Raw genomic sequence first — 72,089 nt, forward strand, 5'->3', positions numbered from 1 at the left:
ATGCCTTATCCCGTCTCTTTAGTTCTTCTGTGGCTTCTACCGACCCCGAGGGGATTCTCCCTGAAGGCGTGTTGTCGGGTTGACTGTCTGGGGATTGAGAGACAGAGTAAAGCAAGCACTCACTCACACTGCGTCGCCGCGCGCTCTGTCCTAGTAACCTTCTGTTCGTTCCTGTCTCTACTCGTCTGGCTGTTCTTCAGTGGGCTCACTCTGCCAAGTTAGCTGGCCACCCCGGCGTTCGGGTACGCTTGCTTCTATTCGCCAGCGTTTTGGTGCGCTACTCAAGGAGCGGGACACGGCCGTTTCGTGGCTGGTTGTTCGGACTGCGCGCAACTAAGTCAGGTAACTCCCTCCTGCCGGTCGTCTCAGACCGCTTCCCATTCCTTCTCGACCCTGGTCTCACATCGCCTTAGACTTTATTACGGTCTGCCTTCGTCTGCGGGGAAGACTGTGATTCTTACGGTTATCGATAGGTTCTCTAAGGCGGCACATTTCATTCCCCTCGCTAAGCTTCCTTCCGCTAAGGAGACGGCACAAATCATATGAGAATGTGTTCAGAATTCATGGCCTCCCGTTAACGCCGTTTCAGACAGAGGTCCGCAATTCACGTCACAGTTTTGGAGGGAGTTCTGTCGTTTGATTGGTCTTCCGTCAGTCTCTCTTCCGGGTTTCATCCCCAGTCTAACGGTCAAGCAGAAAGGGCCAATCAGTCGATTGGTCGCATATTACGCAGCCTTTCGTTTCGAAACCCTGCGTCTTGGGCAGAAAAGCTCCCCTGGGCTGAGTACGCTCACAACTCGCTTCCTTCGTCTGCTACCGCGGCTATCTCCGTTTCAGAGTAGTCTTGTGGGTACCAGCCTCCTCTGTTCTCGTCCCAGCTCGCCGAGTCCGCGTTCCCTCCGCTCAGGCTTTTGTCCAACGTTGTGAGCGCACCTGGAGGAGGGTCAGGTCTGCACTTTGCCGTTACAGGGCGCAGACTGTGAGAGCCGCCAATAAACGTAGGATTAAGAGTCCTAGGTATTGTCGCGGTCAGAGAGTGTGGCTTTCCACTCGTAACCTTCCCCTTACGACAGCTTCTCGCAAGTTGACTCCGCGGTTCATTGGTCCGTTCCGTGTCTCTCAGGTCGTCATACCTGTCGCTGTGCGACTGCTTCTTCCGCGACATCTTCGTCGCGTCCACCCTGTCTTCCATGTCTCTGTGTCAAGCCTTTTTCTGCCCCCGTTCGTCTTCCCTCCCCCCCCCCCCGTCCTTGTCGAGGGCGCACCTATTTACAAGGTACGGAAGATCATGGACATGCGTTCTCGGGACGTGGTCACCCTCAGTTTAGTGGATTGGGAGGGTTACGGTCCTGAGGAGAGGAGTTGGGTCCATCTCGGGACGTGCTGGACCGTTCGTTGATTGATGATTTCCTTCGTTGCCGCCAGGGTTCCTCCTCGAGTGGCGCCAGGAGGCGCTCGGTGAGTGGGGGGGTACTGTCATGTTTTGTCTTTGATCATCATGTCTTGTCCCTGTGCTTCCCTCTGCTGGTCTTATTAGGTTCTTTCCCTCTTTCTATCCCTCTCTCTCCCCCTCCTCCTTTCCCTCTTCTCGCTCTCTCTCTCTATCGTTCCGTTCCTGCTCCCAGCTGTTCTCTCATTCTCTCTAACGACCTCATTTACTCTTTCACACCTTCCCCTATTTTGCCCTCTGATTAGAGTCCCTATTTCTCCCTCTGTTTTCCGCTTCTGTCCTTGTCGGATTCTTGTTGCTCGCTTGCTTGTTCTGTGTCCTTGTTCCGCCCTGTCGTGTTTTTTGCCTTCTTCAGATGCTGCGTGTGAGCAGGTGTCTATGTCAGCTACGGCCTGTGCCTTCCTAAAGCGACCTGCAGTCTGTGGTCGCGTCTCCAGTCGTTCCTCTCTATTGACGAGAGGATTTCAGTTTCCTGTTTTGGATTTACCATTGATAATATCCAGGAGAATCATTATTTGTTTAATACTGGAATAAAGACTCTGTTTCTATTACGTCGCTTTTGGGTCCTCATTCACCAGCATAACACCGCATCTTAATGAGTTCAGAGAGCCGATCTGTTATCCAATTATTATTACTGAATGACAGAGCATGGGGACTGGTCTTTATAAATCAATCAGATTTTTATTTGGAAATGTTAGTAACATTTTGCTCTTCACTTGCAGTCACTTAGTAGTTTAGACCTACAGTAGTCTGAACCGGTCCCGTTGTACAGCGCCATATTTTCCTAACTGAAACCCTTAATTAAATCGCTTTAGCTGTGATTGTAAAATTAATCAGCTGATGCATTGATCCAGAGCCAGGTGGTATTGGCGGAGAGTCACGTCATTGGCGGAGAGTCAGACGGTATTGTCGGAGAGTCACGCATTGAAGAGGGAGAGGAACAAGAGAGTCACAATCCATGCACACCTGTGAGCTCTGGAACTCCACCTCCTGTTTGTGGACTCTGCAAACAACGTCCTTGATGAAAATACCTGTCTATTTGTGGAAAAATCACCCTGCTTAACTCTTTAGACATATCACAGTTTATCTATTTGCTTATGGTTTTGCCTACACCCAGCAACCTGTTTAAATTACATTAGCAAAAAATATTCAATTATATTTGGAATGGCAAGCCAGACAAAATTAAAAGGGCCTGTTGTCTCACCCCATGTTCAAGAATGGTATTTTCCCTTTATTCAGATGACAACCGCTCACTTTTGGTTATGTGAAAACAAAATCTCCAAAATATCGCTGATCTATCGATAGTCTAACCTGTGGCACAAATTGAGTATCTGTTCATAAATTAATGGAGCTGTTTCAGTCTGATAGTCTTTAATAAATAAATGTTTTGACCAAGTTAATCTGCTCATGTTGTGTGTGTTCAATTATTTGTGACCTGGGGCCTGTTGCACAAAAGTAGAATTAAGACATCCGGGATAAATGACTCAGCTGAGCTCAATGAAGCCAAAACATGTGCGTCCAGGCTTAATTGGTTGCACAAAGACCAAGCCAGGATGAGCAGACACGGATTCATTAAGCCAGGTGAAACCAATCCTGGATAGGTGCGCGCTCACGGCTCACTCAAATAGACCCCGCCACAGATCACAGATTAACTGATTTACCATGGCAACTAGAGCCGCGTACTTTTCCCCGTCGGAAGCACAAATCCTCATGGAGGCATACGAGGAGGTAAAAGATATAATTAAGAAGAAAGGCAACACCGCCACAGTGAAAAAGCAAAGAGAAAAAGCGTGGCAAAGTATTGCAGACCGCCTGAATGCGTAAGTAGTGCACAATTACACACTCACCGCTCCGCTGAAACATCACAATTACAATTCAAATATTTAATTCACATGTCCAAAAATGCAGTTGTACTGTAATTATGAAACGGTTAAATTTTTAATTGAAATGCACTGCAGATATGAGTGAAATTGTGTAAAGTAACTCCATCACACTGTATAAAGCTATGATACATTTTTTGATATTTTTACTGAAAACAAGACAAAAATACCAAGTAATTTTTTGCAGTGTGACTCCATTAAATGTGTGTGTGTGTGTGTGTGTGTGTGTGTGTAGATTAAACATGAACGGGCCAAAACGGACATGGCAGCAGGTCAAAATCAAATACAAGAACATTCTGCAGAATGGTATGGTCCCTGACTAATATTTAACAAAGCACAAGCATATATTGTACCCAGAAGGTGCCTGCTCACACATTGTCTGTACTGTTTTAGCAGTGAAAAAGAATACCCACAGACAAATCAAATCAAATCAAATCAAATCAAATTTTATTAGTCACATACACATGGTTAGCAGATGTTAATGCGAGTGTAGCGAAATGCTTGTGCTTCTAGTTCCGACAATGCAGTAATAACCAACAGTAATCTAACCTAACAATTCCACGCTACTACCTTACACACACACACAAGTGTGAAGGGATAAAGAATATGTACATAAAGATATATGGATGAGTGGTGGTACAGAACGGCATGGCAGATGCAGTAATATGTCATAGGTACGGTATATACATATGAGATGATACTTAGTATGTAAACATAAAGTGGCATAGTTTAAAGTGGCTAGTGGTACATGTATTGCATAAAGATGGCAAGATGCAGTAGATGATATAGAGTACAGTATATACATATGAGATGGGTAATGTAGGGTATGTAAACATTGTATTAAGTGGCATTGCTTAAAGTGGCTAGTGGTACATTTTTACATAATTTCCATCAATCCATTTTAAAGTGCTGGAGTTGAGTCAGTATGTTGGCAGCGGCCGCTAAATGTTAGTGGTGGCTGTTTAACAGTCTGATGGCCTTGAGATAGAAGCTGTTTTTCAGTCTCTCGTCCCTGCTTTGATGCACCTGTACTGACCTCGCCTTCTGATGATAGCGTGAAACAGGCAGTGGCTTGGGTGGTTGTTGTCCTTGATGATCTTTATGGCCTTCCTGTAACATCGGGTGTGTAGGTGTCCTGGAGGGCAGTAGTTTCCCCTGGTGATGCGTTCTGCAGACTCTCACTACCCTCTGGAGACCTTACGGTTGTGGGCGAGCAGTTGCCGTACCAGGCGGGTGATACAGCCCGACAGGATGCTCTCGATTGTGATCTTGTAGAAGTTTGTGGGGCTTTTGGTGACAAGCCGAATTTCTTCAGCCTCCTGAGTTGAAGACGCTGCTGCGCCTTCACAACGCTGTCTGTTGGTGACCAATTCAGTTGTCCGTGATGTGTACACCGAGGAACTTAAAACTTTCCACCTTCTCCACTACTGACCCGTCGAGTGGATAGGGGGGTGCTCCCTCTGCTGTTTCCTGAAGTCCACAATCATCTCCTTTGTTTTGTTGACGTTGAGTATAGGTTATTTCCTGACACCACACTCCGAGGGCTCACCCCTCCCTGTAGCCTCTCGTCGTTGTTGGTGATCAAGCCTCCACGTAGTTCATCCGCAAACTTGATGATCGAGTTGGAGGCGTGCATGCCACGCATCGTGGGTGAACAGGAGTACAGGAGGGCTCAAGAACGCACCCTTGTGGGCCCCAGTGTTGAGGATCAGCGGGGTGAGAGTTTGTTACCTACCTCACCAACCTGGGCGCTCAGGAAGTCCAGACCCAGTTGCACAGGCGCGGTCGAGACCCAGGGTCTCAGCTTTTGATACGAGTTTGGGGGGTACTATGTGTTAAATGCTGAGCTTTAATCGATGACAGCATTCTCACATGGTATCCTCTTGTCCAGATTGGTTAGGCAGTGTGCAGTGGGTTGCGATTGCGTCGTCTGTGGACCTATTGGTCGGTAAGCAAATTGGAGTGGGTCTAGGGTGTCGCTAGTGAGGTGATATGGTCCTTGACTAGTCTCTCAAAGCACTCATGATGACGAAAGTGAGTGCTACGGCGTATCGTTAGCTCAGTTACCTTAGCTTTCTTGGAACAGGAACAATGGTCGCCCTCTTGAAGCATGTGGAACAGCAGACTGGGATAAGGATTGATTGAATATGTCCGTTAAACACACCACCAGCTGGTCTGCGATCTGCTGAGGACGCGGCTGGAATGCCGTTCGGGCCTGCAGCCTTGCGAGGGTTAACACGTTTAATGTTTTACTCACCTCGGCTGCAGTGAAGAGAAGCCCGCAGTTTTGGTAACGGCCGTGTCAGTGGCACTTATTGTCCTCAAAGCGGGCAAAAAAGTTGTTTAGCCTGTCTGGGAGCAAGACATCCTGTCCTCGACGGGCTGGTTTCTTTTTGTTAATCCCGTGATTGACTGTAGACCCTGCCACATACCTCTTGTGTCTGAGCTGTTGAATTTCGACTCGATTTTGCTCTTACTGAACTAGCCTGTTTGATTGCCTTGCGGAAGAATAGCTACACTGTTTGATTCGGTCATGCTTCCGGTCACCTTGCCCTGTTAAAAGCATGGTCGCGCTTTCCGTTTCACGCCGAAATCTGCCGTCAATCCACGGTTTCTGGTTTGGAATGTTTTTATCGTTGCGTGGGTACGACATCGTCAATGCACTTCCTAATGAACTCGCTCACCGAATCAGCATATTCGTCAATATTGTGTTGGACGCGATGCGGAACATATATCCAACCGCGTGATCGAAGCAGTCTTGAAGCGTGGATTCAGATTGGTCGGACCAGCGTTGAACAGACCTGAGCGCGGAGCTTGTTGTTTGAGTTTCTGTTTGTAGGCAGGAATCAACAAAATGGAGTCGTGGTCAGCTTTTCCGAAAGGGGCGGGGGAGGGCCTTGTAAGCTGTCGGGAAATTTAGTGTAGCATGTCCAGTGTTTTCCAGCCCTGGTAGCACAATCGATATGCTGATAGATTTAGGGAGTTTTTTTTTAATTACCTTGTTAAAATCCCCAGCTACGATGAATGCAGCCTCAGGGTGTATGTTTCCAGGTTACACAAGAGTCAGATAAAGTTCGTTCAGGGCCATCGATGTGTCTGCTTGGGGGGAATGTATACGGCTGTGATTATGATTGACGAGAATTCCCTTGGTAGATAATGCGGTCGACATTTGATTGTGAGGAGCTCTAGATAGGTGACAGAACGACTTGAGTTCTTGTGTTATTTGATGGTCACACCACTTCTCGTTAATCATAAGGCATACCCCCGCCCCCTCTCTTACCGGAAAGATGTTTGTTTCTGTCGGCGCGATGCATGGAGAAACCAGCTGGCTGCACTGACTCCGTAGCTCCCTTGAATAGCCATGTTTCCGTGAAGCAGAAGCACGTTGCAATCCCTGATGTCTCTCTGGAATGCTACCCGTGCTCGGATTTCATCAACCTTATGTCAAGAGACTGACATTGCGAGTAGTATGCTAGGGAGTGGAGCGCGATGCCCGTCTCCGAAGCCTGACCACGAGACCGCCACGTTTTCCCTTTTTCGGCGTCGCCCAGGGTCGCCGGCTGGATCGGATCCGTTGTATTGTGTGAAGGCAAAACACTGGATCCGTTTCGGGAAAGTCATATTCCTGGTAGGAACAAGGCACGGGTGTGGGTCACCAAAGGCTGACCTACCCCAGCAGAGCATGGCCTTGGAGCTAAATAAAGCAGCCCGTCTTAGAGGGGATCCCTGGGGGGAAAGAGACGAGCATAGTTCCTCCCAAGATGCCACCCCCTTCATTCAAGGTATGTCCTTCCATCTCTACATGGGATACACAACCACATTCATATTGAATCAATTTGGACTGTCTGACTTTGGTTTACCTATGCCTTGCAGTGTCTGGCAGCACTGTGTCCTTTAGAGCCACCAGCACAAGCACCAGACGATGCTATCCAGTGAGTACTCCATCAAGGGCATACTGTAGGCCTGGCATGTCTTGTCTACTAGCTTCAATATGAATCCGATTAAATTGATAGGGTGAAGGCCCCCAGTGCAGCAGCAAAGCACATGATGGAGACGATGATGAGGAGGAGACCATCTCTCTGGATTCCAGAAGGCATGAGGTATCATGTTAAGACTGTGAAAGTACTATTTACTCTACAATGGTGAGGAGTCCTCATCAAATCAAAAAATCGAATTTTCTTTACAGGACCCAGATGCTATACAGTGGGAAAACCAGCCTGGCAACATAGTGCGTATTAATAAAAGGACACCACATCCTGCCAAATTCCAGCTGCGCTAATTGTATTGTGTTCACAAGAGCTCACAAGCTATCAGAAAAGTTGTATGGCAACCACCCCGCGCGCAAATAGAACTGGCAGACATAGACATTCAGACAAGAAGAAAAAGATGGAAAATCTTGCACTGGAGTCCGAAATAAAAAGAGACAATTAGGAAACTGGACCTTGAAATAAAAAAACTTGAGAGGGAGGTGAGATATGCCTTCAATGTACACTGTATGCTAACCTAACACAAATGTATTAATCATTATTTTTCTTTCCTCCCCCAGCTCAAGAAGATGACACAGCTCAAAATAAAAATTAGGTATATTCTCGAGTCAAGTGAGCCATGACATATGAGCTCTTATTTGAGCACACAGGACGGTGCATCTTTCTAAGTTTTTTTTATTTTCCCAGCATCAGTACCAACCAGTCATCGTTATAAGGCATCGCCCTTTTTGCCCACCCCCCAGCACCAGTGTGGCCACTAGCCTATATGAAGGCCCAAAATTGTGTGTTCCTTTCTGCTCTGACAATGGCATGCCCATTCGTGCGAGATGTGGTGGATGAAGAAGCACTGTGCTGAGAGAGCCTTCAGGCGAGAAAGGGTCTTCAGGACGGTTGGACCCACTGGCCTTGCCCTGATGACCATCTATATGAAAGCATATCAGGTTTTTTCGCAGATGGCATCAGGTATCCATGCAGACTACTGGGTCCCAGGATTAACACCAGCACTGCACGGAGCCATGCACTGAGTGTGGAGCAATGGTTTGTGTGGCCTTGCGCTTTTTTGCTAGTGGAGCCTTCCTACTCAGTGGGGATGCAGAACAGCTGAAACAAGGCCACAATTTTGCCGCACAATAGGAGTGTTGTGTCTGGCTATCAAAGCATTAGCACGATGTCTTCATCTCCTTCCCTGGCCACAGAAGACTCTGTGACATCAAAAGAGAGTTCTATAGGATTGCAGGTAAGAGAGGACTAGCAAATTACAGGACAACTGTTAACACATAGTAGGATACTCATTACTTTGTGTGACAGTCTTTCCCCAATGTCATTGGTGCAGTGGACTGCACACACATAAGAATAAAAGCCCCTCAGGTGCCCATGAGGCGATTTGTGAATAGGAAAATCCTTTCACAGCATTAATGTTCAGGTGAACATAACTTTTTATATGTCCATTGACAACACTCTGCATTGCCAGTGATGTGCATTGATTGGTGTAATATTCCTCATCTTATGATTTCAGATGGTCTGCAATGCTGACTGTTGATCAGCCAATGTTGTGGCAAAATGGCCTGGCTCAGTCCATGACTCCAGAATCTTCGGGCCTCTGAAACTATCAGTGCCTATCAGCAAGTAAGCCACACAACCCTATTTATAACCATCATGGCTGTGTCAGACATATCACTGTGTTTATGAGGTATAATGATGAGATTTGTTGTTGACAGGTGAATTTTCTCTGTGTGTTGCTGGGAGACAGGGTATGGCTGCCAGCCTTTTCTCCTACACCTTTCACAGACCCCCAGGAACACAGCAGGCCTACAACCATGCCCATGCCAGGACCAGCCAGAGTTGAAATGACCTTTGCCCTGAAGGCACGCTTTCACTGCCTTCACAAATAAGGGTCAGTCCCTGTTGGCCATGTGATATTCTGTGGCTTGGTGCTCCTCACAATGTGGCCGCCTGCAGGAAGGAGAGGGCCCCAGAGTGCCACCAGCCATGGACTGGGAACAATCCGCCATCTCCCCTGATGGACGACAGTGGTCGGCTGCTGAGGACCAATATGTGTTGAAATTATTTTAGTTAGTATGTTGCTTTCAATTTTGGTTAAATATGTCCTGCGGTGGCAGAGGAATTTGGTTTTTTTTGGGTTCGTTTTTTGACGAATTTTGGCCTCTATGATGTTTGTGCGCGTATACTTGTGTGTAATACAAGGCTGCAGGGAGCTACTGCATCCATTCATTTGTCTGTTCAGTTGATGTGTATGGATTGCCTGCATTTATTTTAGTGTGCAGACATGCAGGGTGTTATATACAGACCTTTGAATGTGTATGTTAATTTGTATAATATGCTTGGATTCTGTGCTTTCCATCTTGTAGATCACTGTGACTTCAGTTTCGAAAGGACTGATGGTTACCTGCTTTGTTTTGTCCTTATTCAATAAGGAACATAATGTTACACATGTGTTTTTTTATATTCATATGGAATTGTATATTGTTTAATGACAGAGTACTAGGGCGCACACTGAAGAAAAAGGATAAATCATAAATTATGGCGGTTCTTTCTGCAAAGCTACATATTGTTTTTACAGTTTTCATACTTATTGACAATGTGATACTTAATATTCTGGCACATCAGCATGTCTTTGTTTAATGAAACCATACTGAATACCATTTCACCAAAATGCCCCACATCTGTCTTTTTAACAACTGTCCTCCTTTAAAACAACTGGTTACAATATTATGACTTGTGTTTTTTTTTCCCCTCTGTGGCCCTATATTCTATCACATGATATATAGCCTTATAGTCTATGGGAAACTGTAAATTATCTAATGATAGCAATATCATAAAATCATTTTTATCCAAAATCATTGAAATTAATGATCACAAACGTTTAAATAATAACAGTGGGTCTAGTTATATGTGATAACAATGTATAGTGAGCAGTGAAATAACTATTGGTTTCCATTTGTGGTGACTGCTGACTGACATTAGGGATGAGATTAAATAGATCCTGGAATTTAGCCTGGTCTGGAGCAGGCTAGCTCCACAGAATAAATCTCCATGGTAATTTATACCATAACATATCCTCCTGCCCCCTATCCATCTTTAGTGCAACCGGATTACGGATCAATTGAGCCAGGATCACCAAGATATCCTGGCTTAATCCCTTATCCTAGTTTTGTGCAACAGGCCCCTGGTTACAATGAAGAATGTAAACAAAATAAATCCTATTCATTTTGAACGCGTGTTGCAAGTTTATTTTTCCTTATTTATTTTTTTACTCATTTATTTTGTCTCCTGTGCCCAAACTGCACCATTTGGTTTCTCGCCATCGCCCACACGCACTTTAAACATTTGGATAATAAAGCATTTAAAGGCTGACATTGGTTGATTTTAATACTTCGGACAGCCAAAACTGTCAAAAGACTTAAAACATTCCCAGAAGGCATGGATTATTATAACCTAATGCAGGCCTAAAACCTATGGGTGTTAAGGCTGTCAATGTCGTTCTCCTCCTCAGACGAGGAGGAGCATGGATCAGACCAAGATGCGGAGAGGTAAGTGTTCATGATTTAATGAAACAACAAGAAAACGTCTCCCGGGTGGCGCAGTGGTCTAGGGCACTGCATCGCAGTGCTAGCTGCGCCACCAGAGTCTCTGGGTTCGCGCCCAGGCTGGGCTGGGTTCGCGCCCAGGCTCTGTCGCAGCCGGCCGCAACCGGGAGATCCGTGGGGCGACGCACAATTGGCATAGCGTCGTCCGGGTTAGGGAGGGTTTGGCCGGTAGGGAGGGTTTGGCCGGTAGGGATATCCTTGTCTCAGTATGTAAAAATGTAATAAAATGTATGCACTCTACTGTAAGTCGCTCTGGATAAGAGCGTCTGCTAAATGACTAAAAATGTAAAATGTAAAACACTTAAACCTACAAAATAACAAACGTGACTAACCTTAAACAGTCCTGTGTGGTCCAAACACTGACACAGGAAACAAACACCCACAAAACACCAGTGAAACCCTGGCTGCCTTAGTATGACTCTCAATCAGAGACAAARGATACACACCTGTCTCTAATTGAGAATCATACCAGGCCGAACACAAACTCCCAACATAGAAATACAAACATAGACAAACCCACCCAACTCACGCCCTGACCAACTAAAATGAATACAAAACAAAGGAAAACAGGTCAGGAACGTGACAATGGGTGCAACCAACGTTTCCATGATGGGTTATTAGCAGGACAATAGGATCTTCAATCTTTACAAAAGGATAGCTCGGGTAGGTGTGAAAAAAATCCCCCCAACTTGCAATGTATTAAGTACTCTAAAGTTTTACATTTCTAACTCCAAACTTCATGCAATAGCAAAATGTTGGATAAAGCATACAGTAAACTGTAGAGTATTTCTTCATCAACATCTTTATGCTTTCGTTAATAAAATAATGATACAAATACTCTTTCAAAATGCAGATGTTTATTTCAACTATCAGCAGGACAATAGCCTCTTGCCGAGTTTAGGGACTTTAAATATATTAAATGATCCATAACGAATTACTATGGGAAAAAATATCACTGAATGACATAGCATGGGGACTGGTCTTGATAAATCAATCAGATTTTTATTTGTAAATGTTAAGATTAGTTTTGCTCTTCACTATCACAATATTAAAAACGTTCAAATGATTCATGAATTAAATCGCTTTTGCCTACATGTTGTGGTTCACTTGATGAAGGTGCACATGGGCCCACATTTCTTCAACTGTCTTCTGACTGTCAACTGTGATTAGAGCGATGTTGATTGCCTCTGCTGATCGCTCATCATCTTCACCCATCAGTGAGTCGATGCCTTGAATCGTCTCGCTGGAAATGGAATACAATGTAAAAATGTGCAGCATACAGTAAAGACCAGCAGTCGATTTATTTAAGCATTATTTTTAGCATTATTAGGCCCGGAGTTCTTTTAGGAATACAAAAGAAGCCATGCACCCTTGATGGGCTATCAGCAGGACAATAGACTCTTACCAAGTCCACCAAATGCATTGTTTTCTAACCATATCTGGATGGATCCATAACGAATTACTATGGGAATAAATATCACTGAATGACAGAAATATTGGAATAATGTAGGCTAATGAAGGCAACGAATTGTTGCTTACTGCAACACCCAAAGTCATCCAATTGTTATAATAGGATTTGAAGCAATAGCCTACCCGCATGTGGTCAACTATTTCAGCACCGTTTCGCGCAACTCCATTTGGATATTGTTTAGCCTACAATTAGGGTGTGGAAATGTTACGATTATTTTGCTCTTCACTCGAAGTCACTTAGTAGCCTACTACCTACCAGTCACGTTGTACAGGGCAATATTTTCCTAACGGAAACCATGAGTTTTTTTTTTCTTGGAATAAAAACACCATAATATTAATCAAATGAATCAATCCCATATACTATGTTCTTACAAAAAAGGTTTTAAATTCTCTAGTACAGCCAATATTAAAAAATGTCAAACGCTTCTCAAAGATGCCCTCTGATGGTCAAACTAGCACTAATTAGCATTAATGGCAACAACGGCTGACACTTAAATTTTTCACCTATATTTAACCAGGTAGGCTAGTTGAGAACAAGTTCTCATTTGCAACTGCGACCTGGCCAAGATAAAGCAAAGCAGTGTGACACAGACAACAACAGAGTTACACATGGAGTAAAACAATAAACAAGCCAATAACACAATAAACAAGTCAATGATACAGTAGAAAAAAGAAAGTATATACAGTGTGTGCAAAAGGCATGAGGAGGTAGGCAATAAATAGGCCATAGGAGCGAATAATTACAATTTAGCAGATTAACACTGGAGTGATAAATGAGCAGATGATGATGTGCAAGTAGAGATACTGGTGTGCAAAYGAGCAGAAAAGTAAATAAAATAAAAACAGTATGGGGATGAGGTAGGTAGATTGGGTGGTCTATTTACAGATGGACTATGTACAGCTGCAGCGATCGGTTAGCTGCTCAGATAGTTGATGTTTAAAGTTGGTGAGGGAAATAAAAGTCTCCAACTTCAGCGATTTTTGCAATTTGTTCCAGTCACTGGCAGCAGAGAACTGGAAGGAAAGGCGGCCAAATGAGGTGTTGGCTTTGGGGATGATCAGTGAGATATACCTGTTGGAACGTGTGCTATGGGTGGGTGTTGTTATCGTGACCAGTGAACTGAGATAAGGTGGAGCTTTACCTAGCATAGACTTATAGATGACCTGGAGCCAGTGGGTCTGGCGACGAATATGTAGCGAGGGCCAGCCGACTAGAGCATACAGGTCGCAGTGGTGGGTGGTATAAGGTGATTTGGTAACAAAAGAACATGCCATAGAATTCTGCAGCAGCCCGCAAGCTGTGCTACAGTACAACGCAACTTTTAAAGGAAGAACCACTGTACATAAGACCATTCAAGATCCTGAGACGCATCAACCCGGTCATCTATCGTTTCCAGCTTCCCAGGTGTATGAGGGTCTGTCCATCCTTCAATGTCTCCCGTCTCAAGCTGGTAAGGACCAGTCCCTTCTCTCCCCCATACCTGCCCCTCCGCCTCCTCGACTTGTTGATGGTCGCCCAGCCTACACTGTCCAGCATCTGTTGGAAGCTCGTCGGGTCCAAGGAACCCTGCACTACCTGATGGACTGGGAGGGCTACGGTCCCAAGGAGTGGGCGTGGGTGTCTGCCCGAGACATCCTGGATCCGGAACTTGTTCGGGACTTCAACCAACTACGTGGTGGTCACCCTGGCTCCGCGGCTGGAGCCGCTCCTAGAAGGGGGGGTACTGTCAAGAGAGAGAGAGAGGCAGAAAGAGTAAACAGGAGGAGAGAAGAAGTGGGAGTAAACAGGAGGAGAGAAGAAGAAACAGCGATAGTGTGAAAGATACAGATTGTAGACTGTGAAGATAATGGGAGAGAGAGAAAGAAGACATCAAGAGAAGATGAACACAGATACTGATATAGATCGAAAGACAGAGTGTGTGTGTGTGTAGAGACCTGTCTGCAGTCATTGCCCACTTTAAAGATGGCTACCTGCCAGCAGATACTCTAGACCTCCTCCTCACCGTCAGCCTCACTGTCCAGGGAGTCTGACCTACGCTGCAGACCTGGGTGAGGGAGAGAAAAGGGGAGGAGTGAGAGGGGGAACAGGGTAGAGGAAATTAGATTAGTATTTTTTAAATCTTTGTTGAGGATATTTCTACAAAACTATAAAATGCCTTCCCTTCTTTCATTAACACTTATGAGTGAAAGGACTGGATAGGTTTACACAGTATAGCTTCCATCTGTCATGTTCTTTTCAGATCAGTGGTAGAAAAAGGTAAGGGGTAAGGAAAAAATAGGACATTAGTTGAGACTATTCAATTTAGTGAGAAAGTACCTTCTTTCTCCAGCTCACTGACTCCATACCTATTGACTTTGGCCAGGTCCGGAGCTTTGGCAACACTAAAGAGACAAACAGGGATCAACACAATATTGGGGTGGAATATGAATTATTTAAAATGACTTAGTATGAATTGATTATAGAAGTTTCATTATTAATTGTTAATTCATAGTAAAAGTCTAGGCCTGCAGCTCTCTCGTAGCCTGGTCAGATCTGTTTCTGCTTTTACACATGTTTGGCATGACAATTCCATAAGGAGTTCGCATGAGAGCAAAAACATACTGGCATCCAGGCTAGCTCTCTCATTCCAGGGTTGAAGAATGGCGGCTTAGGCCTACCTCTGCATTGGAGTCCCAGACGTGTAGTCTATGTCCAGTACTATGGCCTCTGCGTTACTGGGTAGGTAACAGCCTGGCTGGACCTGGATGTCCGACAGAGCCCTCAGACAGGCTCTCTTCCTCTCGTCTCCCTTAGGGATGGGCCTGACAAACAACAACATCGTAAACAAGCACAGACTGAACTCTGTACCTGTAGCTCTGCTGGTTGTTCTACGTCTATGTCTGTGTCCCAACTGGCACCCTATTCCTCACATATTGCACTACTTTTGACCAGAGCCCTATGGGACCTATATACACTGCTCAAAAATATAAAGGGAACACTTAAACAACACAATGTAACTCCAAGTCAATCACACTTCTGTGAAATCAAACTGTCCACTTAGGAAGCAACACTGATTGACAATAAATTTCACATGCTGTTGTGCAAATGGAATAGACAAAAGGTGGGAAATTATAGGCAATTACCAAAGACACCCCCAAAAAGGAGTGATTCTGCAGGTGGTGACCACAGACCACTTCTCAAGTTCTATGCTTCCTGGCTGATGTTTTGGTACTTTTGAATGCTGGCGGTGCTCTCACTCTAGTGGTAGCATGAGACGGAGTCTACAACCCACACAAGTGGCTCGGTAGTGCAGTTCATCCAGGATGGCAACATCAATGCGAGCTGTGGCAAAAAGGTTTGCTGTGTCTGTCAGCGTAGTGTCCAGAGCATGGAGGCCGCTACCAGGAGACAGGCCAGTACATCAGGAGACGTGGAGGAGGCCGTAGGAGGGCAACAACTCAGCAGCAGGACCGCTACCTCCGCCTTTTGTGCAAGGAGGTGCACTGCCAGAGCCTGCCAAAATGACCTCCAGCAGGCCAAAATGTGCATGTGTCAGCATATGGTCTCACAAGGCGGTCTGAGGATGCTCATTCTCGGTACCTAATGGCAGCAGGCTACCTCTGCCGAGCACATGGGGGCTGTGCTGGCCCACAAAGAAATGCCACCCCACACCATGAAACTGACCCATCACCAAACCGGTCATGCTGGAGGAATGTTGCAAGGCAAGCAAGAACGTTCTCCACGCGCTCCAAAGACTCTGTCACGTCTGTCAACATGTGCTCATGTGGCTCAGTGTGAACCCTGCTTTCCATCTGTGAAGAGCATCAGGGCGCCAATTGCGAATTTGCACAATTCTTGGTGTTCTCTGGCAAATGTCCAACGTCCTGCAACGTTGTTGGCCTGTAAGCCAACCCCCACCTGTGGACGTCGGCCTCCATACCACCCTCATGGAGTCTGTTTTGGACCGTTTGAGCAGAACACATGCACATTTGTGGCCTGCTGGAGGTCATTTGTGCAGGGCGCTGCAGTGCTCCTCCTTGCCACAAAGGCGGAGGAGCGGTCCTTGCCTGCTGGGTTGTGTCCCTCCCTACGGCCTCCTCCAACGTCCTGATGGGTAGCTTGGCACTGTCTTCCTTGTAGCGCTCCAATGCTCTGGACACTACGCTGACAGACAAGCAAACCTTTTTGCCACAGCTCGCATTGATGTGCCATCCTGGAGATGAACTGCACTACTGAGCGCACTTGTGTGGGTTGTAGACCTCCGTCTCATGCTAACCACTAGAGTGAGAGCACCGCCAGCATTCAAAAGTGATCACAAACATCAGCCAGGAAGCATGAAACTGAAGAAGAGATTCGTTCGGGTCTGTGGTCAACACTGGCAGGAATCACTCCTTTTTTGGGGGTGTCTTGGTAATTGCCTATAATTTCCACCTTTTGTCTATTCCATTTGCACAACAGCATGTGAAATTTATTGTCAATCAGTGTTGCTTCCTAAGTGGACAGTTTGATTTCACAGAAGTGTGATTGACTTGGAGTTACATTGTGTTGTTTAAGTGTTCCCTTTATTTTTTTGAGCAGTGTATAATAGGGTGCCATTTGGGATGCAACCCCTGTATGTGATGGTCCCTCAATGTGCCAGGGTAGTCCCTCAGGTGAAGGGAGCAAAGGAAGGAGGGGAGAACAGGAAGGGAAATAGTGAAAGGAGGGAGATATGTTTTCCCCCAGCTTGTTATAATTAGCTCTCATTATCAGCCCTAATGAGGAGAGAGGAGAGCGAACTGAATCCCTCGTAGGGGGTTTAAATGCTCCCTCTCTAATTCGACCTGTTCCTTTCATCGGGTGTAAACACTCCATCCATAATCCAGCACTTATGGGCTGTCAGGACGCCATTTGACCAGAGTCCTATGGGCCCTGGTAAGAAGTAGTACACTTATATTTAGGTAATAGGGGGCCATTTGGGATGCAGCCTTAGCCTACACTCAGATAGTCAATTAATACACAGATGGGCAGGTAACTAAGGAGCTAATGGGACATAATGCTCCATGACACCAGTGTCATTCCAGATGGCTAAATAATCACATAGGCACAGTGGATAATAATGGTTGAACAGCAGCATTCAGGGGCCACTAGACCATAACAGCAGTGGAACGTACCTATGGGAACCGGCCTGACAATAAACATCTAGGCCAATAGAGGAACTCATTAGCATTGTGGTTTAGGATGGTGTATGTGTATAGGGGCCTACTTGATATTGGCAGATACGTTGGTGATCTTATTGAAGAAGTCAAACTCTCTCTGGTAAAAATCTTTAGCGGGACCGGTTAGAGCACCAGTGAGAGCACCGGTTAGAGCACCTCGACCATCTGTTCGAATAATTCCCCTTTGTCAGCTACAAAGAGAGAGATAAAGACAGGAGAGATGTGGTAAAAGTGTCTGTGTGTGTGTTTTGTGGCTGAACCCCACTGAGAACCTGTCATCTTCTCGACCATCTATGTCAGCTACACAAAGGACAGCTTATTTACATTGTAACAAAGTGGGTCTTCCTTTTCATTCAGCCCAATCCTCCAGGTATTCTCCTTTGTCATACCCTCTTGTGTGTGTGTGTGTGTGTGTGTGTGTGTGTGTGTGTGTGTATGTGAGGGTCTCACGGTCTTTCTGGTGTCCCTCCTCGTCTAGGTAGATGTTGGTCTTCATGTTCCAGATTAACTGGTGACAAAGCCGCTGAGACTTTGAGCCGCCCACAGGATGTACTCCCTCACATAGCCCATCTAGAACACACACGTAACGCACCTGGAACTACACACACGAGCACAAGCACACACACATACACGTGCGCACAAGCACAAACATGCACACACGCAAATTATGTGTTTACCTTGTGATAGCGGAGGGCTTGAACTATTTGAGGAGTGAAGAACAAGATGGCATCCTGAAAATGAAAGGACAAAAATGAACAGATCAACTGTCATGTGTGTGTGTGTAATAGGGAAAAAGACAGCAGTTTGAGAGTTTCAGCTGTGAGATGGTGGGTTATAGTGCAAGGCTTGACAATAATGCTTCTCCGCTTCTATGGGACAAGTAAAACATGTTTTGGGGGGGCAAGGAGAATACAGATGTAAGTTGTCCGAACAGACAAGTAAAAAATTATCAGACAAAAACAATTACTCGATCAGAATTGGATCAGTGGTCTCCCAATTTCAGCAGAGCGCATTGGAGTAGAATTGTAGCCTATTGTATTGACAGGCACGAGCAGTCTTTCATATGGTCATGAAAATCCTGGAAAAGTAATGATGTGTGCATCACCTGCGTGTGTGTTAGTGCAAGAGGGCCATTGAGAGAGAGAGATTGCAGCAGTTAGCCTAAAATAATGACAGACTTACCCGATAGCCTATTAAAAACATATAGTGCAATCATGCTAGCTACACTACCTAACCAGAAGTATGTGGACACCTGCTTGTCGAACATCTCATTCCAAAATCATGGGCATTAATATGGAGTTGGTTCCCCTTTGCTGCTATAACAGCTTCCACTCTTCTGGGAAGGCTTTCCACTAGAGGTTGGAACATTGCTGCGGGTACTTGCTTCCATTCAGCCACAGGAGCATTCGTGAGGTCGGCACTGATGTTGGGCGATTAGGCCTGGCTCGCAGTTGGAGTTCCAATTCATCCCAAAGGTGTTCGATGAAGTTGAGGTCAGGGCTCTGTGCAGGCCAGTCAAGTTCTTCCACACTGATCTCAACAAACCATTTATGTATTGACCTCACTTTTGGCACGGGGGCATTGTCATGCTGAAACAGGAAAGGGCCTTCCCTAATCTTTTGCCACGAAGTTGGAAGCACAGAATCGTGTGGTGTAGCGGTAAGATTTCCCTTCACTGTGATGGGTTCTAAACTTGAAATATGATATATCCTTGTTACCGAGGAGGGGAATGCAGAACGTTTACATTCTGTCAGAACATATTATTGTTAGACATTAGGTATCCTATGGAAAGGAAAAGGGCCACAGTCTGGTACAAGTCAAGAGGACAGCCGTGACTTGGGGAGGAGTGAGGAATTTGGGCAGAGGTCAGGTCAGATGAAGTGAGAAATAACAGGCATCATTAAAGTCCTGTCTAGCAACAAAGATGTATTGGCTGTCCAGATGTGTAAGGAGGAGACGCAGTATAGGAGGAAGGTTTAAATACCAATGCTTTTGTAAATATGTCTTTGTCTATGCAGCTGCATGACCCAGTGGCTGAATAAACTTGGTAGAGCTTTACTAGTCGTCCATGAGTTTATTATGTTTATTTAGAACCTAACAATTGGAACAAAGGGGTCTAGCCTGAATCATGAAAAACAGCCCCTGACCATTATTCCTCCTCAGTTGGCACTGTCACGCTCTGCCCTCCCCCCCCAGGCTGCCCTGCATCACGCACTCCTATCATCCATTACACACACCTGCCTTCCCGCGCATCAACGATATTGGCTCACTCATCACCTGTTATTACCTCCCCTATATTTGTCAGTTCCTCGCTTCTGCATTGATTGTCTTTTGTTTTTGTTTTCTTGTATGCTGTTCCTGACTCCCGTACCGGCTTTGTCTCTCCAGCGTCAACTCATGTGACAGGCACTATGCATACAGTTTGGAACTATGCATTCGCGCAGGTAGCGTTCTCCTGGCATCCACCATACCCAGATTAGTCCGTCGGACAGCCAGATGGTGAAACGTGATCCATCACTCCAGAGAATGCGTTTCCACTGCTCCAGAGTCCAATGGTGGCAAACTTTACACCACTCCAGCCGACGCTTGGCATTGCGCATGTGATTAGCTTGTGTGCAGCTGCTCGGCCATGGAAACCCATTTTATGAAGCTCCCGACGAACAGTTCTTGTTCTGACATTGCTTCCAGAGGCAGTTTGGAACTCGTTAGTGAGTGCTGCAACCGAGGACAGATAATTTTTTACGCACTACGCGCTTCAGCACTAGGTGGTCCCATTCTGTGAGCTTGTTGTTGCTCCTAGACGTGTCCACTTCACAATAACAGCACTTGCAGTTGACAGGGGCAGCTTTAACAGGGCAGAAATTTGACAAAGTGACTTGTTGGAAAGGTGCATCCCATGACAGTATCATGTTGAAAGTCACTAAGCTCTTCAGAAATGCCATTCTACTGCCAATGTTTATCTATGGAGATTGCATGGTTGTGTGATCGATTTTATACACCTGTCAGCAACGGTGTGGCCGTCTCAGCCTCCAGTATTTATGCTGCAGTAGTTTGTGTCGGGGGCTAGGGTCAGTTGTTATATCTGGAGTACTTCTCCTGTCTTATCTGGTGTCCTGTGTGAATTTAAGTATGCTCTCTCTAATTCTCTCTTTCTCTCTTTCTTTCTCTCGGAGGACCTGAGCCCTAGGACCATGCCTCAGGACTACCTGGCATGATGACTCCTTGCTGTCCTAGTCCACCTGGCCGTGCTGCTGCTCCAGTTTCAACTGTTCTGCCTCTGGCTATGGAACCATGACCTGTTCAACCGGACGTGCTACCTGTCCCAAACCTGCTGTTTTCAACTCTCTAGAGACTGCAGGAGCGGTACTCTTAATGATCGGCTATGAAAAGCCAACTGACATTTACTCCTGAGGTGCTGACTTGCTGCACCCTCGACAACTACCTGTGATTATTATTATTTGACCATGCTGGTCATTTATGAAATTTGAACATCTTGGCCATGTTCTGTTATAATCTCCACCCGGCACAGCCAGAAGAGGACTGGCCACCCCTCGTAGCCTGGTTCCTCTCTAGGTTTCTTCCTAGGTTTTGGCCTTTCTAGGGAGTTTTTCTTAGCCACTGTGCTTCTACACCTGCATTGCTTGCTGTTTGGGGTTTTAGGCTGGGTTTCTGTACAGCACTTTGAAATATCAGCTGATGTAAGAAGGGCTATATAAATAAATTTGATTTGATTTGAAATAGCCGGATACACAAATTTGAAAGGGTGTCCACATACTTATGTACATATAGTGTATCTTGTAGTTTACTATTTAGCTATTTGCATGTTTTAATGTCATTGTTATGTCCTAAAAAACACAGGCACTCATTAATAATGAGATCTTGAGATGCGGTTTTACAACAGGATCCAGTTGATGAATGGGTAAGTACATTTTTATTTTACCTTTATTTAACTATGCAAGTCAGTTAAGAACAAATTCTTATTTTCAATGACTGCCTAGGAACAGTGGGTTAACTGCCTTGTTCAGGGGCAGAATGACAGAATTTTACCTTGTCAACTCGGGGATTCGATCCTGCAACCTTCCGGTTGCTAGTCGAATGCTCTAACCACTAGGCTAKCTGCCGCCCCAAATCCTGTTGTAAAACCGCCTCTCAAGATCTCATTATTGGGAGTTTATTTCGTAAAGTGGTTCCTTGCACCGTACAACAACCTTTTCTGTCACCTTTTTGGCCCATGTTACAGATCAGTCCTACTTGGTATGCGTGTATTCGTGCATGCGTACCGGGGGGAAAGGAGAGTAGTACTTTTACCCCGTACTGAGCAGTGAGGGGGTGCGGGGGGTACATGGAGGAGAAGTAGGAGGATAAGAGACATTACTGTGCAGCCGTATTCATCGACCTGGCGAAGGCTTTCGACTCTGTCAATCACTACATTCTTATCGGCAGACTCAACAGCCTTGGTTTCTCAAATGACTGCCTCGCCTGGTTCACCAACTACTTCTCTGATAGAGTTGAGTGTGTCAAATCGGAGGGCCTGTTGTCCGGACCTCTGGCAGTCTCTATGGGGGTGCCACAGGGTGCAATTCTCAGGCCGACTCTCTTCTCTGTATACATCAATGATATCGCTCTTGCTGCTGGTGATTCTCTGATCCACCTCTACGCAGACGACACCATTCTGTATACTTCTGGTCCTTTGGACACTGTGCTAACAAACCTCCAGACGAGCTTCAATGCCATACAACTCTCCTTCCGTGGCCTCCAACTGCTCTTAAATGCAAGTAAAACTAAATGCATGCTCTTCTACTGATCGCTGCCCGCACCTGCCCGCCCGTCCAGCATCACTACTCTGGACGGTTCTGACCTAGTATATGTGGACAGCTACAAATACCTAGGTGTCTGGTTAGACTGTAAACTCTCCTTCCAGACCCACATTAAACATCTCCAATCCAAAATTAAGTCTAGAATCGGCTTCCTATTTCGCAACAAAGCATCCTTCACTCATGCTGCCAAACATACCCTCGTAAAACTGACTATCCTACTGATCCTTGACTTCGGCGATGTCATTTACAAAATAGCCTCCAACACTCTACTCAACAAATTGGATGCAGTCCATCACAGTTCCATCCGTTTTGTCACCAAAGCCCCATATACTACCCACAACTGCGACCTGTATGCTCTCGTTGGCTGGCCCTCGCTTCATACTCGTCGCCAAACCCACTGGCTCCAGGTCATCTATAGTTCTTTGCTAGGTAAAACCCCGCCTTATCGCAGTTCACTGGTCACCATAGCAGTACCCACCATGAATTTACACATAAGATAGATCACGTTTAAGGATAGGCTTGGTTTAACCCCATTCTATTTCTCAGATATTTTACCTCCTTATGAGCCAGGATGCAGCCTGAGATCATCTAGCACTGTTGACCATTCCAAATTCTAGGTTGAAAACAAAAGACTGGGAATTTTCCTTTTTTTTTTATTTAAATTTTACATTTATTTAACTAGGCAAGTCAGTTGAGAACAAATTCTTATTTTCAATGACAGGCTAGGAACAGTGGGTTAACTGCCCTGTTCATGGGCAGAACGACAGATTTGTACCTTGTCAGCTCGGGGATTCAAACTTGCAACCTTTCGCTCTAACCACTAGGTTAGCCTGCCACCCCATTAGGGACCCTAGACTTTGGAATGGTTTGCCAGAGGAGATCAGGCTTGCAGGTGCAGTGCCTCTTTTTATATCCCTGCTGAAGACATACTTTTATAAAGATGTTTTTAATGTATGATTTCAATGTATGATTTGAATAGCTATCTTTTTTTCCCCTTGTTTTTGTTTCTTTGTTAGTACCTTTATTTTATTATTTTATGATGTGAAGCACTTTGTGACTTGTTTTGAAAAGAGTTATTATTATTATACACATTTTGGGGGCTGGTTTTGCAGACACAGATTAAGACTAATCCTGTACTAAAAAGCATGCACAATTGAGAATGTCCATTAAAATAGCTTTTTAGTCCAGGTCTCAGAAGGGGTGATCTGGATCTGGAGAAGTGAATGAGTAGGTTACTACTGTAAATCCACATATTTAACCTCTATGCATTATCCTATGCTTGCTGTGTCACCCGTACAACTTCTTGGTTATCATAAATTGAAAGTGATATTATTGCACCATTGTTTTGCCCGAACAAATTTCAAAAGGCACAAAGTTGCCCAATCCCCCTGGCTGTGGTGGTGCTAATGAGCCTCCGCCTCCAGAGGATCACTCACGAAGGAAGTTTCCCCTAGGTACAGATCTCAGATCAGCTTCACCTCCCGCAATTCTAACCTTAACTGTTAGTGGGGGAAAAGTTAAACTGACCCTAGATAAGCATCTAGGGACAACTTCACCACACACCCCAGAGGACCAGGGGACAGGAACAAACAGCCATGGCCTGTCAGAGAGCATCACCTCTCCACTAACTGACTGCCCAACTAAGGGAATGGTGGAGCTGTTATGAACGGTAGTCCAGAGACGAGCCCTACCCCTTCAGAGCATCACCCCTCCCCCCTGACGGGGGGGGGGGGGGGGGGGGCTCATTAGGCAGTTTACTAGGAAGGCTTATCCATGCAGAACAAAGTCACCAGAACAGACTGAACACGAGAACTGACTTCAACAGCAACAATGACTCTACAAAACAACCCATTGACCAGTGTTTTCCCTATCGCGGTCCTACAGACCTTTAGGGGTGCACATTTTGGTGTTTGACCTAGAACTATGACACTTGATTCAACTAATGAACTAATTATCGAGCCTGTAGCTCAATCAGGTTTGTTAGGATTTTTTGTGCCCTACACCCTAGCCTAACTCCTGACCTTGGCTTCTACTTCTTCACTGTTTGCAGATCTGAAGGGAGAAGATTATGTGTAAGTGCCAGTCTAGAGAGATGAGCACATGTCCGAGTGTACACGTCATAGTCTCCTCAGTTTTGAATGTTTCTATGTGCAAATAAATCAACTGATCCAAGTGTAGTAAGTGCAGCCTGAGAGGGGCTATTGGATGGTCTCAGGCACGAGGTCTCTCTCTCTCACCTTGACGTCCTCAGGTACGTCACACACAGCTGTTAGGTCCAAACGCGCCAGACAAGTCACCTCCGCTACAATGGCCTCAGTGTTCTTAAACCTGATGGATCCATAGATAGATTACATTTGAACATCTAAAAATACATACAGCCATATCATGACATACCCACATCCAGGATAAAAGATGATAAAAATGAGAAAGAATAAACTATAGAGAGTAGAATATATTTCAGTGTGTGTGTTTTCATATTGGAGGTGTGTGTTTGAGCAAACGTATATGCATGCCTGTATGTGTGTGTGTGTGTGTGTGTGTGTGTGTGTGTGTGTGTGTGTGTGTGTGTGTGTGTGTGTGTGTGTGTGTGTGTGCGCGCGTGTACCTTACAGGCAGCTTCAGGGCCAAATAAGGAGCTATACTCCAGGCCAGGTTGATATGGTCTTTCCATTGTTTCTGACTCAGGCTGATGTACTTGGACCTCCAGTTGGCGATGCTGGTCTCTACGGACTGTTCTGTAGTGATGGCCACTCCGGCGTGGACAGTGGGTTGTACCATGTAGTCAACCGTTCAATCTCCCTGGCCTAGAGAGAGAGGGAGCGAAAGAAAGGCACCATATTGGCAGTACTTTTTTTGTACAAAATGAAAGTGTGGTGAGAAGTTAAGCTTAAAGAAATGCTACCACATTTACATTTAGGTCATTTATCCAGAGTGACCTACAGTCAATACATTCAACTAAGCTAGGTAAGGCAAGAACATCAAATCAAATTTTGTTTGTCACAAACACATTTAGCAGATGTTGTTGCCGGTGTAGCGAAATGCTTGTGTTTCTAGCTCCAACAGTGCAGTAATATCTAACAAATCACAACAATACACAATCTAAAAGCAAAATAATGGAATGAAGGAACATATAAATATTAGGATGAGCAATGTCAGAGTGGCATAGACTAAAACACAGTATATACATACAGTTGAAGTCGTAAGTTACATACACTTAGGTTGGAGTCGTTAAAACTTGTTTTTCAACCACTCCACAAATTTGTTGTTAACAAACTATAGTTTTAGCAAGTCGGTTAGGACATCTACTTTGTGCATCACACAAGTAATTTTTCCAACAATTGTTTACAGACAGATTATTTCCCTTATAATTCACTGTACCACAATTCCAGTGGGTCAGAAGTTTACAAAGCCCAGACCTCAATCCTATTCATCAGACCAGAGGACATTTCTCCAAACCGTAGTCTGGCATTTTTATGGCGGTTTTGGAGCAGTGGCTTCTTCCTTGCTGAGCGGCCTTTCAGGTTATGTCGATATAGGACTCATTTTACTGTGGATGTGGATACTTTAATACCTGTTTCCTCCAGCATCTTCACAAGGTCCTTTGCTGTTGTTCTGGGATTGATTTGCACTTTTCACACCAAAGTAAGTTAATCTCTAGGAGACGGAACGTGTCTCCTTCCTGAGTTTTATGACGGCTGCGTGGTCCCATAGTGTTTATACTTGCGTACTATTGTTTGTACAGATGAACGTGGTACCTTCAGGTGTTTGGAAATTGCTCCCTAGGATGAACCAGACTTGTGGTCTACAATTCTTTTTCTGAGGTCTTGGCTGATTTCTTTTGATTTTCCCATGATGTCAAGCAAAGAGGCACTGAGTTTGAAGGTAGGCCTTGAAATACATCCACAAATACACCTCCAATTGTGAAATATAAATAAAATAATCTGTCTGTGAACAATTGTTGGAAAAATGACTTGTGTCATGCACAAAGTAGATGTCCTAACCGACTTGCCAAAACTATAGTTTGTTTACAAGAAATTTGTGCAGTTGTTGAAAAACGAGTTTTAATGACTCCAACCTAAGTGTATGTAAACTTCCGACTTCAACTGTATGTATGCAACAAGGCACTAAATGAATAGGCCTAAATGCAAAGCCTTATGTTTGGGGTAAATCCAACACAACATATCACTGATTAACCTCTCTGGGATCGTTCGGGAAGCTAGCGTCCCACCTTGCCAACAGCCAGATAATTTGCAGGGCGCCAAATTCAAAACAACAGAAATCTCATAATTAAAATTCCTCAAACATACAAGTATTTTACACCATTTTAAAGATACACTTCTTGTTAATCCAACCACAGTGTCCGATTTAAAAAAAAGACTTTACAGCTAAAGCACAACATATCATTATGTTAGGACAGCGCCAAGTCACAGAAAGCATTCAGCCATTTTCCAACCAAAGAGAGGTGTCACAAAAAGCAGAAATATAGATCAAATTAATCACCAACCTTTGACGATCTTCATCAGATGACACTCCCAGGACTCAATGTTACACAATACATGTATGTTTTGTTCAATAAAGTTAATATTTATATCCAAAAACCTCAGTTAACTTCTCTAGGGTAGGGGGCAGCATTCGGAATTTTGGATGAAATGCATGCCCAAATTAAACTGCCTGCATCTCGGGCCCAGAATATATTATATGCATATAACTTGGATAGATTTGGATAGAAAACACTCTAAAGTTTCCAAAACTGTTAAAATAGTGTCTGTCAGTATAACAGAACTGATTTGGCAGGCGAAAACCTGAGAAAAATCCATTCCGGAAGTAGTTTTTTGGGGGGTTTTGTAGTTTTCTATTCAATGCCAATACAGTATCCATTGACTTAGGACTCAAATTGCAGTTTCTATGCCTTCCACTAGATGTCAACAGTCTTCAGAAATTGTTTCTGTCACGTTCCTGACCTGTTTTCTGTTGTTTTTGTATGTGTTTAGTCGGTCAGGGCATGAGTTGGGGTGGGCATTCTATGTTATGTGTATCTATGTTGGTTAATGGGTTACCTGATATGGTTCTCAATTAGAGGCAGGTGTAATTCATTTCCTCTGATTGAGAACCATATTAAGGTAGGATGTTCTCACTGTGTGTTTGTGGGTGATTGTCTTCCGTGTCTGTGTTTGTCGCGCCACACGGGACTGTTTCGGTTTGTGTAGTCTATTCCTGTTCTGCGTGTTTATGTACGTTTTTCCAGTTCAGGTCTGTCTACGTCGTTTTGTTATTTTGTTAATTATCAAGTGTAGTTCATTTTCGTCTTGTTTAATAAATTCATCATGTCTTCATTACCCGTTGCGTCTTGGTCCAATCTCTCTCCTCAAGACGATCGTTACAGAATCACCCACCAACCAAGGATCAAGCAACGGGGGAGAAAGCAGCAACAACAGCGCACGAAGGAGGAATGGACATGGGAGGACGTTTTGGACGGCAAGGGTTGCTACACATGGGAGGAGATACTGGCTGGAAAAGATCGCCTCCCATGGGAGCAGCTGGAGGRGATTAGGAGAGCAGAGGCAACCGGAGAGAGGGACCGGCGTTATGAGGGTACGCGGCTAGCACGGAAGCCTGTGAGTCAAGCCCAAAGATTTCTTGGGGGGGGGATAAAGGGTAGTGTGGCGAAGTCAGGTAGGAGACCTGCGCCAACTCCCTGTACTTACCGTGGAGAGCGAGAGTACGGGCAGACACCGTGTTACGCAGTAGAGCGCACGGTGTCTCCTGTACGTGTGCATAGCCCGGTGCGGTACATACCAGCTCCTCGTATCTGCCGGGCTAGATTGAGCATTGAGTGCCATGAAGCCGGCTCTACATATGGCCTCCAGTACGTCTCCTTGGGCCGGCTTACATGGCACCAGCCTTACGCATGGTGTCCCCGGATCGCCTACATAGCCCGGTGCGGGTTATTCCACCTCCCCGCACTGGTCGGGCTACGGGGAGCATACAACCAGGTAAGGTTGGGCAGGCTCAGTGCTCATAAACACGCAGAACAGGAATAGACTACAAAAACCGAAACAGTCCCGTGTGGCACGACAAACACAGACACGGAAGACAATCACCCACAAACAAACAGTGAGAACATCCTACCTTAATATGGTTCTCAATCAGAGGAAATGAATTACACCTGCCTCTAATTGAGAACCATATCAGGTAACCCATTAACCAACATAGATACACATAACATAGAATGCCCACCCCAACTCACGCCCTGACCGACTAAACACATACAAAAACAACAGAAAACAGGTCAGGATTCACAAGCAGTTAATCTTTAAACCTATGTAAAATATGTTTTGTTTTGTGAATTTTTATAATGAGTAATTCTGTATTTGAATTTGGCGCCCAGCCGTTTCACTGGCTGTTGAAGAGGTGTGACGCTACCGTCTCACGTGCCCAAGAGAGGTTAACATTGGCGCCATGTTCAGAAATGCCTCCAAAACATCCGGAGAAATTGCATAGAGCCACATCAAATAACAGAAATACTCATCATAAACTTTGATGAAAGATACATGTTTTACATAGAATTAAAGATAAACTTGTTCTTAATGCAACCGCTATGTCAGATTTCAAAAAAGCTTTACGGCAAAAGCACAATATTCAATAATCTGAGAACAGCGTTCAGCCACCAAAGCAAGCCATACAGTTACCGCCAAATTGTGGAGTCAACAAAAGTTAGAAATAGCATTATAAATCTTCACTTACCTTTACTGATCTTCGTCGGAATGCACTCCCAGGACTCCCACTTCGACAAGAAATTTTAGTTTTGTTCGATTACGTCCATATTTATGTCCAAATACCTCCGTTTTGTTCGCGCGTTTAGTTCACAATTCCAAAGGCACAATGCGCGAACGCAAAATCCAGACAAAAAGTCAAAAGAGTTCCATTACAGTTTGTAGAAACATGTCAAACGATGTTTACAATCAATCCTTAGGGTCTTTTGATAATAAACCTTCAATAATATTCCAACCAGACAATAGCGTATTCATTACAGAGGAAAAAGTTAACTGCGTGTGACCGTGCAGTAAACAACTGATTGGCCTCAGCCTAGTCCACTTATTGAAACAGCTCTTATTCGACCCCCTTCCACAATAGAAGCCTCAAAGAACTTTCTAAAGACTGTTGACATCTGCTGGAAGCCTTGGGAAGTGCCATCTGGCCTTATAGACACAGCATATTGGATAGGCAATAACTTAAATGAAACTACAAACCTCAGATTTCCCACTTCATGGTTGGATTTGTCTCAGGTTTTCACCTGCCATATGAGTTCTGTTATACTCACAAACATTATTTTAACAGTTTTGGAAACTTTAGAGTGTTTACTATCCAAATCTACTACTTATATGCATATCATAGCCTCTGGGCCTGGGTAACAAGCAGTTTACTCTGGGCACCTTATTCATCCAAGCTACTCAATACTGCCCCCCTTTCCCAAAGAAGTTAACTACCTCCTTGTTTTCGAGCGTGGTGGTGGCTGCATCATGGTATGGGTATGCTTGACATCGGCAAAGAAGGGGGTTTTTCAGGATGAAGAGAAACGTGATGAGCTAAGCACAGGCACAATCTTAAAAGAAAACCTGCTTTAGTTAACTTTCCACCAGACACTGGGAGAGGAATTCACCATTCAGCAGAACAATAAGCTACAACCCAAAGCTAAATCTACGCTGGAGTTGTACAGTATACCAAGAAGACAGTGAATGTTCCTGAGTGGCCAAGTTACAGTTTTGACTTAAATCTGCTTGAAAATCTCTGGCAAGACTTAAACATTGCTGTCTAGCCATGATCCCCCAAAACCTTGACAGAGTTTATAATTTTTTTAAAAGAAAATTGGATAAATGTTGGACAATACAGGTGTGCAAAGCTGTTATGAGACTTACCCAAGAAGACTCACAGCTGTAATCGCTGCCAAAGGTGTTTCTAACATGTATTGACTAAGGAGAATGAATACTTTTCTAATCAAGGTATATTAGTGTTTTCTTTTTCATAAATGTTCTTTTTTTAAACTTTAACATTACAAAGTGTTTTGTGAAGATCGTTGACAAAAAAAGGACAATTAAATCTATTTTAATCCCACTTTGTAATACAATAAAATGTGAATTAATCCAAGTGGGTGTTAACTTTCTAAAGTTGACATTCTGTACTGTCGCCTCTTATGAAACATTTGATATCAAATCCAAAATACTGGCGTATAGAGCCAAATTAAGAGTTTTAGCTTCACTGTCCAAATAAATACGTAGGGGACTGTATATGTGAGAAGTTAAGTGAGCCCTACTTACATTTCAGCCAATCCAGAGAGGTATTTATCGGCCACTCGGCGGATCCTCTTGTGGGTGTGGTTAAAGTTGACCAATAGGAACTGGGTGTGGGGTTCCAACTTCTCCTCGTGTTCTATTGTCTTGGACTGAGACAGTTTTGCATATTAAATTGCAATTCAATGAAAATGTAGTTTTTGAGATTCATTGACACAAGCGTAGGTTTGTACCATTTGGTACGTGTTACCAATGGTGTTGAATTATTTGAGGTAAGTACCAGAAAGTATCAATTGTTAGCACATAATTTCTTAGTAAATACCATGTAAATACCACTTTAAACATGGAGGTAAAATAAAGCATAACCAAAGCAACATGTGTGATTAAGAGCACACCTACCTTCTCAGCCATCATTTGGAGGAAGACATCGAAGATTTTATCACTGACACAGATCACACACTGCATCATACATGATGAAACGTTGAATCAGAAACAAAAAAATACATAAATACAACCAATATTACAACGCAGATACAACATTACGCCCACCAGATTTGTCCTTCTGGATGGTTTTGTCTTCAAAGTAGAGGAACATCACCAGGAAAATGTCTGCGTCGTTAGAACGCAACATCCTGAGACAGAACCAGAGAGAAAGAGACTAATATGAGTCCCCTAATGTTGGGGAATATAAACCAGGAGAGGATAAATAGGGTCTGCTCCAACCTCATGCGATCTGAGGCTGTATGTATAAAGCGTCTCACTGTGAGAGTGCTGATCTAGGCTCAAGTCCTTGCTTTTCCATACAATCAATGTGTATAATGATCCAAAAGCCCAAACTGATCCCATATCAGCACTCCTATTCTGAGACGCTTGATACATATGGGCCCTGGTCTGTATACAGACAGTATGTAGGTGGACATGGGTAATAGAGCAGCAGCAGCAGATATAGATCTATAGCGGGTAGCACACCTCATGTACTCCAGCCTGTAGACAGACAGTAGGTATGTCGAGATGGCAAAGTCTAGTTTGTTGATGAGAGCAGATTCTTCAGGGGAGGGGTCCAACAGGTTGATGATGGTGGATCGCAGATCAGCCTGCACGACAGACAGGTAGTAATACTTACAGGAAGAGGGACAACTAGGTAAATGATGGGGACAGGTAGAGTTCCAATAAAGATACAGGTGGCATTATTAAGGTTAGTTGACTTGACCACCTGACGGTGTTGTTCTTTGTGTGTGTGTCTGTTTTGTGTGTACCGGTGTGACTATCGTTCTTAAGGGCAGAGTTTTACTGTAGTTCAGAGCTGAGTGGTTCACCGCAGGGAAAAGTCAGGAGAGGAGACTTGGTGGCAATCTCACACACTTCTCTGGCCATAGACCCGAGCCCTCCACGTCAGAGCCCATGACCACATAGGACAGCCAGAAGTCCCTGAAAAGGTTTTGAATGCGGGTCTTAGCCTCAATGAATGGCGGCAGCCGTCTGGTCAGCTGTAAAGGTAAAGAAAAGGGAGAGGGATAGAGGTATTTTTGAAATTGTACACTTTATTCAGACACCTGGAAACAGAGGGGGGAGATGAAAGTGGGAGCACAGTAGGAAGGGTGGAAGATGCAAATATAATGTGACTTGCTGAGAGCGTTACCACTAACCTATAGGCTTTGCACAAAAGACGACTGAGAGAGAGACAGAGATTGAAAGTCACTGAGGGGAACTCAGTGGTCCACGGTGCCATGGCAGACATTTGATAAAACCATCAAGGCTAGTGAATTTAGATTGCAATGGAATTGTAAAATATAAAATAACAACGTATGGGCATGTCATAACCTTGTCAAAAAAACGATTCAACAAAATAGCCCATGCTTTCAAAATTGATGATCTATGACGTAAAAATGTGTAACCACCAATTATCTAAACATGGCAGTAAAACACCCTTTGATGTTGGCTTCCTTGTTATTGATATTGTAACGGGTGTCTAGATCTTCCTCCTCCTCGGACGAGGAGAGAAGGATCGGAGGACCAAAATGCAGCGGGTTGTGAATACATAATGAATTTATTACAGAACAAGACGAAGACGAAGAACACTTGAAATATTACAAAATAACAAAACGAAAACGTGGACAGACCTGAACTCAGAGAACTTACATGTAACACGAAGAACGCACGAACCGAAACAGTCCCGTGTGGTGCATAGACACAGACACGGAAGACAACCACCCACCACAAACCATGTGAAAACACCTACCTTAATATGATTCTCAATCAGAGGAGATGAAAACCACCTGCCTCTAATTGAGAACCATATCAGGAACCCATAAACCAACATAGAAACAGAAAACATAGACTGCCCACCCACACTCACGTCCTGACCAACTAACACATACAAAAACTAACAGAAAACAGGTCAGGAACGTGACAGATATCAATTGGTTAAATGGGCAAACAAGTTAAAAAAATACAGATACAGTGGGGACTTTGTCCCCATTGTTGTTTGATCTGGGTTATTTGTTCAAGGGAAGAGGACATCAAAGTTCAGTTTGTTCTTTCTGCTCTTTCTTCACAGTGTTGCAAACAGACCACACACACACACACACACACACACACAAGTTCCCGCCACCACAGAGAAAGCACAGGTAAGCCATTTTAGTCCCCTACTGTCGTCAAACCTACCAAGATATTGACTACTGTTGTGTTCATGCTTAACAAACTATTAATTAACTGAAAAGGTATTCTGAAATTGAGCAGAAAAGTTTGTAAGATTTGAACTGCTGAAAAAAATTAGACAGGAAAGGGTTGTAATAAAGTGTTAATTCAAGTCTAATAACACATTTGGATGTTCTTTGGTGTATGGGGAAACTGTCTTAGGTATCCAACCAAAAGAAGGCTAAACATGTTGATATTGACCATGGTTATTTGTGCTTGATAAATGCCTTAGGTCAGTGTTTCCCAAATGGTGGGTTCCTGATTGCTGCTGTGTTGTGGCTTAAGACGCAGTCCTGACTAGAAGCACTGGTGGCTTCTAGTCAGGTGTTTTGTTCTAGATTAATAAATGCCTTCTGTGTCATGTCTATGTAAGGATGTGGGTCGTCACGATCATCGCTGTGTCCTGTCTCTTTGTCGGAACGTCTCTGGCTGGGGTCAAGGACCTGGGCTCTCACTTCAGATTCTATGACCAAAGTCCGACCCCAAACACTGAGCCAGACCCACGAGGCCTTAGCCAGGGTGGAGCTCTGGACATGGAGAACATTCCTCTGGAGTTCCACAAAGAGAACACTGTGACCAACGATCTGCCCCTGGAAGGCTTTGAGGACGAAGACTACATTGACTTTGACAAGATCCTGGCCGAGGGGGGGGATGACTACAGGTAGGTGATATACATTGTTAGAGGATGAGTACAGTCGTGGCCAAAAGTTTTGAGAATGACACAAATATTAACTTTCAAAGTCTGCTGCCTCAGTTTGTATGTGTTGCGAAACTGTACTTGAGGATAGTAAAGGCAGTCAAGCGCAGGAGAGCAGAAATATTCAAGGTAGCGTCTTTAGTAGGCACGTCCAAATAGGTACAGGTACAATACCGCACAAACGCCCAAGACATCTAAACACACAGTCACTCACGGAAGGAGGAAAAAACAACGCTCCTTTTACAACAATACGGTATACACGTGAATAAATTGAGGATAACCTCCAAGAGCAACATGAAAATAATCCCGCACAAACCTAAGCGGGAAAACAGGGGTAAATATACACACAAAAATTAAAGCAAATGAAAACCAGGTGTGAATGAACCAAAGTCAAAACGAACGGAAAAGGAAAAATGGATCGGTGATGGCTAGTAGGCCGGTGACGCCAACTGCCGAGCATCGCCCGGACAAGGAGAGGAACCACCTTCGGTGGAAGTCGTGACAGTATGATGGCAATTTGCATATACTCCAGAATGTTATGAAGAGTGAACAGATGAATTGCAATTAATTGCAAAGTCCCTCTTTGCCATGCAAATGAACTGAATCACCAAAAAACCTTTCCACTGCATTTCAGCCCTGCCACAAAATGACCAGCTGACCAGCAGTGATTCTCTCGTTAACACGTGTGAGTGTTGACGAGGAAAAGGCTGGAGATCACTCTGTCATGCTGATTGAGTTTGAATAACAGACTAGAAGCTTTAAAAGGAGGGTGGTGCTTGGAATCATTGTTCTTCCTCTGTCAACCATTGTTACCTACAAGGAAACATGTCCCGTCATCATTGCTTTGCACAAAAAGGGCTTCACGGGCAAGGATATTGTTGCCAGTAAGATTGCACCTAAATCAACCATTTATCGGATCATCAAGAACTTCAAGGAGAGCGTTTCAATTGTTGTGAAGAAGMCTTCAMGGRGCCCAAGAAAGTCCAGCAAGCGCCAGGACCGTCTCCTAAAGTTGATTCAGCTGCGGGATCGGGGCACCACCAGTACAGAGCTTGCTCAGGAATGGCAGCAGGCAGGTGTGAGTGCATCTGCACGCACAGTGAGGCGAAGACTTTTGGAGGATGGCCTGGTGTCAAGAAGGGCAGCAAGAAGCCATTTCTCTCCAGGAAAAACAACAAGGACAGACTGATATTCTGCAAAAGGTACAGGGATTGGACTGCTGAGGACTGGGTTAAAGTAATTTTCTCTGATGAATCCCCTTTCCGATTGGTTGGGGCACCCGGAAAAAAAACTTGTCCGGAGAAGACAAGGTGAGCGCTACCATCAATCCTGTGTCATGTCAACAGTAAAGCATCCTGAGACCATTAATGTGTGGGGTTGCTTCTCAGCCAAGGGAGTGGGCTCACTCACAATTTTGCCTAAGAACACAGCCATGAATAAAGAATGGTACGAACACATTCTCCGAGAGCAACTTCTCCCAACCATCCAGGAATAGTTTGGTGACGAGCAATGCCTTTTCTAGCATGATGGAGCATCTTGCCATTAGGCAAAAGTGATAACTAAGTGGCTCGGGGAACAAAACATCGATATTTTGGGTCCATGGCCAGGAACCTCCCCAGACCTTAATCCCATTGAGAACTTGTGGTCAATCCTCAAGAGGCGGGTGGACAAACAAAAACCCACAAATTCTGACAAATTCCAAGCATTGATTATGCAAGAATGGGCTGCTATCAATCAGGATGTGGCCCAGAAGATAATTGACAGCATGCCAGGGCGGATTGCAGAGGTCTTGAAAAAAAAGGGTCAACACTGCAAATATTGACTCTTTGCATATCAACTTCATGTAATTGTCAATAAAAGCCTTTGACACTTATGAAATGCTTGTAATTATACTTCAGTATTCCATAGTAACATCTGCCAAAAATATCTAAAGACACTGAAGCAGCAAACTTTGTGAAAATTAATATTTGTGACATTCTCAAAACCTTTGGCCACGACTGTACAATGTTAAGTGATTTGAGCACTGGGATGCTCTGTAGACATATTTTTGATTGAAGTGGCACAGTTGCCTGGAGCATGGTGCATGCTTGTGGGTTAGCTATTTTCATAATATTTATATTATTACAGTGAAGGGGATGAGATTGATGAGATCGCAACTCCCGCACCAGATATCAACATCTTCGCTGAACCCTCGGACCCAAAGACGAGGCGGGCCAGACTCCTACGCCTATTCCATGGCCACTCACGCCTCCAACGAATCAATTTGGTCAATGCCCAATTTGGCTTTAAACTCTACCGTAGCCTTCGGAACGATGTCAACCAGACCGACAACATTTTGCTGGCGCCCATCGGAATCTCCATTGCCATGGGAATGATGTCACTTGGAGCGGGGCCCGGAACACATGCGCAGCTTTACCAGACCCTGGGATTTGCCGATTTTGTCAATGCAAGCCATCACTATGACAACGCTACTGTACACAAGCTGTTCCGGAAGCTTACGCACAGACTCTTCCGACGGAACTTCGGATACACATTGCGATCCGTTAATGACCTGTACGTGAAAAAAGAGGTGGCGGTGGAACCGAGTTTCCGGGCAAATACCAAGTCATACTATTTTGCGGAGCCCCAGTCAGTGGACTTCGAAGACAAGGCGTTTCTGGACAAGGCCAACTGGCGCATCTCGAAGCTGACCAAAGGACTGATTAGAGAACCACTGAAGAGTGTGGACCCCAGTATGGTGCTGATGCTACTCAACTACCTCTATTTTAAAGGTATGGACAACATCAGAGCAATAAGCCTCAACTATGCCATTTCTATTGACCAAGGTTCAAGTATCTTTCTATCTAGCCTTAGATGAGATTTTTTCAACAACCCAAAAATATTTTAAAGTTTATATATTATGGGCTGTATTACATTTCCATTACATTTTAACGACTAGATTCAAATCCTCTCTTTGTAAGTTAGTTGTGAAATATCTTATTGACACAAGCCAGTCGATCTCACCCACACAAACAGGTACATGGCAGCAGAAATTCCCAAAAGAGAGGACTCACTACCGGAACTTTCGTGTGAATGAAAAGACGAATGTCCGAGTGCCAATGATGCAGAACAAAGGGAACTACTTGGTGGCTGCAGACCATGAACTGCAGTGTGACATCTTACAGGTGGGTGGTAGACATTTAGTTGGGGGAAGTGGGGTCGAAAAGAAAGAAGATTAAGTGCACTGTGATATAGTCCTACGGTATGCTTCCATGTCAGATGGCCCTAAAAGGTTCAAAAGTGAAACCATGTTCTAGCATTTTCCAATGTAAAGAGATTTGAGAACTGGAAAAGCACGATTGTAGTCTACATGAGGTGAAAAAGTTTATTTTTATTTTTATCAAACCATGATTATTGCTATTCTAGCTACCCTATGCAGGGAACATCAGCATGCTCATCGCCCTGCCCAGGAAGATCTCTGGCATGAGGAACCTGGAGAAAGAGATCTCCCCCACCGTGGTCAACAAGTGGCTCAGTAACATGACCAACAGGTAAGACCATATTATTGCCACACCTGGTCACAGCTGAACAACAGGTCATAACATAATGACCACACCTGGTCACACCTGAACTACAGATCAGAACATTATGACTACCTGTCCAAGAGGTAAGAAAACATGATTGACTGACAGGCAGACTTGATAAAAGACATGACCACACAAGACAATAGGTGACCACTCCTGACAATACTTGACCGGCAAGTGAGCAGACCTGGGCCCCAGGTAAGAACAACTGACTACACACGGTGAACAGAAAAGAACACCAGACCCGGTAAGAAGACCACTGGGTTAGAGTTTAACAAATGATGGGAGTTATGGATAAGATATATGGGTCTAAAAGATTATATTCTGTATTGGTTTCTCCCCCAGGACGCGTGAGGTGGTGTTTCCCAAGTTTAAGCTGGAGCAGAGTTATGACCTGATAGACAACCTGAAGGAGATGGGCCTCACAGACCTGTTTGAGGAGAAGGGTGACTTCACCGGGATGACTTCCGAGAAGATCGCTATTAACTGGGTAAACCTACCTTCTAGATTTGAGTTCCACCTGAAAAACACCCCAATTTTCACTTTAATTTACTCTATTCTAATAACGTCAATACACTGTCAAAGCCAAATAAGTTTTTTCTATCTAATAATGTTTAAATATGTCTAGGTCAAGACTAGGTTCTGTACAATGTTCCTTTTCTGTTTCTCCCCTCCCCACCAGTTGAAGCACCAGGGGACGATCACTGTGAACGAGGAGGGGACAGAGGCTGCGGCTCTAACTCAAGTGGGCTTCATGCCCCTCTCCTCCCAGATCCACTTTATCATCGACCATCCCTTCCTCTTCCTGATCTATGAGCACCGCACAGACTGCCTTGTGTTCATTGGCCGCGTGGTCGACCCCTCACAGAGCTAAAAGCTTGGTAACGCTGTATCTTATAGGGATAGTTCACCCAAATTGCACATTTACATATTGGTTTCTATGGACAGAAATCTATGCTTTGGTTTTGTTTACCTGACCACTACTTAGGGTGAACTATCCCTTTAATGTCATTTTCCAGTTAGCATCTACCCAAAGTAGGAAGCCATTTCAAGAATATTTGCCTTTTAACCAATCCTGCTGATCCTACAATTGGACTACTAACCGGTGTCTGAGGGAGAGGTCAGTTAGGAGTGTTTGTTTATTGCTGTCTGTTAATGTTCCATCTCTCCCTACATTGACAGTGGAGGCTGTTTGACTAGAAACCCTGATAATGTATTGCCGTGACGACATTAATGCAATGTTGTGACTGCTTTGGGTATTCAAGAAACATTTTAGAGAAAATAAATGTGTCAATTTGACCATGACTTAAAAAGGTTGGATATTTTGTAATTTTTTAAAAATGTATTTAGTAGGTTTAGATGTGAAGTTTTGTCGAGAAGTTTAGCTAAAATATATGCAAAAGCATAAGAGACATTTGAAATTACTTTTGTGTTGTATGACATACATTAAAAGGGCTTTACAAGTAAAAATTCCAGCGCAAAACATGTTTTCTGTGTGTGTCACGCTGTGTCTGTTCGTGGACCACTATTTTTCAGCAATATACATATACATTTTTTTATCTGCTTACCACCAAAAATGAGGGGGGGCACACTGCCTGCCCTGCCCTCCAGGACATCTACAGCACCCGGTGTCACAATAAGGCCAAGAAGATCATCAAGGACCTCAACTAGGGCTGTTGCGGTAACAGTATTTCCACCACACCGGCAGTCATGAGTCATGACCACAGTAATATTCCACGTGACTGTTGAGTCATGGTAATCTCCTCCCATGCACACTGGACATACTTTGGTAGTATCCAACTTGCTAAGACCTTCAGGTCCTAATAGCCTGGTACTCAGGGCTCTACTGTCCCTCTAACCACTCTGACATAAATGCAAATTAAATAAAAAAATCACATCAAACACTTATGAAAACAGTATAGTGCTTTTAAAACTCACCTCACTGTGATGATCAATTTGAAGAAAGAAGTGTAAAACATGGTCAATGTGGATGTTGTTTCAAAGCCCAACCATGAAATAGACAGCGCTTTCTAAGGTGATTGATTAATTCACAACACCTATACACATATTAGAGCTTTTGCATAGACTTATGAGCCCAAACCCGAAGAAAAAAATAAAATAAAATTATGATTGTGCCCTTATACAATACATAGCCTACTGCATATTACGTATGGGGGGGAAAAACTGATTTAAGATGACTTTGGTAAATAATTGGTGTAGCCTATACTCCAAAATTAAACAGAGTAATTGCCTTTGAGTGTGGACTGTATTATTATTCATACTGAATGGACTGGTTACCTTAAGCTACTCTCCAAAATGTCTACCATGAGTCTGGGAGAGAACGTACAGCCCAGGCCATGCTGTTGGTTCACTGATTGTGCATGGCGGCTTACAGAGTTAGCCTACAATTACAGTGAATTTGTATTTTTTATATTTTCATAGTTAATTGGGTGACACATTACCTTTAGCTATACAGAATATTTCACCACCGTGCATTTGCATCTCCTCCGCTCTCTCTATTCCTTTCTAGAGCGCACAGAGGGGCTGTCAACTATTTAGTGACATATGTTTTATTGCGAAAACATGCTACTATCAATGTTCCGAACAGATTTCACTTGGTTTCCCAAATGAAGTACTGGGTAGATGAAGGAACAGGGTTGGAGAGCCCATGGCATACAGAGTTTGGGCAGAATATCACCTGTCGCGCAGCGAGAGCATGCTCCTCTAACAGTTGTTGATGCGTGGAGTGAAATACTTGATTATTTATTTCTCAGCTTCTCATATTAAGCACAGCTCCACTATAAAATCGAAGTAGCATACCTCGCCTCATTGAAAAACGGACCGTCGGGAAAGTGCGTGGCCTCCATTCACTATTTGAGTGCATACGGACGACATGTATTTTTCCCCTGCCCCTGTTCCTGCCCATTTGAGGGGCATTCTAAATCAAAACTAATTTTACATTAGGGCTGACCCCATTTAGTCAACTGGTCGATTACTGTTGGTCGACCAAGAATTTTTTGGGTCAAGCATTGGCAAATACAGTGGGGAGAACAAGTACTTGATACACTGCCGATTTTGTAGGTTTTCCTACTTACAAAGCATGTAGAGGTCTGTAATTTTTTATCATAGGTACACTTCAACTGTGAGAGACGGAATCTAAAACAAAAATCCAGAAAATCACATTGTATGATTTTTAAGTAATTAGCATTTTATTGCATGACATAAGTATTTGATACATCAGAAAAGCAGAACTTAATATTTGGTACAGAAACCTTTGTTTGCAACTACAGAGATCATACATTTCCTGTAGTTCTTGACCAGGTTTGCACACACTGCAGCAGGGATTTTGGCCCACCCCTCCATACAGACCTTCTCCAGATCCTTCAGGTTTCGGGGCTGTCGCTGGGCAATACGGACTTTCAGCTCCCTCCAAAGATGATCTATTGGAGGTACTCCCCGTACCTGCTTTGCCTCTCCAGCGTCATCCCATGTGACAGAATGCAGAAGCCATCACATGAAGTATCGGGGAGTACTGGCGTTCCGGATGGTATGGTGGCATCGGCTCTGGGTCGCCACCGATGGAACCGGGGTTGCCTAGTCAGCTCGTTGGGCTTCCACACCCTAGCTAGCTCGAGAGGTTTCCTTGCCCCGATTGGCTCGAATGGCGCCCATCCCACATCGAGCCTCAGCCAGATCGCCAGGTCTTGTTTGCCCAGACGGTCCAGGAGGTTTTTTTTGTTTGTTTTTTTGTTTTGCTGGTGATGTCGGGGTGGATTCCGCCGCCGTTGGAACCGGGGGTGCCTAAGCCAGCCCGTCAGTCTTTCACGCCCTGGCTGGCTCGAGTGGTTTCCTTGCCTCTGTTGGCTCGGCGGCTTCCCATCCTACGTCACACTCAACCGGATCTCCGGGCTCCCTCTCTGCAGCGGGATCGACAGGCGTCTTGCCTCAGCCGGATCGTCGTGCTTCCATGCCTCAGCCGGCTCACCAGGCTCTCACGCTCCTTCAGGTTCGTTGGGCTTCCAAGCCCCAACCGGCTTGCCCAGCGCCCATGTCTCGGCCGGTTCGCCCAAGTGGGACACTGGGTGGCATCCCTAGAGAGGGTGGGGGGGGGGGGTACTGTCACATCTGCTCCCGCTCCCCCCCTGGCACTTGAGGTCGCCAGGCTGCCCTGAATCACGCACTCCTGTCATCCATTACGCACACCTGCATTCCCTCGTCACGCGCATCAGCGAGTCACCTGGACTCATTTATCACCTGTTTATTTCCTCCCCTATATTTGTCGGGTCCCTTGCTCTGTTCCCTGCTGCTGCATTAATTGTCATTTGTCTGTATTACTTGTTTTCTGACGCTGTTCCTGTCTTGTTCCATGTCCGTTCCATATTAAATGTTTGACTCCCCGTACCTGCTTCGCCTCTCCAGCGGCATCCCATGTGACAGGTAATTACCATAATTTCTAATCTACAATGTTTGTTTGGCCACACTAATTTCTGTTAACACATACTGAAAGGAGATAGAGAATAATTTAAATAGGCATATTCCTACATATTACACCCACTTTAGGATAACCTTATAGAAATTGGAAAACACATTACACGCAGACTATCTAAATAAAAAAACGGAGCACCATGGCAGTCAGAATGAGGAGATAGGAGCAATAAAGCCTGTACAAGACTAGGTTGGATTTAGCCAAGGAGATAATTCAGACAAGAAAAATGGGCAAAAAGACGGGGAAGAAGAAAAGTACCCTTGCATCAGAAACTGAGATGGGAATGATGATGCTGGAAGGACAGATCTTCATGAACAAGGCTACCGTGACGAAACTAAAGCAGGAGAAAACAATAGAGTGCGGGAGGAAAGAAATGAGTCAGGACAGAGGCAGAACAGGAGTACTCCCCACCGCCCTGCAGCCGTATGGAAATCAACCCAAAAGACCCCCGGGTGACTATACACAGATCTCCCTCTCATACCACTGACTGAAGAAAATGGAGAAGCAACCACAACTTTCCTCAAGGGGACTCTAATGAAAGAGGTGGATGACACAACAGCAGCAACAAGCGGCATGAGAACAATAGAATTGGATGAAAAAAGTTTCACAGTTCCTGGAGGGAGTTTCCCTCGACACCCCAACTCACTCCACAAAAAGGAACAGACTGTAAGACCCTAGATATATGGCCACCTGTAGAAATCAAACTAACTACTAAAGAATTAAAAGAAAAGTACAACGTGTTACCATCCATGGGTGACCTATGCAGGGACCAGAGAGAAAGGGAAAAAGAAAGAAGAAAGACTGGAAAATGATAGGTTGTATACATTATGAAAAGAGAAAGTTGATAGAAGATCTGCAGGTGCTAATTGCTGATAAGATTAAAGAGACAATGGACACAGATGATGTGGACGAAAGTAAAAAGCTAAAAGAGGACGTCAGACCAGCCACAGATATGTTAAACCAATACCAGAAGGAGATAGAAGAGTGTGAAAGGAGGACTAGACACGGCACTGAAGAAGGTCCAACTTGCACAGATCGAGAAAGGAAGTGGAGATTTTACTCACAATATGATGGCTGCTCAAGTTGTTTCTACAGGCTCACCACAACCACAGCCTGCAGCTCCCCCACAGTCACATCAGTCACACCCGTGAACCTGGTGCCTGCAGGGTATGTGCTTTTTACCACTCAGCATTATGGTGATCCACAAACATGGACAAGAAGAGGAGAGAGACCCTCGTGACTGGAACAACACTCAATGCTGGACCTGTGGGCAGTTGGGGCATGTGAGGTCGCAGTGTGGGGGGAAATGAAAGAGGAAGAGGTTACAACAGGGGCAGAGGAAACTTTGGGCCTGGCAGAGGACAAGGACACTTTGAATGAGAGAGGACAGCCATGGTCAATGTGAAATCAGAACATCAACAGTTCTTATTACCCTCAGAATCAACAATGAAGGCGCCTGACTCCCCTGCTCCAGTGTCCCCAGTATGAATTCAATGATGGAAGAGAAGAGCCAATGGTTACTCTTAATGTCAATGGACATGACCTACCATTTCTCATAGACACTAGAGCTCACTGTTCCTGTTTAGGCAAATCTGGACAAGTTGTTGGGGTTTCCCTGAGCAAATCACTAGTTGCTGACCTTTTTATTTATTTTATTTTTTATTTTACCATTATTTTACCAGGTAAGTTGACTGAGAACACGTTCTCATTTGCAGCAACGACCTGGGGAATAGTTACAGGGGAGAGGAGGGGGATGAATGAGCCAATTGTAAACTGGGGATTATTAGGTGACCGTGATGGTTGAGGGCCAGATTGGGAATTTAGCCAGGACACCGGGGTTAACACCCCTACTCTTCGATAATGCCATGGGATCTTAATGACTCAAGAGTCAGACCACCCGTTAACGTCCATCACGAAGACAGCACCCTACACAGAGCAGTGTCCCCAATCACTGCCCTGGGGCATTGGGATCTTTGTTTAGACCAGAGGAAAGAGTGCCTCCTACTGGCCCTCCAACACCACTTCCAGCAGCACCTGGTCTCCCATCCAGGGACTGACCAGGACCAACCCTGCTTAGCTTCAGAAGCAAGCCAGCAGTGGTATGCAGGGTGGTATGCATATAATGATATGTTATGCTTTCGCCGAAAAGCCTTTTGAAATCAGACACTGTGGTTGGATTAACGAGAATTTTATCTTTAAAATGGTGTCCTTGTATGTTTGAGAAATTTGAATGAGATTTCTGTTGATTGAATTTGGCGTCCTGCAATTTCATTGGCTGTTGGCGAAGGGTTCCGCTAGCGAAAAAAGTTCTCATTGAGAGTCAATGAGGACACGGAGAGATTTGGACTGGTTTCTCCACAGCAGAATGACATGAAAAGGGGTAAGGGAAGCAGGAAAGTTCTCCATATGGCCTACCAGAGTACTCACTCCTACCGGTGAACCTGGTCTTTTACCGGGAAAGAGGACACAAAATGACCAAAAGTCCCGCAATACTGACAGCTCCTTGTGTTGATCCTGTGTTGCTGTTCCGCTGGTGACAGCCCAGCTCTGCCTAGTTGCATAGGCTCTGGAAACAGTGCCTCGGCCATCTTCGGTGACTCTCGAGGAAGGTCGGGAAACCTCGGGTGCTATCGGCAACGGGACTGTCTGGGACTTCCGGGATGACTCGGAGGCGAGGTGGAATCGAATTTCCTCTCCATCTGTGGTTCCCGCAATTGCCCATCGATGCGGATGGTCAAAGCGATGAGGGAGTCAAGGTCTTTGGATAACTTCCAAGCAGCAAGCTCGTCCTTAACCTCCTCCGAGACGTCGTGCAGGAACACGTTGAACAGTGCTTACTGGTCCATGCACTCTCCGCTACCAACGTGCGGAAATCCACCGCATAGTCGGCCACCCTGCGGGCGTCCTGCCGGAGCTGGATTAGCTTCCGGGCAGCTTCTCTCCCAAAGAACGGGGCATCAAAAACCTTCATCAGCTCTCCCACGAACCCCTCCAGACTCACGCACATGGCCTGCTGTTGTTCCCATATGGCGGTAGCCCAGGTGAGAGCTCTCCCAGACATCAGTGTGATGAGGTAGGCAATCTTGGAGCGATCCGAGGGGAATGAGGAGGACTGAAGCTCAAACATTAGGGAACACTGAGCTAAAAACGCCCGATAGGTGCTTGGCTCTCCATTAAAGCGTTCCGGGGGAGGTAAACAGGGCTCCCGGGAAGGTGGAGTGACCAGTGGGGCGGCGCTGCTAACTGCCGAGTTACTGAGAGGCGGTGGGGTTACCCCCGTGGCAGGCTGCCCCCCAGACAACCTGCGGAATTGCTGCGGAGGCTCCTTGGGAAGAGATGGCGTTGCGCAGCTAGCCCGGGGCTGCTGGGTCAGTCATGGCCAGTTCGTACTATCAGGTATGAATGTAAGACCCAGATGCAGACAATGTCAAATTAACAATGGTTTAATAATCCAACAGGGGCAGGCAATAGACAGGTCAAGGCAGGCAGGGGTTAGTAAACCAGAGGTGGGGCAACGGTACCGGATGGCAGGCAGGCTTAGGGTCAGGGTAGGCAGAGGTCAATAATACAGAGGTGGGGCAAAGGTACCGGTTGGCAGACAGGGTCAGGGGCAGGCAGAGTGGTCAGGCAGGCGGGCTTAGAGTCAGGACAGGCAAGGGTCAAAACCAGGAGGGCGAGAAAAAGAGAGACTGGGAAAAGCAGGAGCTGAGACAAAAACGCTGGTTGACTTGACAAACAAGACGGACTGGCAACAGACAAACTGAGAACACAGATATATATACACAGGGGATAATGAGGAAGATGGGCAACACCTGGATGAGGTGGAGACAATCACAAATACAGGTGAAACAGATCAGGGTGTGACACCTTCTTCGTAGTTGTCCAGTATACAGTGATTTGTCGCATATTCCTGAACAGAACTAGAGTTGATTTTCCTTCCATTCGCTCTTGAAGATGCTTCTTTGAAGATAGGCTAGCCAGTCGTATCGATGGTTCTCCAGTGGTGTGATGAGAGTCGTGTAACACGATGGTTTGAGCATAGTAAAAGGAAGGTCCCAATGAAATATGCTTTCGAAGATACTTTACTTAGGACAGCTAATCAGCCGTACCAGTGATTGTCCGGGAGGTGAGTTTGTCGTCTCCATCTCGTGTTGAGATTCAAAGTTCAAACCACTTTAAACGCGCAGCTGCACGCTTTTCTGGTCTAATGTGTTTTTTTCTTAACCCTTCACTTACACACTTTGCTTGAAAGGGCCTCACTTCGGGGCGGTTTGCCGGTGCAAAGTTATGAAAACAATTATCTCTTAAAGCTTCTCAAATCACATCCCTCTCTTAAAAACACTTTCATAATTTTTCATGTTACATGCACGCATAGTATGGAAACTTCATATATGTAGTGGGTATACTTTCCAAGTTACAGTATTTCCTTTATAACATTTTTAATAACAAACATAATTACATTAGTGTTCTATAGATCGCCTCTGACCATTCCCCATGTTCCACATTAGAAATATTGTTCCAGTATTCGCTTTTGAACGTGTTCAAGCAGGAAAAAGGTATGTTGAGACAAAGCACATTCCTTTAGTGTGTTTGGAGAGAGCAAGCCTGGATCTTCTCCCTTGATTTACAACAGAACGTGAGTTGTTAATCCCCACTAGTTCTTTCCTTCCCCTTCTACGGGTGAGAGGGGATCTGTTTGAAGTTATTCATTGCAAACCTGATCTGACCTATTTGGATTCTTGTGCACAGTCATGACAACAACTTTATCACGCATGAATGTTGTCTTATGTCTAAATCAATGTTGTTACACACCATCAAATTACAAGTTCTATGATTCTGTTTAATATACAGTACCAGTCAAAAGTTTAAGCACACCTACTCATTCCAGAGTTTCTTTATTTTTACTATTTTCTACATTGTAGAATAATAGTGAAGACATCACAACTATGAAATAACACATATGGAATCATGTAGTAACCAAAAAAGTGTTAAACAAATCAAAATATATTGTATATTTGAGATTCTTCAAAGTAGCCACCCTTTGCCTTGATGACAGCTTTGCACACGCTTGGCATTCTCTCAACCAGCTTCATGAGGTAGTCACCTGGAATGTATTTCAATTAACAGGTGTGCCTTGTTAAAAGTTAATTTGTGGAATTTCTTTCCTTCTTAATGCGTTTGAGCCAATCAGTTCTGTTGTGACAAGGTAGATGTGGTATACAGTAGATAGCACTATCTGGTAAAAGACCAAGTCCATATTATGGCAAGAACAGTTCAAATAAGCAAAGAGAAACGACAGTCCATTATTACTTTAAGACATGAAGTTTCTTCAAGTGCAGTCGCAAAAACCATCAAGCGCTATGATGAAACTGGCTCACTTCAGGACCACCACAGGAATGGAAGACAGAGTTACCTCTGCTGCAGAGGATAAGTTCATTAGAGTTACCAGCCTCAGATTGCAGCCCAAATAAATGCTTCATAGAGTTCAAGTAACAGACACATCTCAATATCAACTGTTCAGAGGAGACTGCGTGGATCAGGCCTTCATTGTCGAATTGCTGAAAAGAAACCACTACTAAAGGACACCAATAATAAGAAGAGACATGCTTGGGCCAAGAAACACGAGCAATGGACATTAGACCGCTGGAAAATGTCCTTTGGTCTGCTGACTCCAAATTTGCGATTTTTGGTTACAACCGCCGTGTCTTTGTGAGACGCAGAGTAGGTGAACGGATGACCTCTGCACGTGTGTTTCCCACCGTGAAGCATGGAGGAATTGCTGTGATGGTGTGGGGGTGCTTTGCTGGTGACGCTGTCTGTGATTTATTTAGAATTCAAGGCACACTTAACCAGCATGGCTACCACAGCATTCTGCAGCAATACGCCATCCCATCTGGTTTGCGCTTAGTGGGACTATCATTTGTTTTTCAAGAGGACAAAGACCCAAATCACACCTCCAGGCTGTGTAAGGGCTATTTGACCAAGGAGAGTGACGGAGTGCTGCATCAGATGACCTGGCCTCCACAATCACCCGACCTCAACCCAACTGAGATGGTTTGGGATGAGTTAGACCGCAGAGTGAAGGAAAAGCAGCCTACAACTGCTCAGCATGTATGAATAGAACAAAGTGTACAATATAATGGCTTATGGCTAATTACATAATACAAATTAATGTTTTATTCCAAAAAGTACTCTTACCAATATCTTTAGTAATAGTCCGATGGGATTGACTGCAAGGCTAAACGGCACTATGGCAGAGTGACAGTTGAGTTGTAAACATCACTCAGCGTGTGAGCGAGATTACGGGTACATTTGTAAATTCAATCTGGAGTGTCAGAGTGCGTTCAGTGTGTCTTCTGGGCGTTTGTAAATTCAGAGAGTTGTCAGATTGTCCGTTCCTAAATTCAGGCGTTTCGCTCTCGGAACGTTCAGAGCGCACACTGGACGCTCTGGCCGAGGAGTAGGGTTTATTTGAGCGTTCTGGCCTAGGTGTTGAGTGTTCATAAACTCCTCAGTTATTCTGCGCTCTCGCACACTCAGATGTGAGTGCTCTGAACTCGGAGTAGATAGCCAGAGTGAATTTACCAACGCACCCTAATTCGTGGCTACACTGTCAGGTTTTGGCCAAGACTGTTCGGGGTTTTTTGGTCACTAGATGTCCCATTGCACCTTTTTTGTACCTTTTGTTTTTTTCTTGCTCTAATTATTGTTTGCACCTGTAGGTCATTCCCTTGTTAGTAATTTACCCTGTGTGTTCCTCAGTTCCTGGCTCAGTGTTTGTAAGTTAGCACCCAGCCCCAGCCCAAGCCTTGTTTTATTCAGAGATTTCTCTTGTTGGATTTTCCAGAGGTTCTCTGGTTTATTCTTGTATTATTGAGTAGTCTTTTGAGGTTTGTTTTTCCCTGCTGTTTTTACCACTTTGTGGGTTTCTTTTTTGTATTTTGGAGGATTTCCATTTTGTCCCTTTTGGCTTTATTTTGGACATTTGTGATTTAGTTTCTTTTGCCTGAAGATTTTGTTCTTTTTTAAACCACCATTCTTAGTATGCTGTCGCTGCCTCATCTTCTGGGTTCTGACGATTATTAGTGACTGTTTCTCGCAACGGGTCCTGACAAGACACTGAGCCATTTAAATGAACCCAGAGGCAGCCAGTACCCGGATCTTTTTTCCATGCTGTCCCCCCAGAGGGACTGTCCAACGCCACGAGCTGCTCTGGTTCAGCAAGAGGCCTTAATGGCTAGACATTCTCAACTTCTGTCAGAGATGCTGACTTCCATAAGCAAGTTTCGGATCGACTTTCCCCGGCAACCGCTTCTGCTCCAGTTCATCAGATTCAAGTGCCCCTGGCAGTTAACCCCCTGGCTGAACCTCGTCTACGCCTCCCAACGGTTCTCAGGGATCCGAGTGTTTGTAAGGGGTTTTCACCCAATGTTCTCTCTCCTTTGAGCTGCAACCATCGTCGTTTCCCCACCGACCGGTCCAAGATAGCAAGTGGCTGGAACGACGAGGCGCTCACAGTGTGTTTTTTGAGGGTCTTTTCTGACACCATCCAAGATACTGGCCACTCGGGACCACCGGACAACCTCGAGTCCCTTATCAAGTTGGCTTCACGCATAGACCAGCGTCTGAAGGAGAGAGAGAACTCAACCGTAGACCGCTCCCCTAGCTCCTATCGGTTCCAGCTCCGAGTCCCACCTTTATCCTCGCTGGCTCCACCGGAACCCATGCAGGTTGGACGCATCTCCCAGGCTGAGAGAGACCGCCGGATGAGGGAGCGATGCTGTCTATTTTTGCGTCAAACCGGGCCAATTCCGCTCCACGTGTCCCGGCTCCAGGGAAACTCACTCTCCCGTGCAGGCCTGGGAGGACTGTAACGGGAAACATAACCTCCTCCCATCATCCAACTCCCCGCCTGCTCATTCCAGTTACCCTTTCTGGGACGACCCGAGTTTTCTCTTCAAGCCTTGGTAGACTCTGGAGCCGCAGGTAACTTCATGGATGGGGTCTGGGCGAAAGAGAATGGCGTTCCTTCTGAACCTCTGAGTGACCCCATAAGGGTTACTACGTTGGATAGAAGCCCTTTGGGATCTGGACTTGTTACTCGTGCCACTCCCCCTTGCGACTTTCAGTTTCCAAACCCAGGAAGTGATGAACTTTCATCTGATCTCCTGTTCCGAGTTCCCTCTCGTCCTTGTTATCCCTGGCTTCACAGCCATAACCCTCACATCGACTGGTCTGTGGGCACTATCAAGCAGTGGGGTCCTACGTGCCAAGCCACTTGTATCTTCCCGAGTTCCCCGAGTTCCCTTCCGGTCTCTAGAATCCATCGACCTGTCCCGAGTTCCCGAGTGTTACCATGCCTCAAACTGGTATTTAGCAAACAGAGGGCCACCAAACTACCACCCCATAGACCTTACGATTGCACCATCGACCTGTTTCCGGGACCTGCCCTCCCAGGGGTCGGATCTTTTCCCTTTCTCCTCCCGAACGAGCTGCTATGGATACCTACATCAAGGACGCTCTGGCAGCAGGCCTCATGCGTCCATCTACCTCGCCGGCGGGAGCAGGGTTTTTCTTTGTAGCCAAGAAAGACGGTGGATTACGACCTTGCATCGACTACCGGGGACTCAATGCCATAACCGTCCGAACCGCTACCCGCTACCCCTTATGGCCACAGCCTTTGAGCTGCTCCAGGAAGCAGTTGTCTTCACTAAGCTTGACCTGCGGAACGCATACCATCTTGTGCGGATCAAACCCAGGGACGAGTGGAAGACCGCTTTCAACACGCCTACTGTCACTACGAATACTCGGTGATGCCTTCGGCCTGACCAACGCTCCGGCTGTGTTCCAAGCGCTCATAAACGATGTGCTTGGGATATGCTTAACATCTTTGTGTTTGTTTACTTGGATGACATCCTCATCTTTTCGAGCTCCCTTCAAGAACACACTAAGCATGTCAGACAAGTGCTCAAACGCCTCCTAGACAGCCATTTGTAGTTAAGCCGGAAAAGTGTGAATTCCATTCCTCTCGAGTACAATTCCTGGGATTTATAGTGGAACCCGGTCGAGTCCAGATGGACCCCAAGAAGGTAGGGCGGTAGCGGATTGGCCCACCCCCAAGTCCGTTAAGGAGTTCAGCGTTTCCTGGGCTTCACCAACTTTTACCGCAAGTTCATCAAGAACTTCAGCTCCGTGGCAGCCCCTCTCTCAGCTGTAACCAAGGGTGGCAACACAAGGTTTCGTGGGGAAGAGAAGCTGAGACGGCCTTCCAGGACTCAAGCAGCGCATCCTCTCTGCTCCCATCCTGACACTCAACGGCGGATGAACCTTTTGTGGTGGGGTAGACGCATCAGAGGTTGGGGTTGGAGCTGTCCTGTCTCAGAGGGGTGAAGACAAGAAGCTTCATCCTTGCGCCTTCTTCTCTCACCGGCTTACCCCGGCCGAGAGGATTACGATGTGGGGGATCGTGAACTCCTAGCGGTTAAGATGGCATTGAAGGATGGAGGACACTGGCTCGAGGGGCTTCTCAACCGTTTCAAGTGCTTACGGACCACAAAAATCTGGAGTATATCCAGCAGCGCGAAGCGGTTGAACTCCAGACCAAGCTCGATGGTCTCTTTTCTTCAGCCGATTTCAGTTTATCCTACCTATAGACCCGGGTCGAGAATCTCAAACCGGACGCCTTGTCACGAATCTACTCTCCTGCCATTCGAGAAGATACTGACATGACTGTCCTTCCGGCCGCTAAGATCGTGGCTCCGTCTCGTGGCAAGTGGAGGATACCGTGAAACAAGCTCAAGCCATCGAACCGGGCCTGGAGGAGGTCCTGCTAATCGGTTGTTTGTTCCCAAGGCAGCAAGATCAAGTCCTTCTGTGGGGCACTCCTCTCGCCTCACCTGTCACCCGGGCGTATGTCGCACCTTGGAGTTCATCCAGCGTAAGTTCTGGTGGCCCACCATAAGAGAAGACGTTACCACTTTCGTCAAGGCCTGTTCCGTGTGCTGCCAGGGCAAATCTTCTCACCTCCGCCCTCAAGGACTCCTTCACCCGCTATCTTTTCCCCCCGACCTGGTCCCATATCTCGTTGGACTTTATTACTGGCCTTCCTCCGTCCCATGGTAATACTACGATCCTAGTCATCATCGACAGGTTTTCTAAGGCGGCCAGGTTTGTTCCCTTGACCAAATTACCTTCTGCCAAGGAAACAGCTGAGTTGGTGATTAACCATGTGTTCCGAGTCTTTGGGATTCCGCAAGATATGGTTTCCGACAGAGGTCCCCAGTTCGCCTCAAGGGTTTTGGAAGGCCTTCTGCCAACTCATAGGGGCCACGGCCAGTTTATCTTCAGGGTACCATCCGGAGTCCAATGGCCAAACTGAGAGGATGAATCAGGAGCTGGAAACCACCCTCAGATGCATGGTTTCCAACAACCCGTCCACATGGTCATCATTCATTGTTTGGGCCGAGTACGCGCACACACCTTGTGCTCCTCCTCCACTGGTATATCCCCGCATGAGTGTCAGTTTGGCTATGCGCCTCTATTGTTCCCGGACCAGGAGGCAGAAGTCAGAGTGCCTTCGCCTCGAGGTTCATCAGACGCTGTCGGCTTACGTGGAAGAAGGCACGTCTTATCTTCTGCATTCCTCTCAGCAGTACCACGACAAGCCAACAGACGTCGCCGTCCCGGTCCTACCCTGTACCCCGGCCAGAGGTATGGCTCTCAACTAAGAATTTACCACTACGGGTGGAGTCTCGCAAGCTGTCCCGAGGTTCATCGGTCCCTTTAAGATTGCCAGGAGAGTCATCCCGTTACTTTTCGCCTGCACTTACCCAGATCCCTTAAGATCAATCCAACATTTCACATTTCTTTATTAAAACCTGTTGTTTTTTCTCCCCTTATCCCGGCAGGCAGAGTCCCCCTCCGCCCGTGTCATCGGTGGCCAGTCGGCTTATACCGTCCACGGATACTGGATTCCCCCGGGGTCAGCGGTCCTGGCAGTATCTGGTGGACTGGGAAGGCTACGGTCCCGAGAAGCGCTCCTGGGTTCTGCCAAGGCAATCTGGACCCTGACTCATTCGCCAGTTCAGGCCCTCCACCCTGAGAAGGCTGGTAGGAACGTCAGGAGCCGTTCCTAGGAGGGGGATTCTGTCAGGTTTTGGCCAAGACTGTTCGGGTTTTGGTCACTAGATGTCCCATTGCACCTTTTTTGTACCTTTTGTTTTTCTTGCTCTAATTATTGTTTGCACCTGTAGGTCATTCCCTTGTTAGTATTTAAACCCTGTGTGTTCCTCAGTTCCTGGCTCAGTGTTTGTAAGTTAGCACCCAGCCCCAGCCCAAGCCTTGTTTTATTGAGATATTTCTCTGTTGGATTTTCCAGAGGGTCTCTGGTTTAGTTCTTGTGTATTATTTGAGTAGTCTTTTGAGGTTTGTTTTTCCCTGCTGTTTTTTACCACTTTGTGGAGTTTCTTTTGTATTTTGGAGGATTTCCATTTTGTGCCTTTTGGCTTTATTTTTGGACATTGTGGATTTAGTTTCTTTGCCTGAAGATTTTGTTCTTTAATTAAACCACCATCTCTAGTACTGCTGTGTCTGCCTCATCTTCTGGGTTCTGACGATTATTAGTGACTGTTTCTCGCATCGGGTCCTGACATACACTCGAGCCCTACGTCATCATGTCGCCTGGCTGAGAAATCAGCTGCAAAATGTAAACAACCCTGAAGGGGGAAACATTTTAAAAAGCTCTGGTATTTCCAGTGCTGTGCCGTCAAACTGAATAGGTAAAATGAAGACTTTATTTGAGAAATATAAACCAAAATCAAACATTCATTATTCATTTTTCACTTTAAATATTCGTCATATTTCTTCTTCTTCTGCACTCTACTCCTCTTACACTGTTTCAGCTAGAAATGCTGTTCAAACTTTAAAACGTGCGGACTGGTTTGGATTGAGTCGCTTACATTTTACTGGTTGATATCTTCTATACTTTTTAAACTATTACACTTTTTGTCCTTTTTGTCCTCCGTCCACTTTAATGGGATTTCCTCAACATTCTAAAGCTCCTCATTGTGAAATTATGACTTCAACATTCCCAATACTTTTCATACAAATCAGCTATTTTCCCAACAGGTTAGACAAGTTAGAGGGTATAACATCTTGGTCTACTTCTCTGCTATTCAAATCTGATAATAAGGACAGCAATATATCCTACCAATCAAGAGGTATATTTTGCTAAATTCCCACTGTTGAATTAACTGCCATGGAACTTTTCAGAACTTTCAAATTATAACAATGGGAGAACACATTCTAAGTATGAGACAATGTCCCAATCCAAAGGCAGCTTCCTGCTGCCTACCTGCCTCCAAAGACGCCTACATTAGGGGCTCCCGAGTGGCGCAGCGGTCTAAGGCACTAGATCTTAGTGCTAGATTGGAGTCCAAGGGCAGCGCACAATTGGCCAAGCGTCGTCCAGGTTTGGCCGGTATAGGCCGTCATTATAAATAAGAATTTGTTCATTAACTGACTTGCCTAGTTAAATGAAAAATAAAATAAAAGCACTTTTCCAGTAGGTAACTGCCATTTGGGAGGGGATAACGAAGGCAGCATCACGTGACTTAGCATTCAACCGAGTGCGAGATGTTTGTTTACATTTTACACTGTAGCAGCGTGAGCAATTAGTGCTAGCAAATCAGTGAACAACTATCAATATCTACCAATATCTGACACGAACAACAAGTAACTGCATGAGGTATGCTTCCAACTCACACCCTCAAACACACCCTCAAACACGTAGATCCCCTGAGCACAGCTCACTCTCCAGATCCCAATCACATGAATTCTAATCACCTGTTCACAAACCTGTATGTCATTATCACACACTATTTAGTTCAGTTCTTTGCACCCCATCACTGTGAGGTATTATTTGTTTTGTGACACACGTCCTTCGGAGCACTGGGTTTTCCGTGATTTACTCCTCCCGTGTATTATAGTTTTTGCCTGCCTCACTAATGACGCCTTTTGCCTATTCCCTACCTGTACTTTAGCCTATCGGATTTCCTGTTATCTACCTATTGCCTGATCTCCTGGACTATGTTACTAGCCTTTTCCATGCCTGTACTGTTGCCCGTTTGGACCACCTGTGTATGACCTTCTGCCTGTCCCTGGACCCAGTTACCTGCCTCCTCCTGTGGTCCTTTGCAATAAACACCTGCTGCGCCCTGTGCTTGAAACCAGCTCTCTGACTCCCCTCGTGTTTATTACAGTAACAGAATCAACCGGTGTGATTAGAACGCATATTTAGAACATCCAGTTTTGATTGACGCAACAGTCAGCGTTTGAGCTGGCAACACTATGTTTTTAAAAACATTTTGCACAAACAATGTCCTTACAATGTTATGTTCTGAATGTGAACTGACATTCACAGAAGTGGCGACAGCATAACAAAAGCATCCAAACCGGAAAATTAAGGCTATATTAGTCCTAGTGCTGAGGAAAGATTGACCTAACACAAGCTTTCATATTTATCTTACTCTCAGGTGACAGAAACCATAATATGAATTAGTTAATTTTAATAGAAATTACTATTACAATTCATCACATCACATTGATCAAAATAATTGAGTATAACACTTCAGAAGTCATTGAAAGTAATCCGATGATGGGTAGTTTGTGCACGCCGCCATTGTTTGTTTTTTCGGGTCAACCAAAGATAAGAAGAGGAGACAAGAAGAGTTTGGTCTGTTTTCAGTATGCATGTTGAAGGGGTTGTGTCGTCTACCATCATTCACTTCCTTTCATTCACTTCCGGAAGTTCACTCGAAAGATGAGTGAACAATCCCTCACCTTATTTTCTTATAACATCTCTGGTCTGACAGATGTTTACGTGACACCCAGAATGCATTGTATAATGTCAACAAACATGGTGCCACACATAGCTGGCAAATAGCTTAGCATTAGTCCATCATAATCAGTACCTTTGAAAAAGTATTTTACACACATCCTATGTGTCCATTACAATCTATGCAAGAATCAGTAATACAGGAATGCAGGATTTGTCAACAGTACTTGAAAACATGTGAATAAAACAGTACATACATTATGCTCCATACATGCATACGGTATGCTACAGTAGAAATTACAACATGATATACAGAAAATAAGACATTTACTTTGATTGGAAAGGAAAACAACAATGAAGGCAATGCGAGTGTCAGCCAGAAAATGTGCCAGGGGGAAAAAATGTGCTAGACTGCGCAAATGTCTGCATACTTGATCTGGGAAAACACTGGGGAGGTGCTTGGGCTCTCAAAGAGAGAAGTTTGTCCAGTTCAGCAAAGCTTAAAACATTAATTGTCCGCAACAGTGAAATGGGCTACTTCTATTTGAATTAATGAGAAGGCGAACACACCTCAATTCAAACTGTTGTTAGAAATAAAACGTGTTAATTTCAAATAATTTTCGAACAAGTTCAAATATAGCCTAGAGGATAATTAGCAGGCAGTGTGTGTATTTGGTTTGAGGGCAGCGAGTATTAACTGTCCTGTTGCATCACAATCACATTTTGGAACAATGAGTGCATTCTGACATCATGCACATAAAAAAACTCATGCTGGAGCTACTGTTAGAGATATTTGGAAATCACGCGTCAAAAGTTTAATTCATACAGCTGTCACACCCGTGCATATTATATTAAATGACACTGATGTTCAGGATAACATGGTTTTATATCAATTGATAACTAATATTGAAAGGTAATATGATGCAATCAAACTATACAAGGCCTAGGCATTGGATACAAATACTGGCATTTGATAAAGGATACCAAGTCCAATATAATTATATAAATGCATATCAAACAGGAATATACACCACGATTCAAAAGTTTGGGGTCACTTAGAAATGTCCTTGTTTTTGAAAGAAAAGCACATTTCTGGTCCATTAAAATAACATCATATTGATCAGAAATGCAGTGTAGACATTGTTAATGTTGTAAATGACTATTGTAGCTGGAAACTGCAATTATTTTATGGAATATCTACATAGGCGTACATAGGCTCATTATCAGCAACCATCACTCCTTTGTTCCAAGGGCATGTTGTGTTAGCTAATCCAAGTTTATCATTTTAAAAGGTTAATTGATCATTAGAAAACCCTTTTGCAATCATGTTAGCACAGCTGAAAACTGTTGTCCTGATTAAAGAAGCAATAAAACTGGCCTTCTTTAGACTAGTTGCGTATCTGGAGCATCAGCATTTGTGGGTTCGATTACAGGCTAAAAATGGCCAGAAACAAATAACTTTCTTCTGAAACTCATAAGGTTATTCCACGCGAGAAATTGCCAAGAAACTGAAGATCTCGTACAACACTGTGTACTACTCCTTTCATAGAACAGCGCAAACTGGCTCTAACCAGAATGGAAAGAGGCGTGGGAGGCCCAGGTGCACAACTGAAAAAGAGGACAAGTACATTAGTGTCTAGTTTGAGAAACAGACGCCTCACAAGTCCTCAACTGGCAGTTTCATTAAATAGTACCCGCAAAACACAAGTCTCAACGTCAACAGTGAAGAGGCAACTCCGGGATACTGGTTGAATCTTGTAAACAAGAGAGCCCACTGGGCCTGCCTGGAGTTAAGGCGCTTGGCTGTACGGAGATATTTCAAATTTCTATGGTCGGTCCAGACCAAGAATGTCTGTTCTGCTCATTCCAGCCAGTGCGTCCACTCTTCCAACGCCATCTTGACCGCCTGTAGTTCTCGGTTGCCTACGTAGTAGTTCCTCTCTGCAGGATTGAGACAATGGAACAGGAAGGCACAGGGATGAAGCTTTTGGTCCTGGGCAGATCTCTGGGACAGGATGGCCCCAACTCCAACATCAGCAGCATCATCCTCTACCACAAATTGACGGAATGGGTCCGGATGGACGAGGATGGGTGCTGTGGTGAACTGATACTTCAGGTCCATAAAGGCTTTGTCGACAGCTGGAGACCATGTGAATGGTACTTTGGGAGAGGTGAGCGCAGAGAGGGGGGCCGCCAGGGTACTGTAGCCCTGAAGGAAATGGCGGTAGAAGTTAGCAAACGCCAGGAAACGTTGTAACTGCACCCTGGACGTCGGTTGAGGCCAATCTACCACTGCTTTCACTTTTCCAGGATCCATTTGGACATTTCCCTCAGTGATGATATATCCCAGAAAGGAGATTGTCGAGCGGTGGAACTCACACTTCTCGGCTTTCACGAACAATTGGTTCTCTAGGAGGCGCTGTGGGGAAGAACGTGTTCTTGGGCAGACCGGGAAAAAAACAGGATGTCGTCTAGGTAGAAGAACACAAAACGGTTTAGCATGTCCCGAAGCACATCGTTTATCAGAGCCTGGAAGACAGCGGGGGAGTTGGTGAGTCCAAACTGCATGACCTGGTAATCATAATGTCCGCTGGCTGTGTTGAATGCTGTCTTTCACTCATCTCCTTCGCGTATATGAACCAGGTGGTAGGCATTCTGAATGTCCAGCTTGGAAAAATGGTGGCCCCCTGGAGAGGTTCAAAACCCGAGGGGAGGAGTGGTAGGGCATAACGATTCTTAATCGTAATGTCATTCAGACCCCGGTAGTCAATGCACGGATGCAGGGTCTTGTCCTTATTCTCCACAAAGAAAAACCCTGCGCCGGCAGGAGATGCAGACGGACGGACGCTTCCAGTAGCCAGAGACTCCTCTATGTATTCCTCCATGGCCTTGGTCTCCGGCCCGGATAGAGAATATAACCGACCACGAGGTGGTGTGGTGCCTGGGAGGAGATCAATGGCACAATCATAAGGACGGTGCGGGGGACGAAAAGTAGCACGTGCCTTCCAGGAGGTCATGGTATTCAGTGGGAATGGCAGAGACATCCAAAGCCTTGCTAACGCCCTGCTTTAAGACAGTGGGAATGGCAAAATGGGCTCCAACCCAGGATGGAGCTCATGGTCCAGTCAATAACAGGGTTGTGTTTTTGGAGCCAGGAAAATCCCAAGACAACAGGAACATGGGGATATGCAATGTGAAGGAACTGTATGGTCTTACTGAAACCTGTATATGAATGGTCACTGTACTATGGGTGACTCTTACAATTGAGCGGCCATCCAGTGCCCTTGCATCCATGGGGACAGAGAGGGGTTGAGTGGGAATACCAAGTTCAGAAACAATAGTAGCATCCATAAAACTTTCATCAGCCCCAGAGTCAATGAGCACTTGGAGAGACTTGGTCTCCCCACAGCATAAGCCCCAAAAAGGAGTGCGGGTGATGGGAATTAGGGAACTCCCAGTCTGGCTCACCAGAGTACTTGTACCCTCCAGAGACAAGGGTTTCCTAACAGGGCAGGTAGCTATATAATGTCCTGCCTCTCCACAGTACAGACAACAGTTTGAACTCAGCCTACGTGAGCATTCCCCAACCGATAACCTAGCTCTTCCCAGTTGCATAGGCTCAGGAGTATCCAACTCACCCGTCGTTGATTATTGTCTGGGAACCTTGGAGTGATGCATATGTATTCACCCCCTTTGCGATGAAGCCCTTAAATAAGATCTGGTGCAACCAATTACCTTCAGAAGTCACATCATTAGTTAAATAAAGTCCATCTGTGTGCAATCTAAGTGTCACATGATCTGTCACATGATCTCAGTATATATACACCTGTTCTGAAAGGGCCCAGGGTCTGCAACACCACCAAGCAAGCGGCACCACCAAGCAAGCGGCACCACCAAGCAAGCGGCACTATGAAGACCAAGGAGCTCTCCAAACAGGTTAGGGACAAAGTTGTGGAGAAGTACAGATCAGGGTTGGGTTATGAAACAATATCTGAAACTTTGAACATCCCACAGAGTACCATTAAATCCATTATAAATTGAAAGAATATGGCACCAGAACAAACCTGCCAAGAGAGGGCCGCCCACCAAAACTCATGGACCAGGCAAAGAGGGCATTAATCAGAGAGGCAACAAAGAGACCAAAGATAACCCTGAAGGAGCTGCAAAGCTCCACAGCGGAGATTGTAGTATCTGTCCATAGGATCACTTTAAGCCGTACACTCCATAGAGCTGGGCTTTACGGAAGAGTGGACAGACAAAAGCCATTGCTTAAAGAAAAAAAGAAGCAAACGCGTTTGGTGTTCGCTAAAAGGCATGTGGGAGAGACTAATGAGACTAATATTGAGCTTTTTGGCCATCAAGGAAAACGCTATGTCTGGTGCAAACCCAACACCTCTCATCACCCCGAGAACACCATACACACAGTAAAGCATGGTGGTGGCAGCATCATGCTGTGGGGATGTTTTTCTTTGGCAGGGACTGGGAAACTGGTCAGATTTGAAGGAATGATGGATGGAGCTAAATCCAGGGAAATTCTTGAGGGAAACCTGTTTCAGTCTTCCAGAGATTTGAGACTGGGACGGAGGTTCACCTTCCAGCAGGACAATGACCCTAACCATACTGCTAAAGCAACACTCGAGTGGTTTAAGGGGAAACATTTACATGTCTTGGAATGGCCTAGTCAAAGCCCAGACCTCAATCCAATTGAGAATCTGTGGTATGACTTAGGGATTGCAGTACACCAGCGGAACCCATCCAACTTGAAGGAGCTGGAGCAGTTTTGCCTTGAAGAATGGGCAAAAATCCCAGTGGCTAGATGTGCCAAGCTTATAGAGACATACCCCAAGAGACATGCAGCTGTAATTGCTACAAAAGGTGGCTCTACAAAGTATTGACTTTGGGGTGGAGTGAATAGTTATGCACACTCAAGTTCTTATTTTTGTCTTATTTCTTGGTTGTTTCACAATAAAAAAGATTTTGCATCTTGGACGTGGTAGGCATGTTGTGTAAATCAAATGATACAAACCCCCCAAAAATCTATTTTAATTCCAGGTTGTAAGGCAACAAAATAGGAAAAATGCCAATGAGGGGGGTGAATACTTTCGCAAGCCATTGTATTTATTTTAAACTTCAACAATGCCTCCTTGTCTTCTGTTCACTATTATTACAGTTTGCATATACTCTACTTCAACAATTCCTCCTTGTCTTCTGTACTCTATTTTTAAAGTTTGCATATACTGTGTTATTCTTGTAGGAGACAGTGATCAAGAACCTTTGCCTGCCCTTTGCCTGCCCCGTGTTTCTAATAAATCATCTGAGAACTGTACTATCCTCCTCCCGTTTCTGCATCTTGGTCATATCCTGAGTCGTGATAAAGTTAGGCAGTTAGCTTGGGTGCTTGACTGCTGGTCAGAATGCTCGGACAGTGTCCAGTGTGCACTTTGAATGCTCCGAGAGCGAAACGCTCTGAATTTATGAACGGACAATCTGACAATGTCCTGAATTTACAAACGCCCAGAGCGCACACTGGCACTCCAGATTGAATTTACGAACAGTAATTTGTTATTCTAACAAACTAGCAAGTCATTGACTGTTTTCTCTGCTACCGCACAGCAAGTGGTGCCAGAGCGCCAAGTCTAGGACCAAAAAGTTCCTTTACAGCATCTATCCCCCAAGCCTTAACACTGCTGAACAATTAATCAAATGGCCACCGGACTATTACGTTGACCCCCCCTCCATTTGTTTTGTACACTGCTGCTACTCACGGTTTATTATCTATGCATAGTCACTTCACCCCTACCTACATGTACAAATTACCTCAACTAACCTGTACCCCCGCACACTGACTCGGTACCAGTACCCCCTGTATATAGCCTCGTTATTGTTATGTTAATGTGTTACTTTTTATTATTTTTAACTTTAGTTTATTTGGTAAATATTTTCTTAACTCTCCTTGAACTGCGCTGTTGGTTATGGGCTTGTACGTAAGCATTTCACGGTAAGGTCTACCATTGTTGTATTCGGCGCATGTGACAAAGTTTTCTTTCTTTTATTTGAGGTTGCATGGCAACAGCATCAACTTCCGGTAGACAGGCGAAGCACTAGTACGCTCAGCTGAAAGGATACCGTTCATTTACAGTATACTAAAATGAACTAATAGTATTTAGTATATACTCATTAAGTATGTAGTATACAGTATGTTAGTATGGGTATTCGAACACAGCTCATGTGTTTAAAGTATTTGATACCATTTCACTTATTTCACTCCAACCATTATGAGTCTGTCCTCCTCAATTAAGGTACCATACTGTGTATTTGACTTAGTATAATACATCTAAAACAGGACCATAAAAATTATTAAGCTATTTATTTTTAGGCCAGGAACTACTCCACCATTCCAGCGAGGCTTCAAACTAATCCTACGGAGTGAATGAAGCAGAGGAAAATGCTTTAAAATGTCTGTGCACAGCCAAACTTAATCAGGACAGCTTAGAGGTAAGTTGTGAGTTGTTATGTAAAATCATGTTTGTTTATGTAGGGTAATCATGAGTCTTACACTGAATTAGAGGCCCCAAACCCAACCGCAGTCCAATACATGTAGGCCTAGCCTAACGCATATAAAGCAGAAAGACGACCGTTTCCAAATAATCTATGGGACCCCAAAAAAATCTGCCCAAAGTAGTCCGCTTGCTCCCACACGCAGCATGAAAGATGTTGACTGTGCCGCAATGATCTCTGTCGGGACCCGCAGCCCTCTACATTGAATCACTCACCCATTGTGCTAGTTGTTGTTGGTGCTCAGTCTCCAATGTTCTCTGCCATGTTTTCTTGGGCCTTCCTTTTCTGCCTTCATCTCCAGCATTCACCTTCAGATAACAATATAAAAGGAAATAAGGGAGATGAAAGATCAGAGGGTATTTCAAACGTTTATCCTGTTTCAGTTGTATTTTTTTCTAGAATCTGTTATCAGTTATTAGGGGGACAGCTGAGCAGATTCAACCCCTCTGCTAAAGAGTTTTCTGCTACACTTAAAAGTACTTCAATTGCGAACATCCTCACCTGTGCAAGTAACACAAACTCCCAGAATGATCCAGATGACGACCTACTACTCCACGGCAAAGACACTTCTACTACCTCTTTTGCTTCCGGATCTAGTCCCGATGATGCGGGCCAACTCAGAGAATCCTCCACTGGTCATCGCCAGTTGCATCTTCCCATTCTTCACTGACCCTACAGCAATTACAACGGTAAACAACTTCAATATAACACAAACAACTTTAAAAAGAGGTGTTTGTATTACTCACAAATATTATTTCCCCAATAAACAGATTAACACTGCCAAAGAGGATGCAGATGGTGATTGTTTGAAGGATGAGATCCTGAGCTATATAAGCGAATGTCTGAAACATGAGGTGCAGAAAGAGCTAATCCTCCATGACTGCAAGGCAGGCGAGAGGCTTCTGGTCCACATCGGTTCTGAGCATAACTATGTTAAAGGATTTTCTGATGCAACAAACTTTATTAAAAGGAAATGCTACACTGAGGACATTACGCTGGTAGAGCCATCTCAACTGCTGAGGCTGATGGTAACAAAAATGGAGGACATCATTTACAAAAACCTTAGTCTCTGGGCAAAAACTGTCATTGTGTCAGGGCTAAGAGTCCTCTTACTTAGATCTAGTGCCTTTGATTGCATCCTGGAAGGCCAATACAACCTGTGTAGAATGCAAGCGCAGCTTAAAAATATATATCTTGAAGTTAATGAACACAAAAAAAAAACACAGCCTAAACTGAATTGTTTCACCGGATAATACGTTTTTGGGGTCCCTGGACTCCCCCATCCCCGTCCACCCCCGTCCCCCCCGTCTCACTATTTTGGTGAAGAGAACAAAAATAAACAGAAAAGGGTAGTCAAACATTCCCTTTATCCCAGGGATCATCAACTAGATTCAGCCGCGTGCCAAATTTTTCTTAAGCGGATAGTTGGGGGGCCGGAAAATAATTACAAATAATTTGTAGACTGAAAATTGACCGCAAGAAGCCCGAACAGATTTAATGTTTGACAAAAATGTAATAACTCAAACCTTTCTTACATTTGTATAAGATCAGGTACCTCTATTATGCATAGGAATACTTGAACAGATTTCTTAAATAAAAATCACTTAGAGCTGATTTCCTGGTGTTTTTCCAGTCTTTTATGTCCAACAAGAAAAATAATTGAATTTAAAAAAAATGTTTTGGCACACAAAAATAGGGGGCAAATAGAACCACCCATGGGCCAAATTCGGCCTGCGAGTTGGGGGAACCCTGCTTTGTCCTCACTGTCTTTCAGAAACTAATTCCAATGTCCGCCTGGTAATGGTTCTGTTCAAACCGATTGTCAAATAACTTTGGTTCCAACACCTGGTTCTAGCGCTTTTGAGATGTAACAATGCAGTACTGTAGAGAGTACATTAATTCATGCAAACGCTGTTCGTCTATGCTCATCATCCATGCTCTAGCTGTTTCTAGCTCTTCAAGTAAACAAATATGTGCCCTCTCAGATGTGCGGTCCTGAATGATTAGCTAGCTAACCTAGCTAGCTACTGTTTGCTATTTTTCTGGCGCATGCAGAATCTGATTTATTGCTCTACAGTAACGTAAACTCACGTAAACTCGTACATCGCCTTGGTCCGTACAATTGCCCTTATTTTAGCGCCCCAAAACGTAATACTTCCAGATCAACTGTAATGTCAATACCATTGTAAAGCACAATTTCTCCCCTTTCCAACAGAATAAATTACATGACCTAAACGCTGCCCGTTTCTGCATAATTCAAGCAGGCAATGAGCTCCTTCAGGTATTTTTAAAAATGGCGGGTGGGGAAGCGAAACTAATGCGTGAGAGTGAGAAGGAGAGATATTGTGTGGGAAAATTGCTTTTTTTCACTCGATCTGTCCAACTTATCGCCTCTAAAATGTAAATAAAACACTATAAAGAGTTTATATAATGTGTCATTACATACCTATTTGAAGGATTGTGTCGAATTTGAATCGGGTTTTTAGGGAGGTGCTAAAGTGATCTTAGAAGTAAACAGCGGCTTTGAGAATGATGATCGCATGCAATGAAGACGCAAAAAATGACTAGGCATCCCCCCACTGTCCATTTCTTGTTTTTAAAGGATGAGAGAAGTGCTACACCTGGTGGAGAGAGATTGTAAGACAGAAATAGTTGCTTTATGCGTGCTGTACGTTACGACATGACACGTCTAGATGTAACGGAGGATCTGTTTTTTCAACTTTTCTCCAATACTATAGAGCCATTACCATGTCGATCAACGCTTGAATAGAAACCTAGTTCACACCCCCGATTTTGAAGTCAACACAGTCGCTACAGTCCCATTAGTTTTCTTTGTAGCCTCGTTTGAATGTTGCGGTTGCGCACATTTGTACGGAATGGGGTGAGTTTACGTTAGCTAGCTAACTTTAGCAAGCTAATCACCATTTCGCAAAGAAATATATAATATACTGTATATACCGAGCTAGCTAGTATTTCTCTTCTTGCCCATGTGAAATTATAAAATGTATTAAGAGAAAAGTAATGGGTTACCTATAGTTAATAACCTCATTCAATTATATTTTACCCATATACTCCCGTATTGATTCGCAAACTAATGCATTGTTTGTTAGCATCCTTGTTATTTCCGAAGTTTTTGGAACAGATTTCTGTTGGACCTTTCCACAAATTATACCCACCCAATGGTAACTAGCTGACTAACATTAGAAAACTTAGTTTCTTGCATGTTCTGTGTTTTAGCTTCATACAAACAGTTAACGCCCACTACAAAACATTTAATAATGTATAACATTTAACAAAATATTTGTAACTTGCTTTCCTATCTTGGTAGTGGTTTATAAATGTCTTCAACAACAAATATTTACTTAACGTTAGCTACATCAAATCAAGTGTTTAAGTCCCTCTTCTCCAAATTTCCAGTCCAACGTCTGCATCTCATTTGAACTTAATTTGAATATGATGACGATTTATTTTACTTACGTCACTAAGCCATCTGACTGACATCTAATTGACCAATAAACGCGACTTTGAAAAACCCATCTCCACACCTGATCCCACCTACTCGGCTCACTTGCCCTCCCATTGGAAACGACAGGATGTGGTCTATCTTATTAGAACATCCTTGGTAGATCTGTGCCAGCACAGAGGGATAGGCCAATGAGTGACATATGCTTCAGTAAGGATGGCTTCTTAGTGTTCATAGCAATGGTTATCAACTGTACCGCAGAAATTGAACATAAATCACAGAAAATATATGTTGTGGTGGCAGCTGCAGAGAAGTATTTTGGTATACGAGATTTGACTTCAGAAGAGTTACAGGGTGTGTGGAGTGGTGGTGTCCCGTCCTCCCAGGCTGCTGGCATGGTGCAGGAGCAGATAGGGTCAAAGTAGTGGAATGGGGTAGTGCGTTTTTAATGAGTGTAGGGTTAGTTGTAAGGGTGTTGTGTGTGTGTGTGTGTGTGTGTGTGTGTGTGTGTGTGTGTGTGTGTGTGTGTGTATATATATAAATATATATATATACCTCACCAGTCAAAAGTTTGGACACACCTACTCATTCAAGGGTTTTTCTTTATTTTTTATATTTTCTACATTGTAGAATAATAGTGAAGACATCAAAACTATGAAAAAACACATATGGAAACATGTAGAAACCCAAAAATGTTAAACAAATCAAAATATATTTTATATTTGAGATTCTTCAAAGTAGCCACTCTTTGCCTTGATGACAGCTTTGCACACTCTTGGCATCCTCTCAACCAGCTTCATGAGGTAGTCACCAGGAATGCATTTCAATTAACAGGTGTGTCTTGTTAAAAGTTAATTTGTGGAATTTAATGCTTAATGCTTTGAGACAATCAGTTGTGTTGTGACAAGGTAGGGGTGGTATACAGAGGATAGCCCTATTTGGTTAAAGACCAAGTCCATATTATGGCAAGAACAGCTCAAATAAGCAAAGAAAAACAACAGTCATCATTACTTTAAGACATGAAGGTCAGTCAATCTAGAAAATGTCAAGAACTTTGAACGTTTATTCAACTGCAGTCGCAAAAAACATCAAGCGCTATGATGAAACTGGCTCTCATGAGGACCGCCACAGGAAAGGAAGACCTGCTGTCAGCTCTGCTGCAGAGTATAAGTTCATTAGAGTTACCAGCCCAAATAAATGCTTCACAGAGTTCAAGTAACAGACATCTCAATATCAACTGTTCAGAGGAGACTGCGTGAATCAGGCCTTCATGGTTGAATTGGTGCAAAGAAACCACTACTAAAGGACACCAATAATAAGAAGAGACTTGCATGGGCCAAGAAACACCAGCAATGGACATTAGACTGGTGGAAATGTGTTTTTCAACAGGACAATGACCCAACACACCTCCAGGTTGTGTAAGGGCTATTTGACCTAGGATAGTGATTGGGTGCTGCAACAGATGACCTGGCCTCCACAATCACCCGACCTCAAACCAATTGAGATGGTTTGTGATGAGTTGGACCGCAGAGTGAAGGAAAAGCAGCCAACAAGTGCTCAGCATATGTGTGAATTCCTTCATACTGTTGGAAAAGCATTCCAGGTGAAGCTGGTTGAGAGAATGCCAAGAGTGTGCAAAGCTGTCATCAATGCAAAGGGTGGATACTTTGAAGAATCTAAAATATATTTTGATTAACACTTTTTGGGTGTCTACGTGTGCTATTTCATAGTTTTGATGTTTTCAGTGTTATTCTACAATGTAGTAAACAGTACAAATAAAGAAAAACCCTTGTGTCCAAACTTTTGACTGGTATATATATATATATATATCAGCGGTCTAAGGCACTGCATCTCAGTGCAAGCGGCGTCACTACAGTCCCTGGTTCGAATTCAGGCTGTATTACATCTGGCCGTGATTTGAAGTCCCATAGGGCAGCGCACAATTGGCCCAGCAATGTCTGGGTTTAGCCGGGGTAGGCCGTCATTGTGAATAAGAATTTGTTCTTAAATGAATTGCCTAGTTAAGTAAAGGTTCAATGAAAATATATAATAAAAAATGTTGTGTAACAAAGTAGAATGGATTTATATTATAGTCCAGCTGGGGGCGGTAATGAAACATATTGGATGCCAACTGCCGTTAAACTCCAAAGAAGAAGAAGACAACGGAAACCGACTTTTTTTGCGGATAATCAGCTGATATAACAACATTTCACCAGGCCACCGTCAAAAGGTTGTGTGGATCGTCAAAGTAAGTGGTTTAAACTTATTTTTATTTGGCTGTCGTTTATTGTTATAAGGAGAAGAGTGCTGTCCGTATATTTAACTAGCTATGAATTGTTAGGTAAGTCATCAGGGGCGTATGAAATACGTCGATTCTGTTGAAAACGTTTCTTAAACGGAAGCAAACTGAACGAAATGTGGAGGGACCTACCTGAATTTGTCCAATAGAACGTCGTTTTAGTTGCAAACGTTGCGTTTTCAACTCTCTTGTCTAGCTAATAATTACACCCCTGTGTAACGTTAGTTAAACTACACTAGCTAACACGTTAGCCAGCTAACTAACGGTAGTTACCTGTTTTAAACGTTGTCATGCTGAAATGTAATTTACCATTTTGATTTAATCACCAACTCAGAACGAAAGCAAAATATTCAGTCACACCAACTTGTTGATAGCATGACAACCACCTTTACCCATGGAAGATAAACCATTGAAGCTACCATTGAAGCTATGACCCGTATTACTATTTTACATTAAATAACGTGTTCATCGTACTACTAACATTTTGTTTGGTATGGTCTTCGGGTCAACAGCCCTAGTAGTAGGCTGGACAATAGAACGATTCAAAATTCACCCTAGGTTGAAAAACGGCATAAGAACGTTGGCAGAGCTGGAACGCTAGCGCGAGCCCATAGCATATTAATTGAACGTTCGCAGAGCCTGTTTTGACTAGTGTGTTGCTTAGAATTCCATTTCGCCTAAATGGAACAAATGTATCCCTTTTTATTTTACCACTAATCTATTCCTCGGACAACTCGTGTAGAAAGTAAACATCCGCACTTCAATGGTGTCAACTATGCCTACGTCTGCGTAATGAGAAATTAGGGAGGGGAGGGGAGGACTTCTGACTTTCTGGTCTAGTGATCGTTGACAACCGAATTTACATAATTACAAAGATGAGATTCTCCTGCTTTAATAAAATCTAAAAATACACAATGAGATATTTGACGAAATAGACCGACATTCATATCCATAGGAAAACAATGGGGGGAGCTCAGCGAAAAAGTATTTGGGGGCTAGCATTTGATGACTACCGAGCTCGCTGCCCAGACTTACATAACTCACAATAAAAATGGTGTCCGACTTGAAAAAAATCTAAATATACACATTGCGAGATTTTTTTTTTTTTTTACATTTAACTACAAACAACGTGGGCAGGTCTCATTGCCAACAATGGCAAAGCAGGCGGTGTGACTTAGACCAATAAACTGGGAATAGAACGTTCGTAAGGCGAGTTGGTGCCACGGTGCTCAATAGCACTAATAGGAGCTGGCAGGGTGAAAATGCCCTAAAATAAGGCCTGTTTTTTCCCCCCATATTTACTTCAAAACGACGGCAAGCAGCTTGGAAATATGGTCATATTATGAAACGGGGCTCCACAGCGGATGCAATGGACTAGTTTTTATCAGAAAAAAAGCGTTGTTAAATGTCTGGACATGATGGACACAACATTTTTGCCGCTTTTTTTTGTTGTTGATAAAAATGGAGGGCCATGGAGCCCAGTTTCATAACATTACCGTATGTCCCAGCTGTTTTCCGTAGTTAAGAAGTAATCATGAAAACAACCTGGGATTATTTTATGGCATTTTTCACCCCGCCAGCTCCTACGGGGTTCTATGCTAACCTTTTTCCCAAAGAGTACATGCGCTCCTAAATGAAAAGGAGCGCACAAAGAAATTTAGGAGCACAGTGAGAAATGTAACAGAGTTTATTAACAAACAATTTATTACATACATATTTATACAGCGTGTGTGTGCGTGTACTAAGGGACACACATCTGTGGAACAGCACATGCCACCAAAATCACACATTGACCCATGCCTACTTGACGCAAAGGATATCAGTTGTCCAGCTGCTTTTGTATGTTGGCCGTCTGGCACGCTTAGAGGTCAGCCAGCGGTCCACGGCAGGAGTGGGCTCGAACTCCTCGACAGAAGACCGCTCCAGGCTGATCCTCATCAGGTCTTCGGTGGTGGAGAGCTTCTTGTCGAATTCTTAATCCGGTTCTGCGCAGAGAAGCCTTGCTCACACTCGGTGGCTGAAATGGGCAACACCAGCATAAGCCGCACCAACTCCAGTATGTTCTAGGGAAAAGATTATATCTTCCAATTTCATTTAAACTCTTACCATTAACGTATCAAAACCAACCATAGGATACCATTACATGGACTCAGGACTGTTAGTCTACCTTGTAATCGTGCCTGTTGTCGTGTCTTTGACTATGCCAGATTGATTGCTATGACATGCTATTCTATAAAATAATTTATCCGGTATCAATATTACCTGATTGAACTAACCATGTAAATATTAATTAACTAGAGAGGGACACCACGAAATAATATTTATAGAGCTGTTATCTTTCGAATAAACTCTTAAAGATTTTGTAATATTTTACTAAATAACAGTCACATTAATCGTCATTTTATTCAGTCTCATCTGAAGGTTGTAAGTCCTTGATTGTCTGCAAGAATCCTGGCTAACAAGTTGAATCAGCAATACAAAATTGGGTTTAATTATTTATTTACTAAATACCTAACTAATCACACAGAATCACACATATACAATTAAATCATAACTTGATCACAAATTACGTCATACAGAAAACGTCGCCTTAGCAGCGGCGTTAATAAGATATGACAGTTTGTGGTACGACAAAGAAAGGGCCTGAGTCGTTAGTGAAAAGAGCGGGAGACGGAAACATAGGCGATGCGTGTGCTCTCGCTAACATATCGTATCTTATGCATTCTAAATTACCCGCCCATTTAAGAAAGAATAATGTCAATACATATTTACTTGACAGCTCCGCTTCGCTAGGTTTGGTGGTAGATGGAATGGACCGTATCGCCCACCCGAGGTCCTCTGTCCTTTGGAGCGATGTCTCTGTCTACTGTAGTCAACGGTAAACCTTGTGAGTAACCCGGTTTGTGTGGTGGAAGACGTGATACTCGGACTGTTCTTCCTTAAACCGCGTTTGTAGCAAAGCTGTTCTGCCAACTCAAACGGCTAGAGATATCACTTCTGTAGTGAACACGAGTTCAAAGTTCATACCATACACAATCTAAAGTCCAGCTGATGTTGGCTTCATCTAAAGTGATTATCTGAACCATTCTGACACTGGATCGTCATCCTAGCATACCGGAAACAGGAAGTTACATTTTTGTCACTGGGCTTTATTAGTAGAGGTAAGAGGGTGTGTCTAAAAGTTTCTAACCCACACCTCTTCACAGGGCGCGGGCCACTGTGATCAGAGAAAACTTAATGAAGGCACAGATTCCCTTATTTGGAAAGCTAAAACTACGGTACATTTCATCTTCTTCACAAATAAATGCTCATATTGCAAACATTTTGGAATATGAACAACAATTCCATGTGAATCCGATACCTCTGACGTTTAGACTTTTCACAGTAGAGTTTGTCATTCTATCATTGATGAGAATGTGTCAGAGGGCAACCGAACTGACATAATATACCTTAAGTACCACCGCATATGTTCAGTTGGTTGGATTGCCAGAATATAGTTCATTTCCCCCCAACTTCTGATGTTACCCAGAATCTCTATGTTAACCCATGGGTTTCCTTATGTCACATCAGTTATAGTGGGGAGAGAGAAAAAGGGGGAAAGAGGTATTTATGACTGTCGTAAACCTACCCCCAACCCAACGTCATGACACTGTAGGGGTCCTTTGTCAACATGGTCTCCCACATGCCACTGTAGGACTTGTCCTTGAAATTGTGGCTTAACCAGAAGTTTCAGCCCTTGCCACTAATCCTGGATTGCAGCCATGTTGCACCCCGATCTACAGGATTGAACAGAGCAAGTGAGTATGCAAACGTAA

At 44.4% G+C, this 72,089-nt stretch overlaps 3 protein-coding genes across 5 annotated transcripts in view; 2 read left to right on the top strand and 1 right to left on the bottom strand.

Annotated features, from left to right (window-relative positions):
• Positions 1-11,781: 11,781 nt before the first annotated feature.
• On the bottom strand, positions 11,782-32,035 carry LOC112080397 (putative phosphatidylinositol 4-kinase alpha-like protein P2). Of its 3 annotated transcripts, XM_070442552.1 has the most exons (10): positions 30,705-32,035; positions 24,995-25,193; positions 24,627-24,717; positions 18,250-18,303; positions 18,023-18,142; positions 17,620-17,763; positions 15,053-15,196; positions 14,712-14,776; positions 13,738-14,439; positions 11,782-12,167 (listed from the first exon to the last, which is right to left on the bottom strand). In XM_070442552.1, exons 2-5 carry the CDS (start codon positions 25,165-25,167, stop codon positions 18,077-18,079), a joined length of 384 nt encoding a protein of 127 aa, XP_070298653.1. In that variant the 5' UTR covers positions 25,168-25,193; positions 30,705-32,035; the 3' UTR covers positions 11,782-12,167; positions 13,738-14,439; positions 14,712-14,776; positions 15,053-15,196; positions 17,620-17,763; positions 18,023-18,076. The 3 variants fall into 3 exon arrangements, with proteins under 3 accessions (XP_070298653.1, XP_070298652.1, XP_070298654.1); XM_070442551.1 differs by having other exon boundaries at positions 11,782-14,439; XM_070442553.1 differs by lacking the exons at positions 17,620-17,763; positions 18,023-18,142; positions 18,250-18,303; ... (1 more) ...; positions 24,995-25,193; positions 30,705-32,035 and having other exon boundaries at positions 11,782-14,118; positions 14,330-14,439; positions 15,053-15,340.
• Positions 32,036-32,123: 88 nt separating this feature from the next.
• LOC112080396 (heparin cofactor 2) lies at positions 32,124-39,121 on the top strand. The gene is made up of 8 exons (XM_024146142.1): positions 32,124-32,172; positions 33,235-33,304; positions 33,748-34,035; positions 36,199-36,842; positions 37,087-37,235; positions 37,477-37,601; positions 37,980-38,124; positions 38,317-39,121. Exons 1-8 carry the CDS (start codon positions 32,139-32,141, stop codon positions 38,506-38,508), a joined length of 1,647 nt encoding a protein of 548 aa, XP_024001910.1. The 5' UTR covers positions 32,124-32,138; the 3' UTR covers positions 38,509-39,121.
• A 29,011-nt stretch (positions 39,122-68,132) lies between these two features.
• The window catches only part of snap29 (synaptosome associated protein 29), a 21,354-nt gene continuing 17,397 nt past the window's right edge, over positions 68,133-72,089 (top strand). Inside the window, exon 1 of the mRNA XM_024146144.2 lies at positions 68,133-68,223. The gene's annotated coding sequence lies outside the window, so the exon portion shown is untranslated. The remainder of the gene's footprint in view (positions 68,224-72,089) is intronic.

The sequence above is a fragment of the Salvelinus sp. IW2-2015 genome, unplaced genomic scaffold (genome assembly GCF_002910315.2).
Source record: "Salvelinus sp. IW2-2015 unplaced genomic scaffold, ASM291031v2 Un_scaffold16312, whole genome shotgun sequence".
Lineage (NCBI taxonomy): Eukaryota > Metazoa > Chordata > Actinopteri > Salmoniformes > Salmonidae > Salvelinus > Salvelinus sp. IW2-2015.

Excerpts from the sequence above, each read along its gene's own strand:
- LOC112080397 (XM_070442552.1), bottom strand. The coding sequence starts at position 25,167 with ATGGTACAACCCACTGTCCACGCCGGAGTGGCCATCACTACAGAACAG. Across the intron at positions 24,718-24,994 it reads GCCCTGAAGCTGCCTGTAAG|GTTTAAGAACACTGAGGCCA; the intron begins GTACACGCGCGC and ends TGGATCCATCAG. Across the intron at positions 18,143-18,249 it reads AAGCCCTCCGCTATCACAAG|ATGGGCTATGTGAGGGAGTA; the intron begins GTAAACACATAA and ends TGTGTGTTCTAG.
- LOC112080396 (XM_024146142.1), top strand. The coding sequence starts at position 32,139 with ATGAATGGCGGCAGCCGTCTGGTCAGCTGTAAAG. Across the intron at positions 34,036-36,198 it reads GAGGGGGGGGATGACTACAG|TGAAGGGGATGAGATTGATG; the intron begins GTAGGTGATATA and ends ATATTATTACAG. Across the intron at positions 38,125-38,316 it reads AGAAGATCGCTATTAACTGG|TTGAAGCACCAGGGGACGAT; the intron begins GTAAACCTACCT and ends CCTCCCCACCAG.